We start from the raw sequence: 72,089 nt of genomic DNA, 5'->3' as shown, positions 1-72,089 counted from the left end.
TTGGCTTTATTTATTGTCTGATTTTATTTACATGCTTGGGCCTAATGTGCTTAATGTTGCTTTTTACCGCTTTGATATTATTGAACTGTATATAAATTGATACGCAACCCTCATCTCTCTGAGTCTTCTAAATTATCTGGGAAGTGTGCACTTCGTGTGACTTCTTTTCTGTTAGAGTCATATCCCAAATTTAGAACGAGGTTCGGACAAGTTGCAAAGCCGGCGAAGCTTCTGTATTCCCGGTACGCTGCCCTCCCCCCCCCCCCGGCTCGAGCTGTCCGCTCGGGTAAGCCAGGTCTAGAACAAATAAATCCAGGTTTTCAAACCTAGTATAACATAGCCTCATGTCGGATCCCTAGTAGGAACGCTTGTTTGCATCACGTGCATTTGACTTTGGGGACTCAACACAGGGGTTGGGTCCGTCTAGGATAGGTGCACCCAAATTCAAAAGACCATCCTGATGCATTTCTACTTGCTACTTGCGCATTTATTTGACTCGGATTGTATGTTGACCGGCTTCTAGAATAAGGGAGAGAAAATTGAGAAAACCCAAATTGAGGTGAGAGAGAGAAAATTACCCGCCTGTGAAAAACCTGGTGTCCAAAATACCCCGAAACTTCACCGAAATTTTCAGAAAAAGAAAAAAAAAAGTTATTTCAAAAGTTTGTATTTTCTGTTGCGTCAAAATTGCCCGAACTACGCAAGTTTGATTCTCACCGGATGTGGGATACGTAGGCAACCCTCATCGGGTCCAACTCCCTTTTGTAAAAATAACCCAAAAAAATATGAAGTGTCGCTATTTTGTCATAAATAAATTAGGTGGCGCCATTCTTGTCCAGAATAGCCAAAAATGCCCCAAAAACGCCGGAAGGCTGTTTTTGCAAGAATAGCCACCTAGAGTCATTTTTCAAAATTTTGGTTGATTAACAAAAACAACCCTAATTTTTTTTCTTTTTCTTGTCTTTCTTGAGGTGCTGAAGGGCTGTATGCGCAAAAATGTTTTTGTTTAAATTTTGTGAAAATTGGTGCCCTTCTCTTGAGTCAAAGTTAACCACAGTCTTTTAATCAATCACCTTAAATAAATGTGCAGGATGAGCACAATTGAAAACGAACCTTTCACAGTCCGCGAGGAAATCCCGTTAGAACTACATATGTGGTGGAATGACTAGGGAGAAGTCAGCAGAAAAACTGTGATAAAAGCTTTGGGTGGTCTTGTTGGGCTTCTGAAGATCAAGCCGAGGAAGGATATAATTGAGTCTTTGATACCCTTCTGGGACCCAGCACATAATGTGTTCCCTTTTGCTGATTTTGAGTTAACCCCTACGCTTGAAGAAATAGCGGGCTACACTGATTTTAGCGGGAATCTCAGAAACCAATACCCTGTGGCACCTAAAACAGTGACTCCTCATAAGTTTCTGGACCTTCTAAGCATTAGTCGGGAAGTTCAAGACGGAAATTTGGCCAAGGGGTTCTACACATTCTACTTCTTGTACCGATGTTATGGGAGTCCCCGCGGTTTTGAAATGCTAGATACCGGCTTTACTCATTCGGGGAACAAAGATAAGTGGGAAGCTCGGCCGGGACTAGCTTTTATAGTGGCATTCCTGGGTGTTTTGATTTGTCCAAGGAAAGATGGAAACATAGAATTGGGGCTTGTGGGAATAGCCGACTTCATGACTAAAAAGGCAAATGGCACTGTTGTACCGATGATCTTGTCAGAGATTTATCGAGCTCTAACTGTTTGCCGAGAAGGAGGGAATTTTTTTGAAGGATGAAATATGCTTCTACAACTCTGGATAGAGGAACACCTGTGTCACCGCCTAGGGTACATGAATCTTGGTATGACCGCTCTTCAATGCATTGAAAAACATGAACAACGGGTGGAGGGCTATGAGTTTCCAGATGATACGGAAGCATGGTTTGCACACTTGACCTCTCTTACCGCGGACAAAATTCAGTGGACATTTGGGTGGCTCTCGGCCAATGAAGTCATTTATATGTCAGCTGAGGTATGTTTTCTTCTATTGATGGGTCTCCGGAGCATTCAGCCTTATGCCCCGCATAGAGTTCGACGCCAGTTAGGCAAGTACCATACCATCCCACATGATGAGGATTTGAGTCGGCAGGTCATCGAATTGGAACCCAAAGCTGCTTGGCATCAATGCAGGTTCTTAGAGCCAAAGACTCAGGTACAAGATCTATCCAGAGGCGAGTTGGAGCCTAGTTACACAACTTGGTACCGTAAAAGGTCCCAAGTCCATCTAGAGCCCGAACGACCCGCAAAAAGGGCCCATGTCCAACAATTCACTAATGGAGCGCAGGAGCAATGGGATTGGTTGGCAAAAGAGGCAAGCTACAGAGCCACCATAAGCAAATTGGAGGGACAGATCCGGGATCTTAAATTTGACAAAAGTGTACAGGCCGCTGCCGATGAAGGGGAGAAGAAGAAATTGGCTCAAAAAAACAAGGCCCTTTGAGCACAGATCCAAAAAATGAAAATAGCTGCTGAGAATCAGGAAAGGATCCGAAAGGATGAAAGACTCATAAGTGGTCTCAAGAGGAAAATAACTGAATGTGAGGATGATCTGGAAAAATCCAAGGGTAACCTGGCGAGAGCCCAGGTACAGTTAGCAAAGAATGCAGAGAGGCGAGTAGAGTTTGTCCGGCAATTGAAAAAGAAATACGAGGGAACAATCACCAAGTTGAAAAAAAAGCTAACTACCCTCGAAAATGAGATGGCCAAGCAAGCTAAGAACTTTAAAGTAGAAAGGGAACATTGCTATGCATTAATGTCCCAGCTGGAGGAAGATATGCAACAGTTGCAAGGTCAAAACCATCGTGATGCCTAGGTGCTAAAAGCTAGGACTCAACAAATAGGGTGTTTGCTCCAAGAAAAGGGTATCATCAGGGAGAGAGTTAGAGCCATTGTTGACTACATCGTCATGAAGTGCCATGAATGTGAAGACATGACTAGAACCACCTTATTTGCTGTGATAATGACCTTTGTTCGCCAAATAATGAGTGACCTGGAGCGTCTTCAAGGGGATCTTGCGCATAGGCCCGTGGCGAGACCGGCTGATGTCCCACGGGCCCCTGGAGCAGTTGAGGCATTGATATATTCATGATTTTCATTCGAGTCTGTATTTTCATTTTTCTTTGTTGGAGTTTGTTGGTCTGTTTTTGAGTCTGTATTTTCATCTTTTTGTTGGAGTCTATTAGTCCCCTTTTTCGAATCTGTTAGTTTTTATGGTCAAATTTTGTAGGATGAGTCGTTGTAATCAAAACATTTTTATTTTATGAAAAATTTGAAAACCCTAAAATATTTTTTTATTTATTTTTACATTTATTCCCCAGAACTACGCTTGGTCTGATTAATGCGACGTCATGATACGTAGGCAATCCCCATAGGATTCGATCATAACCGTGAAATTTAAAAAAAGGAGATGAAAGAGAAAAAAAGAGAGAGAAACAAAAGAAAAGAGAGAAAACAAGAAAAATCGGGAAAGATATAATGGCAAAACAAGAGAGGAAGATGAGAGAATAATGAAAAGCAAGAATCAAGCAAAGAAAAGCAGGAATGAAGGAAAAAAAGAGAAGTCGCAAAATGAAAATTAGGGAAAGCCGGGATGACGCAAGAAACCGATCAAATGCATAATAGAAATGGTTAATTTCTTAGGTGTATTGCATCCCCAACGTGCGGTTGCCTATCTGTTAAGCCCTAATCACTAACTAGTTTGCTGTTGTCATCAAGTTCAGGAAGGTGGTTAGTTTGTTTGGCATTCTAGCAACTCACCCGTACAACACCAGGTCCAAAGACAAGTTGATCATGGCTAACCAAGAATGGATGCAAGTGTTATTGATCCGTCAAGAGAGGGGGAAGAGTCTGATGTTAATCTGAAAGAGGAGTTGTATAAACTGAAACACCAGATGGCAGAGATGTACTAGGCATGAGTAAAAGGGCATCCACCACCATCCTACCCCGCCAACCCTGCTTTCGTCCTGTCGCTGACTTAATCCCAAGAACCTCCCACTGTTGATTCATCTCCAGGCTTTCCCATTTACCACCACTACCAAGGCACCACTTCCCAAATACCACAAGCTCCACCACCCAAACCAATCCCATACACCCCTGCACCAGCCACCCCTGTTTTTGTGGCTCCACCACCCGCTACACTCCACCGATCCTCTAGTGAGCCCTTATTCCAGACCCAGGATAACCAATACTACCCCCTGGAGCCTACTTTCAAGGCTCCGGAACCTTACTCCTACACTCCTCATTTCGACCTCCCTGTTGAGACTGAGAAACCACCTAAAAACCTAGAACAGGATGAGATGTTCAGGAAGGTTAGAATCATGGAACAATCGTTTAGAAACATGCAGGGATTGGGAGGCCAGGTGAGCATGGCCTACAACGATTTGTGTCTATTTCCTGATGTTCAGTTGCCGGTAGGATTTAAGATGCCGAAATTTGATTTGTATGATGGGCACAGAGACCTGGTGGCCCACTTGAGAGGATTCTGTAGTAAAATGAGAGGGGCCAGTGGGAAATATGAGCTATTGATGGCATACTTTAGCCAGAGTCTAAGTGGCTCGGCATTGGAGTGGTACACTCGTCAGGATCACAACAGATAGTATACCTGGGATGATTTGGCCCAAGCATTCGCCCTTCATTTCCAGTACAACATTGAGATTGTTCTAGATCATTTGTCTTTGACTAAGATTGAGAAAAAGCCTAGTGAAAGTTTCAGAGAATATGGTTTTCGCTGGAGAGAACAAGCGGCAAGAGTTAACCCCTCGATGGAGGAGAGTGAAATGGTGGAGTACTTTCTGCAGGCCCTGGAGCCCACGTACTTTGGCCATCTGATATCGGCCATAGGCAAATCATTCAACGAGGTGGTAAAGATGGGTGACATGGTAGAAGAAGGGCTTAAATCAAGTAAAATCATGAGTTACTCGGCTATCAAAGAAACTACCCAAGCCATTCAGAATGGTACTGGGAGAGTAATCGGAAAGAAGAAGAAAGAAGATGTGGCAAAAATTGATTCAGGGTCATGGTTTGGACCCAGGGGCCCATCACACCAATATACCCAGCCTCGACCCCATCACCAAACCTACACCCACACTCCATATAACACACCCCAACACTATTTTCCATCACCAGACCCTCATATTTCTGTCCACCACGCCCAAATATATACTCAACCTCCTTCCTACGCACAATGGCGTGTCCTAGCCCCACAAAATACCTACCCAGTTCCACAAAATGCTTACCCACCCCCACGAGCCTACCAAAATCCTATCGGCCCAGGTTTCCAACCAAATCTAGCATTCAAAAATGAAAGGTTGTAGCAGAAGAAAACTTTCACCCCGTGGGAGTCTTATACCAATTTATTCCGTAGATTGAAGCAGTTGGATATGCTGAGGCCAATTGAGTCGAAATTGCCAAACCCTCCTCCAAAGAACCTTGATTACTCCATGAGCTGTGAATATTGTTCTGGTACTCTAGGGCATGATACGGAGAAGTGTTGGCACTTGAAAAATGCCCTCCAGGAGCTCATTGACATAAACCAGATTGAAGTCCAAACTCCAAAGGCGCCCAACATCAACCAGAACCCACTACCAACCCATCAGGAGACAAACATGATTGAGATAGTACATAAGGGAGGGGAGCCCAAGAAGCCTTCACAGACCGTCATGATGATTCGGTCCAGTGAGGCCAGGTCAGTCAAAAAATCAATGGTTGAAGGATCAGTGAACAAGTTGAGCATGACAAGTGGTGAACCATCTGTGGTAGCTAAGAAAGGATCCCCAAGTGATGTTATAGCAAAGCAAGAAAAGTCGAAAGTGGTTGTGCCAGGAGTGGCCAACAAGCCTATCATAATTGTGGAGGGTGCCCGTACAGATCTTGTCATTATCAAGCCTGTAACCCAGTTGTCGGTAATCAACAGCAAGGCTGTCCCATGGAACTATGAATGGGTGATAGTGACCTATAAGGGAAAGGAAGTGAAAGAAGAAGTCAATGAGGCCCAGGGATTAACTCGTTCAGGGAGATGCTTTGCCCCGAAAGAGTTAAAGAAAACTAAAACATCCAGAGATAACCCAGTTCTAGTGAAGAAAGCATTGACTAAAGAAGAGGCGGAGGAGTTTCTCAGAAAAATGAAGGTACAAGATTATTCCATTGTGGAGCAGTTGAGAAAGACGCCTGCTCAGATTTCATTGTTGTCATTGTTAATCCACTCAGACGAGCATTGTCGAGCCTTGATGAAAATTCTGAACGAGGCTTATGTTCCCGACAAAATTTCAGTAAACCATCTAGAAAAGATCGCCAACAAAATATTTGAGGTGAACAGGGTCACCTTCTCTGATGATGAGTTACCTGTGGAAGGTACTGAACACAACAGAGCTCTCTATCTTGCAGTAAAATGTGAAGATTCTATGGTTACCAGGGTATTAGTTGACAATAGTTCCAGTGCAAATATCTGCCCCCTCTCTACTCTGAACAAGTTGAAAGTGGATGATGAGAGGACTCACAAGAACAACATCTGCGTTTGGGGATTTGACGGTGGAGGGAAAGAATCAGTTGGTGATATAGTACTTGAGTTGACAATAGGACCAATGGAATTCACCATGGAGTTCCAGGTGCTGGACGTAGCTATCTCCTACAATTTGCTATTAGGTCGACCTTGGATTCATGTCGCCAAAGCAGTCCCGTCCACTCTGCACTAGATGGTCAAGTTCGAATGGGATAGACAGGAGATCGTCGTGCATGGCAAGGATAATTTATGTGCTCACAGTGATGTCGTTGTCCCGTTCATTGAGGTTGAAGACGACAAAGGGCCCTGGGTCTATCAGGTTTTTGAAACAGTGCTGGTTGAGAAAGTTCCAGAAGGGAAATGTGTTCCAACACCAAAGGTAACCTCCGCATCAGTCATGGTGGCCTCTGAAATGCTGAAAAACGGTTTTGTGCCAGGTAAAGGTCTAGGTGCATCTCTGCAGGGTATCATACAACCAGTGTCCCTCCCTGAAAACTTGGGTACATTCGGTCTTGGATTCAAACCCACAACAGCAGATGTGAAAAGGGCTAGAAAGCAGAAACAGAGGGTGTGGGCACTTCCAAAGCCTATCCCGCATCTCTCCGGGTTTTTTATCAAGCCCGGTGCCAAGAAATGCCTAGTGATGACAGTTCCAAGTTCGTTGGTCGACATTGATGAGGAGTTAGTTGAAAGGTTCCAGAGGTTGTTTGATGATGTGAACATGGTGGAATTTGGAGAAGGTTCTAGCAAAGCAGACGTGCAGTTCGTCGGGCCGAATATAAAGCTTAACAATTGGAAGACTACTCCTCTCCCTACCCGGAAGGAGTCTTGGTAGTATGTTTTGTTTTCCTTTCTATCTGGGTCATTACAGGGTTGTGACCCAGATTTTTATTTTCTGCTTGTTGATGTACAAACCCTATTATCATTTATTTTCAATGAAATGCAATTTCCCTTTCCATCACTCCTGATAGTTTTATTTTTGTTTTTCTTTTCCTCTTTGTACAGTTCTTTTTATGCTGGTTTCAATGACATGACATGCATGAGGAATCTTCGACCCAGCCTTAAAAGTCAATCTAATTTTGAAATAATAATCCAAGAAATAGAGTGTGATGATGAATCGGAATATGATGAGGATGAGGCATTTGAAGAGATTAGTAAGGAACTAAGTCATTTTGAGGAAAAACCCAAGCCTAACCTGAATGACACAGAAGCAATCAATTTAGAGGACCTAGATAATGTCAGAGAAACTAAGATAAGTGTCCATAGTGAACCACAAATCAAGGAAGAAATAATTAAAGCATTGTTTGAGTATAAGGATATTTTTGCATGGTCATATGATGACATGCCAGGCTTGAGTACCGATTTGGTGGTCCAAAAATTGCCAATCGATCCAGTATTCCCGCCCGTCAAGCAGAAGTTGAAGAAATTCAAAACTGACATGAGTGTGAAGATTAAAGAAGAGGTCACAAACTAGCTTGATGCAAAGGTCATTCGGGTCACGCAGTATCCCACGTGGTTAGCCAGTGTTGTGCATGTGCCAAAGAAAGATGGTAAGACCAGAGTGTGTGTTGATTGCCATGATCTCAACAAGGCAAGTCCAAAGGAAAACTTCCCATTGCCAAATATCCACATTTTGATTGATAATTATGCCAAGCATGAGATTGGGTCTTTTGTGGATTGCTATGCGGACTATCATTAGATTCTAATGGATGAGGAAGATGCAGAGAGGACGGCATTCATCACGCCGTGGGGAACATATTGCTACCGGGTCATGCCTTTTGATTTGAAAAATATTGGGGCAACTTACATGAGGGCAATGACAACCATATTCCATGACATGATACACAAGAAGATCGAGGTTTACGTAGATGATGTGATCATAAAGTCCAGGAAGCAGTCTGACCACGTCAAAGATTTGAGAAAGTTCTTCCAAAGGCTCCGCAGGTACAATCTTAAGCTCAATCCTGCAAAGTGTGCATTTGGTGTTTCATCGGGGAAATTGTTGGGATTCATAGTTAGTCGGCGGGGCATTGGATTGGATCCGTCGAAGATCAAAGTTATCCAGGAATTGCCACCGCCAAAGAATAAGACCGAGGTGATGAGTCTGTTAGAGAGGTTGAACTACATTAGCAGGTTTATCGCTCAGCTCACAACAACTTGTGAGCCCATCTTCAAGTTGCTCAAGAAGGATATTGCGATCAAATGGACCAATGAGTGCCAGGAAGCATTCGACAAGTTCAAGGAGTATTTCTCGAACCCACCCGTGTTGGTCCCACCAGAACCAGAAAGACCTTTGATTCTTTATTTGATAGTCTTAGATAACTCATTTGGATATGTATTGGGTCAACATGACATCACTGGCAGGAAAGAGCAGGCCATCTATTATCTCAGCAAGAAGTTCACATATTATGAGGTTAAGTATACTCCCCTTGAGAGGACGTGTTGTGCCCCGACTTGGGTGGCGCAGAAGTTGAAGCATTACTTGTCGTCCTACACTACTTACCTTATCTCTTGTCTAGATCCTTTGAAGTATATTTTTTAGAAACCCATGCCCACAGGAAGGCTTGTAAAGTGGTAGATCTTACTCGCAGAGTTTGACATCGTATATGTGACTTGGACCGCGATGAAAGCCCAAGCATTGGCCGATCATTTGGCCGAGAACCCGGCCGATAAAGAATATGAACCATTGAGAACTTATTTTCCCGATGAAGAGGTGATGCATATTAACGAGGTGGAGCAGTTTGAGAAACCAGGTTGGAAACTTTTATTTGATGGAGCTGCTAACACGAAAGGTGTCGGGATAGGGGCAGTGCTTATTTCTAAAACAGGACATCACTACCCTGTTACGGCCCAGCTACGTTTCTATTGTACCAACAACATGGCTGAGTACGAGGCATGCATTATGGGACTAAGGCTACCGTAGATATGAGAATCCAGGAAGTCTTGGTCTTGGGAGACTCAGACCTTCTGGTGCACCAGATTCAAGGAGAATGGGAGACTTGAGATTTAAAGCTTATACTGTATCGACAATGTCTGCATGATCTTTGTCAACGGTTTCGATCAATAGAATTCAGGCATATTCTAAGGATCCATAATGAGGTTGCCGATGCTTTGGCTACCTTGGCGTCAATGTTACACCATCCGGACAAAGCTTATATTGACCCTCTACATATTCAAGTTCGTGATCAGCATGCCTATTGTAATGTGGTTGAGGAAGAACTCAATGGTGAACCATGGTTTCATGACATTAGGGATTATATCAGGATGGGGGTGTATCTGGTACAAGCCACAGGTGATCAAAAGAGAACAATTCAACGTTTGGCTAGTGGATTTTTCTTGAGCGAGGGAGTCTTGTACAAAAGAACTCCGGATCTTGGGCTGTTAAGATGCATAAATGCTAGACAAGCCACAACTATCATGACCGAAGTACATTCCGAGGTTTGCGGGCCGCATATGAGTGGGTATGTTCTGGCAAAGAAGATTCTTCAAGCAGGTTATTATTGGCTCACCATGGAGCGAGATTGTATCAGTTTTGTGTGCAAATGCCATCAATTCCAGGTACACGGAGATTTGATTCATTCTACACCATCTGAATTGCACACGATGTCCGCACCATGTCCTTTTGTTACTTGGGGTATGGATGTCATCAAACCAATCGATCCAGCAGCATCCAATGGACACAGGTTCATTCTGGTGACCATTGACTATTTTACTAAGTAGGTTGAAGCTAAAACTTTCAAATCTGTGACCAAGAAGGCAGTGGTCAATTTTGTTCATTCAAATATTATTTGTCGGTTCGGAATCCCAAAGGTGATCATCACAGATAATGGTGCTAATCTTAACAGTCATCTGATGAAGGAAGTGTGTCAACAGTTTAAGATTACACATCGCAATTCCACCCCCATACCACCCCAAGGCGAATGGAGCAGTCGAGGCAGCCAACAAGAACATAAAGAAGATACTTCGGAAAATGGTGCAAGGTTCCAGGCAATGGCATGAGAAGTTGCCCTTTGCTTGTTGGGTTATCGCACTACTGTTCGTACTTCAGTAGGTGCAACTCCTTATTTGTTGGTATATGGTACTAAAGCAGTGATACCTGCGGAAGTTGAAACTCCATCCCTTCGGATTGTTGCTGAAGCCGAAATTGATGATGATGAGTGGGTCAAAACCCATCTAGAGCAATTAAGTTTGGTTGATGAGAAAAGATTGGCAGCAGTGTGTCATGGCCAGCTGTATCAAAAGAGAATGGCGAGAGCATACAACAAGAAGGTGTGTCCCCGGAAATTTGAAGTAGGTTAGCAAGTATTGAAACGCATCCTTCCACATCAGGCTGAAGCAAAAAGCAAGTTTGCCCCAAATTGGCAGGGGCCGTTCATTATAATATGAGTGTTGTCCAATGGTGCTTTGTATTTAATAGATATAGAAGGCAAATGTGTAGATAAAGCTATCAATTCTGATGTAGTCAAAAGATATTATGTATGATTCTTTGGTTTAAATTGTGTTTGTTTGTACTTGACATGTTTTGAAGATTGGAATGATGAAGGCATTTTGTTCTGCTATCTAAACATTTTATCCTTTGTTACCCCTTTGAGCCTTATTTATTTCCTTTCATACCCCTCTTTTGGAATCGGTAGCAAAATTCAGAAACATGAGCACAAAAGATAAGTAAAGAAGAAAAAGAGAAAAGAAAAGAGCAAAGAGAAAGAAAAGAATGGAAAAGAGTGAAAAAGAGAAGAAAAAATAAATAAAAGGAAAAAAAGAAGAAGAAGAAGAAGAAGAAAAGAAAAGAAAAGGAAAAAGAGAGAAAGAAAAGAAAAGAGAAAAATCACAACAACAAAGTAATTCATATGTCATGAACTACGTTCGACCTGATTCCTTTAAAGGATACGTAGGCAACCTCACGGTTCGGTCCCATCAAAATAAAAATTCAAAGTCCCCAAGCAAAGAAACTGGGGCAGAAAGTTGTGGTTGTTATAAGAAATTTGATTCCAAGAGTTATAATTTTGAACTCATTCAAGTTATTTGAGCCTTTTAATATCCTTTCTTTCTAACCTTATCCAAAAGCCCACATTATGGTCCAAACAAAGACCTTCCGGTCAGTCTTCGAGAGATGCCAAGTCAAGCAAGTAGGGGTGATTCATGTTAGGGGCAACACTCTGTTTTGAGCAGGAAAAATGAAAATGAGAGAGTTTTATTGGTGAAAACTCCCACGGGCACCATAAGGCGATGGGAAGCTGAGAGAAATTAAAATGAGAGAGTCTTATTGGTGAAAACCCTCGTGGGCACCGTAAGGCGACGAGAGTTGAGAGGTGAACAAATAAGAGAGGTTTGTTGGTGGAAACCCGTCAGGGCACCGCAGGCCGTATAAGGTCAGTGATTTGGCGAAGAAATTAGGTTTTGGAGATCTCGGGGCATAAAGTATGACGACTGAAAGGTGATTGGTTTAATAGGTTGGACTGATTAATCCGAAATGCATGTCATGATCATTGGTGCCAGTGGTTCTGCTCAGATAAGTCTCTTTTCTTTTTTTTTTCCCTAAAACAGTCATCCAGTTTTGGATTTTCTTCTTTATTCCTAACTCTCGAATTCATTGCATTTCACTTTTTTTGAGTTTATTTCTCTAAGATTTTTCTGATGTCAATTTGTTTGAGCAAGTGAGAAAGGATTTCAAAGCTTACTACCAACTTCCAAAATTGCACAAAGCAAAGTGCGGCCAAAGCATACCAGAGATAGCATGATGTAAAGTGAGAAATAAGGTGTTAGTGAAAGTTCCATTGGACGAATGGTTTAGTAATCTTGTGGGAAATATAGAGGTTTAGATAGAAAGGTCAGAAATGTAAAACAACGGTTTGGGTGTAGAACACTCAGGACATCCAAGGTCCTGCGGTTGAGAGTCAGTCAAAAAGTCAAACAGTTTTTGGCCAGTTCAAGGCAACTAGTCAAAGCAATGCACGACAGCGAAGGCCGCCTTCAGCAAGAATGTCACAAACTAACCACCATATTTTAAACTAACAAGATTTTTCTTTGATTGAAACAGGGGCAAAAAATTTCGTTTGTTTTGGAGAAACCCTCCGTAAGGGAAGCAAGTACCGGACAGGTTCGACCGTAAATCCTCAGAACCCTCCTGGACAATGGGACTTAGTTAAAAACTCAAAAACATTCCTGAGTAACAAGATCTAGCATAAGCTTTACCTTGAGGAAATACAAGTTAGCTTTGAAGTTTTCATTCTTAGGATAAGGATTCAATTCGAAATTTTCAGGACCCTCCTGAATAATGGGACTTAGTTTTAAGACCTCATTTAGATAACAAGATTTAGCGTAAGTTCTGCCATAAGGAATATAATTTAGCCTTAAAAGTTATCACTCTTAAGATGATATTTGATTTTAATTTTCAGGACCCTCTTGGGTAATGGGATTTAGTTTAAGATCTTCACAGATAACAAGATTTAGCGAAAGTCATACCTTTAGGAAATATCATTTAGCTTTAAAAACTGTCAGTTAACTAGGAATTCTCAAGACCCTCCTGGATAATGGGATCTAGCTTTCAAATTCTTAGAGATATTTGGTAACATGACTCAATTAACATATGTGCCCAGCTACCAAACTGGGGCAAAAATTTCCTTTGTTTATTCTGTTGTAATCAGTCGCCCACCTGGAGAACAAAGAGAAAGCAGTTCAAGTTTTGAAAATCAGGAGCCCACCTGGAGAACAAAAGGAAAAGAAGTTCAAGTTTTGAAAATCAGGCGCCCACCTGGAGAACAAAGGGAAAACAGTTCAAGTGTTGGAAATCAGGAGCCCACCTGGATAATAAAGGGAGAAGTAATTCAAGCATTAGTAATCAGGAGCCCACCTGGAGAACAAAGGGAAAAGCAACTCAAGTGTTGGTAATCAGGAGCCCACCTAGAGAACAAAGGGAAAACAATTCAAGTGTTGGTAATCAGGAGCCCGCCTGGAGAATAAAAGGAAAACCAACTCAAGTGTCGGTAATTAGGAGCCCACCTGGAGAACAAAGGGAAAGCAATTCGAGTGTTGGTAATCAAGATCCCACCTAGAGAACAAAGGGAAACAGGTCAAGTTTCGAGGAAAAACAGTGTAAGTGTCGGTAATCAGGAGCCCACCTGGACAACAAAGGGAAAACAATTCGAGTGTTGGTAATCAGGAGCCCACCTGGAGAACAAAGGGAGAGCAATTCAAGTATTGGTAATCAGGAGCCCACCTAGAGAGCAAAGGGAAAGCAATTCGAGTATTGGTAATCAGGAGCCTACCTGGAGAACAAAGGGAAGCAATTCGACCTTCGAGGAAAAACAGTACAAATGTTGGTAATCAGGAGCACACCTGGAAAACAAAGGAAAAACAGCAATGTTCAAAGGAAGACGGTGCAAGTTCGGCAATCAGGTGCCCACCTGAAAAACAAAGGGAAAACAAGTCAAGTGTCGGAGGAAAGAAAGATAATTCAAATGTTGGTAATCAGGCGCCCACCTGGAGAACAAAGGGAAAGCAGCAATGTTCAAAGGAAGATGGGTCAAGTTCAGTAATCAGGCACCCACCTGAAAAACAAAAGGAAAAGCACCTCAAAATACAATTCCAGACAGCAACAAAGGAACCTCAAGTCAATAGAGCAGCAGAAACCGTAAGATCAAGTTTGAAGATATAGATAGAATTATTGTAATTCATAGATCATAATTTAGTCTAGCTTCTTTTGTTTTGTCTTGGTGCGATAAGGAGTTTAGCAAGCAGTAGCAGCAACAACAACAATGAAATTACAGCTTCCTAGTAGTCCCAGCTACTGAAACTTCCTGAACTATACTAACCTGATTCCTTTACAGCCAAGGATATGTAGGCAACTTCGGAAGCAGGGTGCGGTCAAATCTTTCAAAAATGCTTCCCACGGAGTATTCAAACGGGCAAAAATCACTCGTATCCGCTCACTTTATCTTTGCACGAAAACTCTTCGTGTTTCCGAGCAACGAGGGGCAGTTGTGAGCATGTGACTTTTGCTCTATATGAATTACTCCTATAAAATCCCGAGAAAATAGGTTTTCTGTTAATTATTTGCCATTTTAGGAATTTTTGTAAAATTTTCTTAATTATTTGAATTTCTGCGCATGTTTAATTTTTATCTAAACCATGAAAAAAATATCATGCATTGCATTTAGGATTTTTTTTTACATTTCTAGAATTAATCAGTAATCATTTGTTTTATAGAAAAATGAAAAATCTTAAAAAATAACTCACTTTGCATTTTAATTTTTAATTTTTAATTTTATAGTTTTTCTTTTAATTTAGGAGTTATTTAATTTTTGTAAATACTATGACTAGTAATTAGCTTAATTTGGTAAATTAATTTAGTTTTAAGAGTCCATTTTGGTTTTAAATTAATTTGGAGAAGAAAAAAAACAATTGGAAATTTAAAGGAAAAAGAAAAGAAAATAAGAAAGGCTGCTGATTTTGGGCCTTTTTGTCACAGCCCAAATGATTTTGCCCCATACCCATTCAGATCCGACCCAAAACCCATGCCTTTACCCGGTCCAAATTCCCACTATGACCAAACGACGCCGTTTTTGAGGTCTGTTATCCCAGCCATTGATTTTCACTCATCGAACGGCTAGGAACTACTTTGTCTAGATGTATTTAAATGTCCTAAACGATCTCCCCCCCCCCTCCCCATTTCCATATGCTTCATTTTACCTTGCCCAGATTTTGAACCCAAACCCTAGAGCGCCGCCCTAAGATTCCTCACCGTCTCCGGCGGCGGAGTAACTCCAATCCACTTCAAAACCACACCCTAGAATCCTTTTCGTCCCCTCATCCCAAATTTCAACCCCAAACCCGCTGCCTTCGAATCATAATCGAGCCCTTCGAATCTTAGATCGAAAATCGGAGTGCCTTAAATCCTAATCTCTCCAAACATCTTCAGATTGTTACCACACAACCACCCTCACCCATCCTTACCAAATCCATCATTAACTCCTGAAAAAACACTCTCAAATCCCTCGAATTTCGAATCAGAAAAACCCTAGCTCTTTTAGGTGAAACTCTTTGGCTCCCGGAGTTCAATACCAATCGAGATTCGTGTTAGCTAAGCTTTCTCGTTGGAAGCCTTGGCTAATATGAATTTTGGTTCGATTTTGAGAGGTTCAGCTGTTTGGCCGGCTCCTATTTCCTCACCTTTTGGTCAATTGTTTGGATTCCATCGCTTTCTAAGCTTTGTTCGGTTAGTCGTCACCCCCTTTTCCTTCTTTGGTTTTTTTTGCTTTACTTTGTTTGTTTCTGATGTTTCGTCTTTCTTCTTTAGTTATTAGTTGGTCTGGTACTTTAGATTATTGGCCATTAAGGTCACTCGCTCGAGTGATTTCCTTGTTTATCTGATTAGGTTAGTTTGATGTTCTTGTTCTTCTTATTTTTGTTATAATTCATGTCTCTAAGTGCATGATTCTCGATTTTAGGGTTTTTCTTTTGTTTTGATTCAGTGATTTGAATGCTCCATTTTTCTTTTAGTTATAATCAAATTGGTCACTGGGCATTAGAAGCTAGGTTTTTTTTGAAGTTCATCTTATAGTTGATCCGGGTTTTCATCTTTTTCAGTATGTGTTTACTGTTTAATTGTTTTCACTCATGTCTATCTGCATTGTGATGTTTGCCTCAATTCGTAAATAGTTTTAGAAATTCCAGGACCTTAGTTGAATAATTAGGAACTTAACAGGGTTAATTTGGAAAGTAGAAATGAGGCTATGCATTAGAAGTTTCTAGAATGAGGGCAGCTGACCCAATATTTGCCAGCACAAGTGCTGGAGCCAATTAGAGGCTGCTAGATGTACCAGTTAGTTGCAAAAGATGCCTTTGCAGGCTGGAAATATTCTTTTTTTTTGTTTTTAGGCACATGGCTTTAGAGGCCTATACAGAAGGATGCTTCCCTCACTAGAAAAGGAGATTTTAAAAAAGCCTCATTTTCTCTGCATCAAAAAGACTGAAAATACACACTGATAGGAATTTCAGAACTAGAAAACACAAGAAAATTTTGATTACTGTCAACTGGTTTTCACTTTTGGGTTTAAAGTTTGGAAATCTTATTAAATTTCTAGGTTTTGAGTATGGATTGAAGGAGCTGATTTATTGTTGTTGCTAATCCCTCATTCTCATTGCTTTCTCTAGATTTCCAAGTATTTCGTGAGCTATGGATATCATATGAAGTATAAATATGCAATTCAAATGTGAAACATGATGAATACAAGATGTTATTGAGTTTTATTTTCCTGAATTCTTCCATTTCTTTCATATTTTGTAACATATTAATCTTATGCATATTATATTAGTCTTCTCATGTTGTTGAATTGCTTCTGGCTTGCATCTAATTGTGCTGAGAGTTTGGTGTGACTATTTAGATTTCAAGTTAGTTGCATGTTAAGCTTGTGAGATTTTTTCTATTGTCTTGTATTAGAGAAGGGTTTAGTCGAGGTTTAAATTCCATACTCCTAAGTTAGATGAAGAATTCTCCTTGCTAGGTTCTGTTCATATTTGTTCAAGCTGGTATTGATTGTAAGGTTATAGTTAATTATTTTATGGTTTTTTTTACTTTTTTTTAGATGTTGGTTTGGTATTTGAACAAGTTCAGTAACATGATGATGTATTTTGATCTCCAGTTTGAGTGTTTAGAGTATCTACAGTAAAACATCACTATGTAGGAAATCATGGCAGTAATTTCAGTGTTTCAACGAATAGTATTTCAATTTTTTCTGCATAATTGCATCTTAATTAGATAATGCATTTCATGTCTACTTTGCGGAAATTGTTTAAGTTAATTTAGAGCCAAAGGCTCTTGTGATCCAAATGTCCATTTGTTCTACAGGGACTCGATCCTGAGTCTTGTACCCGTCCGCGTTCATCTCTTCACCAAGTTTGGGCTCACTTTGGGCCTGGACTTGAGGCCATTTGTAAATAGGAATCGTCAGCCCAGGCCTCTTCAGCCAAATACTTGATTATTTTTAACGTTAGCCCATTAATTATTAAGTTGGCTTGAACATTAGCTTGAAATAATTTCAAATTCCTTTAAGTCCTTTAATTAATTAATCAGCCCCTTTTGAAATATGACTTGAGGCGTGCCATATTAAGCAAGCTATAATTTATGGCCATCAAAAGATTAGTTCAAACATCCTTTGAAAAATAGACGTGAGGTGTGCCATTTCAATAAACAACTCATGGCCCTCGTATAATTGTTTTAACTCTTAAAATCGGGGTGTGCCATCAATTAAACTTTCCATGGCCCTCGCAAACTTAGTTATTAATTCGAACTTCGTAGTTTGCTTTAGGCGCGTTGAATATATAATTATCATGGCTATTAAAGTCCGGGGGTGCATTTCATGTGACCCGGTTTTAATTTCCAACAAGGTTAAATAGAACGCGTCATGACTCACGGGTGCATTTCATGTAGCGTGGCTCGCGTTGTTTTAAATAACCTTGAATTTCCCTTAAATAAATAAAAGCGGTTTAAAGTCAAAAATGCACATAGGTTTAAAAGTATTTTTAAATCAGATAATTAGGCCAATAATAATAGTTAAGCGACCGTGCTAGAACCACCGGGAATGCCTAACACCTTCTCCCGGGTTAATAGAATTCCTTACCCGGATTTCTGTGTTCGCGGACTATAAAATAGAGTCAATCTTTCCTCGATTCGGGATTTAAACCGGTGTCTTGGGACACCATAAATTATCCCAAGTGGCGACTCTGATTTTTAAATAAATAATCCCGTCTCGATTGTCACTTAAATTGGAAAAACTCCATTATACCCTTCCGGGGTAGTAAAAAGGAGGCGTGACAGCTATGGCGACTCCGTTGGGGAACGAACCCAGAATCTCTGGTTCAGGGTTCAAGAATTCGAGCTTAGAATAATTGTTATATTTGGCTTTATTTATTTTCTGATTTTATTTACATGCTTGGGCCTAATGTGCTTAATGTTGTTTTTTACCGCTTTGATATTATTGAACTGTATATAAATTGATACGCAACCCTCCTCTCTCTGAGTCTTCTAAATTATCTGGGAAGTGTGCACTTCGTGTGACTTCTTTTCTGTTAGAGTCATATCCCAAATTTAGAACGAGGTTCAGACAAGTTGCAAAGCCGGTGAAGCTTTTGTATTCCCGGTACGCTGCCCCCTCCCCCCCCCCCGGCTCGAGCTGTCCGCTCGGGTAAGCCAGGTCTAGAACAAATAAATCTAGGTTTTCAAACCTACTATAACATAGCCTCATGTCGGATTCCTAGTAGGAACGCTTGTTTGCATCACGTGCATTTGACTTTGGGGACTCAACACAGGGGTTGGGTCCGTCTAGGATAGGTGCACCCAAATTTAAAAGACCATCCTGATGCATTTCTACTTGCTACTTGCGCATTTATTTGACTCGGATTGTATGTTGACCGGCTTCTAGAATAAGGGAGAGAAAATTGAGAAAAACCAAATTGAGGTGAGAGAGAGAAAATTACCTGCCTGTGAAAAACTTGGTGTCCAAAATACCCCGAAACTCTACCGAAATTTTCAAAAAAAGAAAAAAAAGTTATTTCAAAATTTTGTGTTTTCTGTTGCGTCAAAATTGCCCGAACTACGCAAGTTTGATTCACACCGGATGTGGGATACGTAGGCAACCCTCATCGGGTCCAACTCCCTTTTGCAAAAATAACCCAAAAAAATATGAAGTGTCGCTATTTTGTCATAAATAAATTAGGTGGCGCCATTCTTGTCCAGAATAGCCAAAAATGCCCCAAAAACGCCGGAAGACTGTTTTTGCAAGAATAGCCACCTGGAGTCATTTTTCAAAATTTTGGTTGATTAACAAAAACAACCCTAATTTTTTTTTCTTTTTCTTGTCTTTATTGAGGTGCTGAAGGGCTGTATGCGCAAAAATGTTTTTGTTTAAATTTTGTGAAAATTGGTGCTTTTCTCTTGAGTCAAAGTTAACCACAGTCTTTTAATCAATCACCTTAAATAAATGTGCAGGATGAGCATAATTGAAAACGGACCTTTCACAATCCGCGAGGAAATCCCGTTAGAACTACATATGTGGTGGAATGACTTGGGAGAAATCAGCAGAAAAACTGCGATAAAAGCTTTGGGTGGTCTTGTTGGGCTTCTGAAGATCAAGCCGAGGAAGGATATAATTGAGTCTTTGATACCCTTCTGGGACCCAGCACATAATGTGTTCCATTTTGCTGATTTTGAGTTAACCCCTACGCTTGAAGAAATAGCGGGCTACACTGATTTTAGTGGGAATCTTAGAAACCAATACCCGGTGGCACCTAGAACAAAAGTGTTTTAAAATCAGATAATTAGGCCAATAATAATAGTTGAGCGACCGTGCTAGAACCACGGAATCCGGGAATGCCTAACACCTTCTCCCGGGTTAACAGAATTCCTTACCCGGATTTCTGTGTTCGCGGGCTATAAAACAGAGTCAACTTTCCTCGATTCGGGATTTAAACTGGTGACTTGGGACACCATAAATTATCCCAAGTGACGACTCTGATTTTTAAATAAATAATCTCATTTCGATTGTCACTTAAATTGGAAAAACTTCCTTATACCCTTCCGAGGGTAGTAAAAAGGAGGTGTGACAAAGTGTTTGGATTTGATAAAGTTCGTGCATAAGACTTTTCCTCAAAGTGCGGCTTCAAAGCCCATTCCTAAGAAGTTCCGTATGCTAGACATACCTAAATACAACTGGACTACTGATCCTAATGAACACATCACTTCGTACATGTGCGGAATAAAAGGAAATAACTTAGAAGATGAAGAGATTGAGTCCGTTTTGTTGAAAACATTTGGATAAACTTTATCAAAGAGAGCAATGATTTGGTATCACAACCTGCCACCAAATTCCATCGACTCATTTTCCATGTTAGTAGATTCTTTCGTGAAGGCACACGCTGGGGCCATAATGATCGCAACAAGAAAATCGGACCTTTTCAAGATAAGACAAAGGGATAACGAAATGCTGAGGGAGTTCATATCCCAATTTCAAAAATGGAACGCCACCGGTCACAGATGATTGGGCCGCCCAAGATTTCACCCAAGGGTTGAACGATCGGAGTTCGATTGCTTCACGACAGCTAAAACAAAATTTGGTCAAGTATCCAACTATAACAGGGGCAGATGTGCACAATCGATATCAATCGAAGATCAGGGTCGAGGACGACCAATTAGGAGCCCCTTCCTGTTCAGTACATCCAAACAGGTCAGCGGTTAAAACCTAAAGGGACGTCGATAGGGAGCCAAGGTCAAATAGAGAACGATGTCAACCATATACCGCAGACCGAAAGAACAGTGGTTCAAGATGCAATTTCACCCGAAATGATCGAAGGAGTGATCGAGGATAGAGTTCTCGGGAACTTATGAGCAAAAGTGGTTTTGATAAGCATGCCGATCCCATAGAGGCACCTCGGTTATCGGAATATAACTTTAGCATCGAGGCATCGGGCATTGTATCGGCAATTGGAAGGATCAAAGATACTAGGTAGCCCAGACCCATACAGATCGATCCTTCCCAAAGAAACCAAATTTGATATGCACGTATCATGGCACGCATGGACACAAGACCGAGGATTGCAAGCAATTAATAGAGGATGTAGCCTGTCTATTCAATGAAGGCCACCTTCGAGAGTTCCTCAGCGATCGAGCCAAGAATCATTTCAGAGAAAGGGACGCCAACAGGAAAAATGAATAGGAGGAACCCCAACATGTCATTCATATGATCGTCGGTGGGGTCGACATTCCACAGGGACCCATATCCAAATGCACCAAGTTATCAATCACCATGGAGAAACGAACTCGAGATTATGTGCCCGAAGGCTCCTTATCATTCAACGACGAAGAAGCAGAAGGCATTTCTCAGCCACACAACGACGCTCTGGTAATTTCTGTATTATTAAACAAAGTTCAAGTTAAGCGAGTTTTAGTAGATCCAGGTAGCTCGGCGAATATTATCCAATCAAGGGTCGTGGAGCAGCTCAGCCTACAAGATCAAATTGTGCTTGCAGGTCGGGTCTTAAACGGCTTTAATATGGCCAGTGAAACATCTAAATGAGAGATTATTTTGCCGGTGAACGTGGCTAGAATCAATCAAGATACCAAATTCCACGTGGGCGACGTAAGGTACAATGCCCTACTCGGAAGGCCTTAGATCCACAACATGAGGGCAGTCCCCTCGACTCTCCACCAAATGATGAAATTCCCAATGACGGATGGTGTAAAAACAGTATGCAGGGAGTAGCATGCTACAAAGGAAATGTTTGCGATTGATGAGGTAACGCCGATATCGACGTTATCAACCTCAGAAAGGTCGAGCATCAAAGGTAAACAGGAACCAAATAGCAATCAAGCCACCAGCCTCGACCGAATCAAGGATGCAAGGGATAGAAGAAGAAGAAGAAGAGTATTTTCTAACTCCTCGAACTTTTATCATTCCCGAAGATTCGGACGCTACCAAATCAACGATCGAAGAGATGGAAAAGGTTATATTGATCGGGTATCTGCCCGAATGAAAGGTATAACTGGAACGAGATTAACCCCCGAACTCAGAAAAAAACTTAGTCAATTTCTTATTGATAACATAGATTTTTTTTACTTGGTCCCATGTAGACATGGAAGGGATCCCACTGGAGTAACAACGCATCGGCTAAGCCTTGACCCCGGGTTCAAACCGGTGAAATAGAAGAGAAGGCCCAGTCCGAGGTAAAGCACGCATTCATAAAGGACGAGGTAACTAAACTTCTCAAAATAGGATCCATTATGGAGGTAAAATATCCCGAATGGTTAGCTAATGTAGTCGTAGTCCCTAAAAAAGGGAACAAACTTAGAATTTGTGTAGATTATAAAGATTTTAAAAAAGGCATACCCAAAGGCTACGACCAAATTGATGCGGCTCAGAGACGTTCGAATCCCGTAATAAAAATAGGTTTTCAAATTCTTTGAAAAATCGGTTAAAAAAGGCTACCCTCGACAAATAATCAAAAGGGCTTCGATAAAATTAGCCCTAGAAAACCTTAAGAGATATAACACAAACGTGCTAAGGCACAAAAAACAGAAGGGCTTCAATCGACACCGAACCCTCAAAAAACCCAATGGGTAAAAAAATACATGCTAAGGCATAAAGAAATTTTTACTAAGTATTTTAAGCCGAAAGAGGGGGATAATAACATCTTTTAGAGGCCATATCGGCCCGATCTAAAGAGCCTAAGGGTTAATACACTAAGAGTTTTGAGATCTTGTTCTCACTCCATCCGAACCCAAGGATTCGACTATCCCGAGCCCAAATAAAGAATGACTTGACTATGGCTCGAGGACTCACCATTATCTGACACAAACCCTAAAGGGCCTATGCCTCAAGTTCGAACCTTATTCGAACTCGACTATTGTGACTTCGAGGAAGCCACCGAAAACCAAAGTCTCGAATGCATTGTTCAAAGCATAAGATCGTGCTAAAATTTTACAAGGCAAGAAACATGGTCGAAGATAAAATTTGAGAAGACATTCAAAAGGGAAAGTTTCTTTATATATTTATGGGCAAAAATATGTACAAAGGACCGATGGGGGTCTTACAAAAAGAAAAGGAAAAATAAAATCCTAACTATGCCCGGGGCTGGTTTCTCCCTCGGGGGCAGTTTCTCCTTAGGGTCCCTCATCGTTGTCCGACCCGCCTTGACTACCTTTATCGTCATCGTCATCGTCATCATCGGAGGAGATAAGCAACCTGGCGTCAGCTTCAAGCCCTTAGTTTGAGCTATCTCTTTAGAGAGGTCATAACCTCGAGCGTGGATTTCCTCGGGGGTCTCCCTCCGAGATTGGCACTTCGCCAAGTTATTGCTCCACCTCTCTCGATTAGAAGCCTCCCTTAGATGCATTTGAGTAGTCTCGGCGTCTGCTAGGTACACGGCTATGGACTTATCAGCCATGATCTTTGTCTTCTCGACCTCTGCCTTAGCCTCACCAAGCTCAATTTCAAGCTCCTCGATCCGTTTGGCCTGGGCTGAGCTTTTCTCTTTGACGCCCCAAAGTTGGACCTCAGCCAATGACAATTTCGCCAAGGCAGCCTCTTTCTCTACAGCAAGGCGGTCCATGTTCTCCTTCTACCTATTGTAGTCGGCTTTGATCTGATCGACTTCCCCTCGGAGCAGCTCGATCCTTCCCAACTTTTGCTACAACTGAGATATTGAAGTATTAGCCTCCACAGTTAAGTCGAGACCGTACTCTTTCAAAAGGATAGTTACCTGCTAATCTAGCTCGACCTCTTTCTTACGAGCCTGGGCCAAGTCTGCTCGGAGGTCCCTGATCTCCTCTTCTTTCTTCACATAGAGGCATTTAAGGGCGTATCTCTCCTCAGTAAGCTTCTTGAGATCAGCCTCACACCAGTTCAGCTCGGCTTGGGACTTGGTAAACGCTTCCCGATGAAGCATCGTAGCCTATGGAGAAAGGAAAGAAATCAGTAAGAAGGAAATAAAAACAAACCTAATAATGGGGAATGAAGTTTACCTGGTTTAGGAGACGATGTGCTTCATCAAAAACTATCGTCGAATCTAGGTTGGAAACATCATCGACCCTCACAAGGCAGCCACGGAATATGTCTTCCCCATCGTGGGCCATTCCCATATCGAGGGTCTCCATAGTCGAGCCTCCCGAAATTTCCCTTCAGAGAAATCAAGGTCGGGCAGTGAATATTCAATATTGATTGCCCCAAGCAAGTCACTTGGGGCGCTCTCTCCCTTCCGAAGAGCCTTTGAACCTGACCCTTCAAGCACACTCGCCGGTTATTCATCACGGTGGGAAATAACTTTGACCCCCGATAACTCGGGGACTTTGCTCGGAGTACCTTCCGAGATCTCTTCGGTCCAAGGGTGAGTCTCCTCGGTCATCACCGTCCCAGCTGCTTTTGAAGCTTCAACGCTCCCCCTCTTTTGAGGCACTGACTCATAGCCATCATCGTCCCCTTACTCTTCTTCATCTCGTAGCCTTTGGGCTATGTCACCAAATAAAGCGGCAGAGTCGTCCCTTGGCTTACGAGCCTTACTATTCTTAGGCTTCGGGGTATCAGAAGGTGAGGCCCTTCTCCTTTTCTTGTCCTTAGCCGGTTTGGGAGACACCTCTTCCCCAGGCGGGGCCGGCCTCATTTTAACGATATCCCCGAAGCCTGTATAAAATGGAATCAAGTATAAGTAAAAAGAAACGTTACAGAAAAGGGGCACCAACAGCTTACAGGATGAACTTACCATGATTCTTGGCTTTCTCATCTGCCCTTTGCCAAGTCACGCCAGCAGTGCTCAGCATGAGAGGAATTCGAGGCCAACTTCTGAACCCAGTCTTCGAGGTCAAGGATCGCATATGGCATCCAAGCAACCGCTGCCAAATAGATGAAGGCATTACATAAAGCAAAAAACGGAGTACGAAAGCTAATGGGTAAAAACGTCACTTACGATCGGGGTTCCACTTCTCTAGGAACGATAGTTTCTCCTCCGGGATAAGGTCGCAGGTTCTTACCCGCATGAACTGGCTCATCCAACCCCGGTCCTTGTCCTCATCGATGCTCGCAAAAAGGGACTTCGTTGATCAGCGTTGGAGCTTGATTAATCCTCACAAATCGAGGTCGATACAACCGTATGAGGTGGCTAAGAGTGAATTCCAACCCCTTGTCCTTGCCTGAGAAGAAGTGGAGCATGATCACTATGCGCTAGAAAGAGGGGTGTACCTGGCCAAGGGTAACCTGATACGTCTTGCAAAAGTCGACGATAACCGGGTCAAGAGGACCTAATGTGAAGGGGTAAGTGTAGACACTTAGAAACCCCTCCAGTTGCAGTCTTTCTTCACACCCTCGAGCTGTTTCACCGTCATCGAGCAAATATACCTCATACGTGTTCACATCGACCATTCACCGAGAAAGGTTCTCGACTTTGAAGTCATTTTTAAAAACATAAGGGCCGGGAACATACTCGTGAGGGAGCGGTTCCACCGACGTTTTATCACCGGTCGACCGGGAAAATGAGGAAGAAACATTCTCCTTTTGTGGGACGGTTTTAGAGGTTTTCGCCATTGGTTCAGGTAGAAGGAAGCGGAAAGAGGTGGAGTTTGGTATTTTTGTTACTGAAAGATTGAATCAACGGGTGGTAAAAGAGAAGAGATGGAGAGAGGACGAAACTTAGAAAACTTGGTGAAGGTGAAAGTAAAGCTTTGATTCAAATGAAGAACATGTATTTATATATTCACGGCGACAGTTTGGTGGCGCTAGTGGCCATCCATCGCTGGCAAGTATTAATGGTTTAGGAACTGAACCAACAGGACGTTTCGGTCACCTCAACCGCCTATGTCACGGGGATGACGTCATTATCAAGGTCTCCGAAAAATCGAGGCTCAAGTCGTTTCTTATCATTTTACTCTAAGAAATGAGGGGACTATCTGTATATGGTAGAAATAGGGGTTGTCCGATTTCGTCCTTCGATGGAGAAAAAAATACCACATCGAAAGGCCAGGACGTCGAGTCTGGGATTGAGGTTTCTTTCCAAGATCAAGGTCAACATCGTTAATCGAGGTCAAAAAGGGGGCATGCTTCGAACCCATGCCGATATAAAGCAGTAACGGAAAGGGCGAGATATCCGCAACGGACCGAAGATCGTGGCGTGAATCTCGAAAAGGATTAGTCTATAGCGGTTAAATAGCTGTTAATATGATTTTCTACTATAATTAGAAGTGTACCTTATTTAGGACTCCCCTACTGTATAAAGGGGGACCCCAATCATTTGTATCCATCATTATTTCACTGAGAATAATATATCCTTTCATCGCTTTCTTGCTATTTTTGCTTACTATTCATTAGAGTTATTTATTCATTTGCTATTCTTATTATCACACCTCGAGGCTATCACAAATCGAGGTCGAGATTGGCTTGCATACCGATTTGATCTATTTTATTCTCTAATTTATCTATTTAATTCCTTATTTATCAATTGGTATTGGATTAAATCAAATATCCTTAAATCAAAATATAAGTTTAATTGTTACTCAAATTTTAGGGTAAACAGTTACATTCATAGATTATTTTGTTTGGCTTAAGTTAATTATCTATTTGATAAGTTAAGTGTTTATTTGGAACGAACTTTCAAAGTCAACTTATGATAATTTACAATTTTCATTCACAAAAATGTATACCACATTTTAAAATATAATTATTTATTTGAAACTTTATTTTAATAATATTAATATTATGTTACAAAAATCGTAACATGACTCGGTATACACATGTGCCAGAAAACTATTAACTATAAAATAACCATGACATATTTAAAAAACCAAGTTGTAATAGTGCATTTGATACGTGCTAAGAGTTATTTCATCTTAAATTCAAATACAGTCACAAAAACAAACGATAGCAGTATTAATTAATACTCCACCCATTTCAATTTAGATGAGTTAGTTTGACTCGGCACGAAATTTAAAAGGGTATTTGGATTGACTTTTAAGCTGGTCAAATTAGCTTTTAAGCTCTTTTAAACTTTTTTCAGTGTTTGACAAAGTCAAAAAGTGCTTAAAATAAGTTAAAAATTGCTTAAAACAAGCCAAAAACAATAAGCCGAGCAATCCCAATTTATTATTTTTTGGCTTAAAAGCTATTTCTGCTGAAAAGCCACTTTTTTAAGCCAATCCAAACGGGCTCTAAGAAAAAAAAAAGATTTTTGAACTTGTGGTATGAAAAGTTTAAGGGGTAAAAACTTTGTGGGTCCATAATATTTGTACGAATATAAAAGCTTCTCATTAAGGGTAAAATAGGTAAAATAAAGAGTTTAAAGTTGAATTATTTTTAATTATAGAAATGTGTCATTTTTTTTGGAATGGACTAATAAGTAAAGTGTGTCATCAAAATTGAAACAAACTGAGTATTGTGAAGTGAATTCATAATTGAAAGTTATTTTAATTTAATAAATGGATATAAGTATTTTAGAGAGTTCATTAGAAAGTTGAAAGAGAAAAGAAGGAAAAGTCATATGGGGTCTACGTGTACCCGGATATAGTTTACGTGTCAGCCTCCGTTCGGTTCGGCTGCAACAAATCTTTTCCTTGGATCGATCGTTCGTACGAATGATATGGACATTTATTGATCCGACCCGTATGCTGTCCCCATTAGCCAATCGAATTCCACCCAAAATTAGACTAATTTTTTTGGGGATTAGGTTACTCCAATATTATATTATATATTGACACTTTGTGCAGACAAAAAAAGCAGCCATTGATGTGCTTTCATTGTAGAATAGAACTACTGGTCATAGGCTGACTCATATCTGAATTTGGGTTTTGACTGATCAGTTACAAAGCTTCATTATTTTCAAGAATTAGCTCATAATTTTTCATGGTTTTGATTAGTTTTCGGATGGGGTTTTGGTTGTTTAGTAAAGATTCTAAATTTGAATGATTAGTTTGGTGGGTTTTGAAAAAGCTTCATTATTTTCAACAATTAGCTCACGGATTTTATTGGTTTTTAGATGGGTTTGTGGTTCTTGAAGTAAAGATTCCAACTTTGGTAGGTTTGGATGTTTGTTATGTCATGTGAAAGCAGCATATCTGGGTTTTGATTAATCATTCACAAAGCTTTATTATTTTCAAAAACTTCATGGGTTTTTAGATGGGGTATTGGTTCTTGGAGTAAAGATTCTAACTTTGAATGATTTAGTTTGGTGGGGTTTTGAGTTTTGTTGCGTTATGGAAAGCAGCAGAGCAGGACAACTCGCTGGGTCGGATATTCATGGCTTCCACACTCTGCAAGGTATTATATCTGTTACTTTGATTTTGCTAGTTTATGCAAAAATGCTTGGTTGTGTATGACAAAAGAGCAGTTTTATTGCAACTTAGGGGTTGACTCTGAATCAGGTACCAAAAAGACTAAAGGTAGGATCATGTAAGACTTATAATGCTAAGAGTAATTCATCGGAATGTGGCATATAAAGTTTGTTGGAATATTATCACTATAACAACTAAGTTAAGAATTGTACCTATTTCACACGATTCTCAACCTACTGCAAAGTCAGAATCGGGATTTGCTATGCTCTAGGAACATAATAAGCTGTATTATGTCATTTGCATTTCTTCAATCTATCCTGAAAAAAATGATGCCTGAAGAACTATACTTATAGTTAAGTGATGTTTCTGCTGCTCCATATTTAAATTTCATGAAAATCTCTCTGCCATGCGTTAAGCCTCTTAATTTATATTATAATTATAATACAAGATCAGTTCTTATCGAAGTAACAAGGAGTTCCTTGATTTTGACTAAACAATCGTATGAGATTGAGGTTTGAGGTTTGAGGATCAAAGTTAGAAGAAGACTTGGCAACTTGATGGGCTGGTTAAAAGATATCAGCATGATAAATTTTCCTGAATAGTAATTTCATCGACCATTTTTTGGAGAACTGTGGTTTTCGGCGAACGTGTGCATACTTTAGAGTATTTAACCGGGTAAATATTACCTTCCACCAACACAGTTACCGGGTTACTCTTTATACTAAGGCTTTGAGAAGAAACCACTTTTTTTTGCCTCTATGGGGATTTGAACCCTGGTCTCCCATGGTTTTCATCTCATTTATTGACCGCTAGGCCAAATTCTTGGGTGCTTCATCGACCATTATATGACAAGTGCATGAGAATGACATATTAAATTATTATACAACAACTATGTTTCAGTCCGAAACAAGTTGGGATCCGCTATATGAATCCTCACTCTTCATTTAAGCTCAACTCATATTATCATCATCAAATAAAATAAAAGTGAAAATAAGTTTTATATATATATATATAGAAGGATTGTCTAACAAGTCTAAAACCTATTCCCAACTAGTAGACATATTAACTTATTATGATTTTCATAAATTAAATTAATGTCCTTTTTAAAGTTAGACATGAAGATAGATGTTGCTTTGCACGGTTCAGTAATTGATTTGTGTCAATCCGGAAATTGCATATCAAGAAAAAAAGGAAATTAGTTTACCATAAAATGAACAACAATAACAACAGCAACATACCCAGTGTAGTCCCACAAGTGGGGTCTGGGGAGGGTAGTGTGTACGCAGTCCTTATCCCTACCTTGTGCAAGTAGATGGGTTGTTTTCGATAGATGCTCGGCTCAAGGAAAACAAAGTCACGATAGTATTGAAAGGAAACTATAATAATGAAGAAGTCACAAAAAAAAAGAGCAGTAACAACAACAACATAATACAAAAATCAACAACAACAAATCCAGTGAGATCCCACAAGTGGGGTCTGAGGAGGGTTGTGTGTATACAAACCTTACCCCTACCTTGGAAAGGTAAAGGGGCTGTTTCCGATAGACCTTCGGCTCAGAAATGAGAACAAAGTAAATGTTGCTTCCTTGACCACTTTGGTGAATGAAGTATCATCTAGTGTGAAAGTGTTTCTAACAAGTTATTAATTAAATGTGAGTGAAGCCAGAACTCTTTGTCCTTTTGTGATAGTTAGGACGCCATATCATTATGGAAATAAACCACGAGCTCCTGAATTTGTGGAAAATGAGAGCAAAGTGATGGCGAGAAAAGGTCCCTTGATTTTATAATGACTAGATGGATGCACAAAGTAATCGTGTAGAGGTACAACACTGTTACGTTCAGATCAGAATTGGCGCTGACCTTTCTGCTATTGCTTGTAGTTTTTGAATTTTGGTTGATTTACTTTCTTGAATCATCCTTGCTGATTAAAAGTGATATTTTCTGTTGCTTGCGCAGATTTGGATATTCCCAGTATAATGGAAGAAGCGAAGATGAGGTGGCTCCGACCAAATGAGATCCATGCTATATTGTGCAACTACAAGTACTTCAACATCTTTGTCAAGCCTGTGAACCTGCCGATGAGTAATACCACTCTAAGCGACTACCTTTTATGGTCTTTGTCTTGCGATGATTTCTTTCTTGTTTTGTGTAGTGTAATATTAAATGAAATGGAACATGACTTCAGTAAACAAAGTAATACCCAGCAATGAACTCAGTGCTTGGGATTACTTGTGAATAATATTTTACTTATTTAAAAAAAGACATCAGTAAAGTGAACTTCTAGGACATGTTAGGTTCTGTTGATTTATGTAATCTTCTCACTACAACAGGTGGCACAATCGTGTTGTTTGATCGTAAGATGCTCAGGAATTTCCGGAAAGACGGTCATAACTGGAAGAAGAAAAAGGACGGGAAAACAGTAAAAGAAGCTCACGAACACTTAAAAGTGAGTGTCAAATGATCCTGAGTGTGTCATACTTCCCATAATTTTTTGCTAGCTTGCTTGTTATACATGTAATGGGAGGTGCTCGTTATTGCTGTTCTGCTATATTTCTGGTTTCTGCTTTTTCTGGTTATAGTTGCTTTTGAAATCTCTTCGCCTTCTTTTCTGTTATAAGTATCATTGATGTAAATCTAACAACTGAATTTAAGATGATATAAGAAATTTCTGCTCCACTTTATCTCTGTGGCTTAATCGTAAAATCCTGTATGCAACCTTTGCTAAATGTTTTTACGAATTTACTTGTTCTGTACAGCACTACTTTTTTGGCTTTTTTTGTTCCCCCCGTGTACAAGGTTGGCAATCGTTGTCGATACAGCTCCCTTAGACTTATCGAGAAAAAATTGTAGCCTATCTCATGCTATGCACGAGTTTTAAGTGGCAGAAGATAAGGGAGGCAGATTTAAAGTTTATACGGCCAAATATTCAGTCACACCCCTTTTGTTATTGTTTTGGATTTGGACTCAAGATGTTGAGGCTGATTACTGCATGTAGTAGAAGTCATTGAGTGGTGCAAAATACAGACTTAGACATAATCGATGTGAGACATCGGAAATAGATGAACATTTGAATCACATTCTCTCCTATATTGCATCACGTTGGCGGGCGAGAGCTTACTGTCACACTAACCCACAGAATCCAATGAAACTTCTTATCGCACAGTGCTGAACCTCGCAACAAGTTTGTACATGGCCTGTCAATTTTTCATCTACTGCGGCTACATGACTGGAAGAGGCTAGAATAAACGCATCTTTGTGCTGAAATGGTGGAGCTCATTCAGGAACTAGCTAGAATGCCCATGATCAGCTTTATCATTGTTGGAGATAATTATGCATTAGGTATTAACCAGAGACCAAAACCGCATAACCAAACAATTGTGTATCCAAAGACTCATGGAACTAAGACCATCTCCAGTATTAACAGTAGATACTGCTGTGCTTTTGTTTCTCGGGCGCTCGAAAAATGATTGAACAGACCTAGCTAGATGCAAAATGACCCAATGCAATGCACAAATTTTAATCTGCATACATCTAGCTAAGGAGAGTTTCTTGTAATCCTAGTTGCTTTAGGATGTAGTCATTTTGAAAACCATCCATGCCTAGTTTTAATTGGTAAAGTCTAACTAGCTTTCTGTGAAACCTTTGGTTAATATATTAAATGTAGCGTTAGTATAAATATTTTTTCATTCTTTTTTATATCTTCTTTCATAGCATGTTTCTTTTGTCATTCCTACACCAGAACTATGGGTGCTTTATTTTTGCAATTCGCAAGCGTGAATTATCTTTTATAGCCTGATGCATAAGAGTTGTTAATCTTTTTGCTCAATGCATACAATAGAATGTCTCCCCTGAAAAGTAGAGATGCACTTTTTTGGTTTCAATTTTGTACTCTTCCCATCCATGTCCTTTTGTCCTCTTCTCTATTTCTGAATTTAATTTGCTCTCTTCCAGAAGATATGTATTTCAAGATCATGAGGTGGGATTTGCAATCTTTTCTGTGCTGGTCAAATCCATTTTGTTTCTTAGTGCAGGTTGGTAATGAAGAACGAATTCATGTATACTATGCACATGGAGAAGATCACCCGACCTTTGTTCGGAGATGTTACTGGCTACTTGACAAGTATGAAATACACTTTTTTGATGCTTGCATCAAGCCAATAAAGGGTTTCCCCTTTGTTTTTTTCCCCAGTTAACTGCAATGATAAATCATTTGCATACAGTTTCCACTTACACGAAACAACCTGTATCCTTTGAGTTTGATTTTTTCCATTTCTGTGCTTTTATCAGGTCCCTTGAACACATAGTCCTTGTTCATTATCGCGAAACTCAGGAGGTTTGTTTCCTTTATCTTGGTAACTTTCTCAATACATATCACTTATGAAAAAAGATCCTTCTTCAAAACATATCCATGTCTGCACGTTCCAGTTTCTTGTTGTCCTTGTTTAGACTTCCTGTTCAAATAACTTATTATTCATTTATGCACTTCTTTATTTTGGGATATATACCAGCAATTTCTTTGGCTCTACTATTTCATACTTAGAAGTACGTCAAGCCTGACTTTTACCTTTCTCAAAAAAAAAAAAAAAGAAAGAAAAAGTACGTCAAGCCTGTCTGGCCATCTGAATAATGTATAGCAAGTAGTAGCACATATTCAACACTGTTATTAAACAGTTTGGTCAACAGTTCACATTTTTTAACTCGTTACCACCCAAATGCGGTGTAGAAATGTATCTATATATCGTAGCATTCTGAGATTCCTAGTGTGAAGGGACGAGATTTGCTAACTACAGCAGGAGCAGTATTATATGTGGTGTTATCCCTCATTGCAGGGATATGTTAGGTGGTTTTTATCTATGTAGACGACGATTGGCATTATGTATGTAGATTATCCTTTCTCCTGTTTTTCAGTCCATCTACACTGTCAGTGCCCTGAGTAGGATACACCTTGTCTGTCACACAAGGTTGAAGCGTTGAAGTTTGTAGGATACATTTTCAGGTGGTTATCACCTTGCTTGTGGTATGAGATGTTAGTGGTTAGAGCTGCAATGAGCAATGTCGGGCACAGTAAAGGAGGCACTTCTAGCTAAACTTTTGTATAAGGAGAGAAATATTAGAGCTTTTGAGTGGATAGAGAACGACTATCTATACTTGAGGAATACCACCGCATTCCATGTTTCTTTTTGGTGAACTCATGAATTTCCAATTTGTATATAAGATCAGGTGCCATTTGTAGAGAATCATATTATGTTGTATACTCTCTGCTTTTTGGTATACTGCTTGTATATGGGAGATCTTCCCATTACTAATAAAATTATTTATTTTGTCCATCCCCCCCCAAAAAAAAAAATGGAACCTTTTCCCGTACTGGAATAAGTCCCTCTTTAAGTAGTTGTAAATATATCGAATGTTTTAATTCAGTTGTTGTCTATGTCTACCGTGCAGGCACAGGGCTCCCCAGCGACCTCTGTTGCCAAGGGTTCTCCAGCTACCCCGGTTAATTCCAATTCCAGTTCAGATCCATCTGATCCATCTGGTTGGGTTTTATCAGAAGAATGTAATTCCGTAGATGAACGGACGTATGGTTCCAGCCAACATGCACATTTAGGTACTGCAGAGTGGGCTTTCTAGAAATGATATCTTATTACGATTTTATTTAGTAGAATCTCAACTGCCTGAACTGAGCCTTCTATGAGTGGAGACATAAGCATCATGTTTAATCCTTCTGTCTAAGTTGTAGCTTCATAAATAAAACAACAGAATATCACTCTTGAAGATAATGGGATATTTTTATTATTAGGAACTTCTGAGCAATTTATCGTGCAACAAGATTGTGTCCTACTTATGCTATTAGATGTCGAACCTGCTGTAATCTTGGAATGTCCCAATAAGAAAAAACCTTTTTTTTCTCCTTTGGAATTGGCTCAATTAATTCCTGTCTTTTACTGATTGCAGAGCCTAACAGGGATGTGACCGCCAAAAATCATGAACAGAGACTTCTTGAGATTAATACACTTGAGTGGGATGAGCTTTTGGCACCTGACAATCCCAACAAGCTAATTGCAACTCAAGAAGGTATTGTGTATTCTTGTAAAATTGGTGCTTGTAGCCTGTGAGAAAGTTATCTGATCATTTGCCTAATTCATTGATCATGTATCCTTCCTTTTGTATCCATGTATAGCGGGAGGAAGGGCTTCAGTCGGGCAACAAAATCAAATTGAAGTTAATGGTTACAGCCTCAACGTAAGCGGTTCTAATATGCTGCTTGCTTCACTAGTACAATTCTCCACAGATCCTTCTTTTCTCTAACTCATCTTTTCTCGTTATTTCAAAATTTTGATACTACAGGATTAAGTTTAATGAAAGTAATGTTGTTTAGTAAGTTAGATTATATTTTTCTCATAGGCAATAAGGAAAACTCTTGAAGGGTAAATTAGCACCAAAATCAATATTATCTAATTACACGATGGGTTAATGAAAATAACTTTGGTACGCTAATTATTTTTCAGTAATTGTCTATTTAGTTGATTTATGTTTAACTTGTTTTTCTCAAACTCTTTTTTTTCCTTTTTAAATAACATGAACTGTCAGGTTCAATGAGTTATCTGTTCCGTCCGTGTTCTGCAAATTTTAACTGTCAAGCCACTGAGTCATCTGTTCTGGTGTTCTGCAGAATTTGATATTCCCAAACAACTTTTTCATTACTCCCATGGGCACCATGATTTAACCTTTTAATTTAGATAATTTTAATTTTGGACGCAATTTTATGTCTCCAACGTTTCAAGAGTGATATAACAAATGTGTTCACTTTTTCGTTGTTCATACTGTGCAATACTCATTATTAGATTTTATATGTATATATATGGGTCAATGTTGATATGCACGCATTATTCTATATACTACCTGTAAGGATTGTGCTGGCAAAAGCCTTCAGATATAAAAAAATTGGCTTTTACATTGTGTCCATCTAATTAACCTAATCTCTAACTTCTGCTTTAAGTCTATCCTTAGCGATTGTCAAGTTCCGCCGTGAAATAATTTAACTTCTTCCTATTTACTTGGATTCCATGTGAAAAATAGTACTATTAATTTTTATTATTTATTTCTTTTGTATGGCTACTAATAATGGTGATTTGCAGGATGGCTCTTTATCTGTGTCGAGAGTACCTGTAGCATCTTTAGAAAGTTTTGTTTGCCAAGTGGCTGGAAGTGATACTGTAAATTTTAATCCTTCAAATGACATGCCCTTCCGTTCCGGGGATGGTCAGATGACTTCAAATTTTCGAAAGAATGAGCCTGGAGTAACAACAGTGGGTGCAGGTGATTCCTTTGATAGTCTGAACAAGGATGGCCTCCAAACTCAGGACAGCTTTGGACGGTGGATTAACTACTTCATAAGTGATTCTCCAGGATCTGCAGATGAGATGATGACTCCTGAATCTTCAGTAACTATCGATCAATCATATGTAATGCAGCAGATATTCAACATAACCGAAATCTCTCCAACTTGGGCTCTTTCAAGTGAAGAAACAAAGGTTCTTTTTCTTCAAAGCCTTGCTACCTTGCTATAATAGCATCAGTTCACAAAAACATAACCTTCTCTCGCGATAAGAGAGAAGGAATGTCCCATTCCCATGTTTGGTTTAAGAAGTTCTATTTGCATTCATATATGAAAAAAGAAAATTTATCAATCTCATTGTACTAATGGAATATTAATACTCATTAGACATGTCCTGGTTTGACATAACATAACATTGAGTGACAGTCAACGCCTAGCTTACGTGTTGAATGTAATTAAATAAACAAATAACTTAATTCAGCTTTCCACGCTGTGGCTAAATTCAGTTTCACTTAAGTTATCAGAGAGAGAATTCACTTCTTAAACTTTTAGATATAAATCAAACAGTAGCCAATTACTGAGTGGAGGCAAGAGTTTCTAGATGCACACATTTTTTTTGAGCTATGATCTCAAAACTTATATTTTGTCTAAATCATTGCAGATCTTAGTGATTGGGCATTTTCCAGGAGCACAATCGCAACTGGCAAAGTCAAATTTGTTCTGCGTATGTGCAGATGTTTGTTTTCCTGCAGAATTTGTGCAGTCCGGGGTATATCGTTGTGTAATTTCACCTCAACCCCCTGGACTGGTAAGTTTGTATTTGAGTTTCGACGGTAATACACCAATCAGTCAAGTCATGACCTATGAGTTTCGAGCTCCTTCAGCATGCAAATGGACAGCTCCTCTGGAGGAACAGTCTAGTTGGGATGAATTTAGAGTTCAAATGAGGCTAGCTCATTTGCTCTTCTCTACATCTAAGAGCCTAAGCATTTTTTCCAGTAAAGTACACCAAGATTCCCTGAAAGAAGCAAAGCGATTTGTTCGAAAATGTTCGCACATTACTGATAATTGGGCATATTTGATCAAATCAATTGAAGACAGGAAACTCCCTGTCCCACATGCAAAAGACTGCTTGTTCGAGCTGTCTTTGCAAACAAAGTTTCATGAATGGCTGTTAGAAAGAGTTATTGGAGGGTGTAAAACCTCAGAGTGGGACGAGCAAGGTCAAGGAGTTATCCATTTGTGTGCTATCCTAGGTTATACTTGGGCTGTATATCCATTTTCCTGGTCAGGCTTATCATTGGATTACCGGGACAAGTATGGTTGGACAGCTCTTCACTGGGCTGCTCATTATGGAAGGTAATCCTTAGTGCAGCTAAGGGATTTTGAAATCATTATTATTTGATTGCTTAAAAATAATAATCATGAAGCTTCTTCTTATTTGAGTATATGTCTACTGCTGTCCACCAAAATGTCTACCCACGCCACCCCCTTTCCTCCACCTTCCTCCCACCTCCCCCAACCAAACAAAGGAAAAAATGTTTAATGAAATGAAAACATAACCAGGGTAATTTTATTTTGAATATTACAATTTTCAGCATATTGGTTACTTACTTTTGGGATTTTCGACTATCAGGGAGAAAATGGTTGCAACCCTTCTATCCGCCGGTGCAAAACCAAATTTGGTGACAGACCCTACTTCAGAGAACCCTGGTGGATCCACTGCTGCTGATCTTGCATCTAAAAATGGTTTTGAGGGTTTGGGGGCTTATCTTGCGGAGAAGGCTTTAGTTGCACACTTTAAGGATATGACCTTGGCTGGAAATGTTAGTGGTTCACTGCAGACCACTACTGAACATATAAACCCTGGAAACTTCACGGAGGAGGAGCTATATCTTAAGGATACTTTGGCAGCTTATCGTACTGCTGCTGATGCTGCTGCACGTATACAGGCTGCATTCAGAGAACATTCATTCAAAGTACAGACTAAAGCTGTCGAGTCTTCAAATCCGGAGATGGAAGCACGTAATATAGTTGCAGCTATGAAGATTCAGCATGCTTTCCGCAATTATGAGTCGCGGAAAAAACTGGCTGCTGCTGCGCGAATCCAATATAGGTTCCGTAGTTGGAAAATGCGGAAAGATTTTCTTAACATGCGGCGACATGCAATTAAAATTCAAGTAAGTTGCCCATTTTCTGTTTCTTTCTCAGAAGTCTGGATGATGAATTCGAGCCACCTCTTCCATCAAAAGGGCTGAAGTTCAAAATACTTCTTGTCTGTTTGATCCAAGTTAGAATTGTGTTCCATCTTGCTGTAAATTTCAAGTGATCTGCTCACTGAGATGAGGTGGGCACTGTGTTCATTAACTGGAAGAAGAGATCAAACCATGTTATCTTCACATTGATTTCCTCAAATCTCCAATATAGCAATAAACCTGCAAAGGATGCTTTTATTGTTTTGAATATGCTACCTTATGCTATCAAATATTTCTTGAAATCAACTTATCCTAGGAAAAAGAAAAAGTAACTCTTCTGTTGATACTGCTACATCTCTTCCTGTAGACATTTTTTTTTGAAAAGATAAATAATTTTATTAAGTAGACAGGACAAATTTAAATAGTGGAACATACCTCTGGTTTATGCAGGCTGTGTTCCGTGGTTTCCAAGTCCGGAAGCAGTATCGCAAGATAGTTTGGTCTGTTGGGGTGCTTGAAAAGGCAGTGTTGAGATGGCGTTTGAAGAGAAAAGGCTTTCGTGGTCTTCAGGTTCAATCTAGTCAAGCAGTGGATATCAAGCCTGATGGTGATGTGGAGGAGGACTTCTTCCGAGCCAGTAGGAAACAAGCTGAGGAGCGTGTTGAAAGGTCTGTTGTACGAGTTCAGGCCATGTTCCGTTCAAAGCGAGCACAAGAAGAATATAGGAGGATGAAATTGGAACATGATAATGCTACGGTAAGGGAGCACTTCCTTTGATTTTCTTTTTTTTTGAAGGGAGACAAACTTCAATGTGCAACTCATTTCTTGATATTTACCATATTTTCTGTTTTGGCAGCTGGAATACGAAAGGGCTTCTCTTCTCAATCCTGATATCCAGATAGGTTAAGAAGATGAGATAAAAGTATTTCCCTGAAATATTTGGAGCTACAATGGCATTATTGATCGGTAACCCAGGCAAACAATCCCCCTCCAAAAAACATCATGCTATCGATTACATCGCTATGTGTGCTTCTTTTGCAAATCGATTTGTACATTAGTAGAGATCTTGTAAATTGGTAGATTGAGTTATCATCTAGCTTCGACCCTCCAAATGTTTTAGAAAAGCGTGGGTTGTTTGTCACTTGCAGTAACCTGTTTAGAGGAGTAAAACTGACATGTCGCTTCTATGGCTGGGGAAGAGGTTAAGCTTGCTCGGTCTTGCCTGACTAAGATGATGTTCAATATGCAGTATTGATTCTCATGATATGATGATTTGACATTTCTATTATCAAATGGGGCATGGGCCTCATAGTCAAGTTCACGTGAGCATGATAAACACCTCAATGCTAGTCTTGAATATTGATTTTGGATGAAATGGCACAAATAAATAATTTTGATTCTTTGATTTGCTTTCATTTTTGAAATTTAATGCTTGAAACTTATGGAGAAATACTTGGAAGTCCAACAAACTCAAGAACAACAGTATAATTATAATGGTCTTGGATTTGTTTTCTCATGCCACGTCACTCGATGTGTGGCATGAACATCAAAGGATTCCCAACAAGTATCAGAAAAGCAAAGTAATGTTCACCTAGTGGTTACAAGCGCAGCCAACGATGGGCACATAGCATCCATCCTGCCGAAGATAAGGGATTGGCAGGAGGAATACTCAAATCTCTTACTTTAGAATATAGTCCGAGTGAAGAAATATTTTCCCTGATGTGAAGGAAGCTAATGGATGATTAGTTAACATTCCTCCACTATAAGTAGTTATTCATATTGGCAATTTATAGAAGGCATTAGGAGCCCGTTTGGACATAAGAAATTTTTATTTTTTTTTTCAAATTTTTTTTATTTTTTTTATCATAAATTTTCAAATTTCACTTGAAGACACATTTTAGAATTTTTCAAAAATTTGAAAAACTCCAAAAAAATATTTTTCGAACTTTTCACTCAGATTACTTACAAAACTTCAAAAATAGATCAAAATTATATTAATGTCCAAACAAAACTCTCATTCTCAATTTTTTTTTACTTGAAAATTCTTTTCACTTTCTTTTGGAATTTTACAATTCTTATGTCCAAACGCCCACTAGATATTAGCAAGCCTGCATGCGTTGAAGTTCTATAAATAACCTAATTTTTATAGAAGGCATTAGGAGCACTAGATTAGGCTAGCCATCTCTTGCATTTGAAGGAAATTAAGAACCTAAACTGTATAAATAATAAAACTAAAATATTTACCCCTCAAGAGGTGTTGACAACGCCCGACTTTACCCAAGAAACGAGCCAAAAATGGCAGGGCAGGATGAGAGGATTACCTGCTTTAGTTATTGTGCTTTCCTCATACATAGTTTCTACCAGTCACTCTTGGAACACACAGTTCTGTATATCTTTTTTTCCCTTCTGCTAAGGGCATTATATACAGAGAGATAAGATCTACAAAGACACGGAAAGAGTGAAGATAACCTATAACTAGAAAGAAGATACTAAAAAACTAGTCTTTCTATCCAGTACAACCCGACATACGTCCTCTGTCACAAGTCCAACATATACCTTCTTGATTGGGAAAAATTCTCTTTGTTCTTGCCCCCCCTTCCCCACCAATGGGTTGGAATCACAAAGATGAAATTTGCCAAGAAGTACTTTGTGGTAAACTCTCCTACTTGATGTATTGCGACATCCACTTGAAGCCCTCACCATATCCCATCTTGCGCACAATGCTGCACATAAACACCTCAATTGGACGGACATTTGTACCAGCGAGGTTGACGTTACCCTTGCCAGTGGTCACACCAGTTAGGCCCAAGTGATAACGCAGCTCGTCTTCTGAAGCAGCATATGGTATATCAATCTTGTTTCCCAGAATGAGAAATGGGACATTTGCCAATGTCTCATCTGAGAGAAGCCCATCTAATTCCTTCTTTGACTCGGGAAACCTCTCTCGGTCATAAGCATCAACAAGGTAAACAACAGCATCCACCTACAAATGGAAAAACGTGCTTGTCAAGCAGTAGTAGAGTATGGAAAGCCTAGATTCGGAAACTATTACAACAGACTTGCAAATATCCATGTCAATACTGACCTACTAAAAACCTTGAAGCTAATGGTGCACAGACTTGACCTTTATTAAAGCCAAAATGTCACATATAACTTGACTGATCCACCATAATCCCAAAATGATTGATGTCATAAGCAACTAGAGAACAACACAAAATTTTCCATAGCTTGCCATATATTTAAAACACGAGAGTAACTATATACACATTCAACACGATGGTCAACATAAACTTGAATATGAGAGCATTAGTTGTTGAGGAATCTTTAAATCCTCAACAACATAATGTTCCATAGAACTGCATTGTAAAAATCTCAATTTTACATATGACTTGACAGTGCAAGTTCTTAAAAATTCTCCACTACACAAAAGAATCTAGCCTAAACCCAAATCTTTCATGTTCCTGATGACTTCTATCTTCAAAGGTCACCTGCAAAGTCCTTTTGTGACATTATCATAATTAAAATTGGCAATTATTTCATCATAAGACTATTTTTCCAATGTTTAAGATATACTTCTTGCCATTTCATGCGTGAATTATACAGCTTATCCATGTTTACCAAACAAAGAACTGCATTCTTAGTATATATTACTGAGTGTCCTACTCCTAAATTGAGACCCCAGACAAGGTCAAACCAATACCAGACAACTGGTACCAAACAAGGTTCAAAAGAATTGTTATATTTGTTCTACCTTAAAGTGATACTTCAGCAATAGGAACGTGTTTGACAAGGAAACACAATAAATAGTGATAACCGTTAAGTTATAACCAACTACGAGCATCTCTATTCCTTGTTCTTCACTACTCAAGCTGTGAAAGAGTGCTCTCATCCCTAAATGAAGCACATAGCAATGCCAAAAGAAGTGCACTAGTGCAGTAATATGACCAAACAGGAAATATGATCAGCCCTCTATCTACAAATATATATGCGGTTGATAAGACAAATTATGTTATTAGAAATCAAACTCAAATATCATTTCAACTTATAAAGCACTGCTGAAATTTTTGAAATATACAGGCTCGAGCAAATTTTAAATCGAATAGCTGATAAATATAAAAGCTTTAGCCCATGCTCAACATTTAAAGGTAAGTAAACAAAATAAGTTGCAAATAACCCAATTATAAATGAGTAAACTGGTGCTCTAACAATGCAAATTATTCACCTTGGCATAGTAGTCTCTCCAGACTCTTCTAGCAATTTGGTGTCCTCCTAAATCAAAAGCCTTGAACTTAATTTTACCTATACTCAACTCCTCTGATGTCGGGTATTGCGTAGGTTGATGCTGCACCAATCTCTGCATCAATGTTAACATGCACAATATAATACCAATAAAACATTTGAACTGGTTTCAATAACCTCCTAAATATAAAATACTTTTATTATCTCTATCACTAAAAATTAGCTCCACATGTGAACAAACATATCAATAATACTTCGCCCAGGTAGTCCTTTCTTTTTTTGGAATTATGGGGCCAACCTTGGGATAATAAATAGTTTAACATTTAAGACAAATAAAAGTTGGGATTTTTCCATCTATTAAGACCCATTTGATTCTAGAGGTTCTCTAAAAATAGAAAATTAATTCCTTAAATTTTGATAGTTAAGTCTCTAAGCAGATATACTTAATATAACAAATAAGCTTACGCAACTAGTTAGTGTTGCCTATATAGTCATGTGATTATAGTTTATTGTGATAAAAAGAAGAGGGGAAAAACCAACAAAAAAAAAAAAAAGAGAGAGAGAAAGAGAAAAAGAACCTCATCTTTCAACATATGAAGCAAAGTGGTTTTGCCAGCATTATCAAGTCCTAAAAACAATATCTTCGCATCCTTCTGCCACAATCCTAGTGATGCTAACACTCCGTAGAACCAATCCAACACAAACATCGCCTCTTCCTATTTGATGATCAAAAACCACTCAGCTTCAGGCGTTCCAATTTGTTCGATCTCTTTTTTCTGAGGTTCAGTGGTGGAATGAGGTACAGGTATTTATATTAGGGGGTGAAGTTTGACTGGTTAATGGTGGAACCTGTTGCACATAAGGAAAGGTGATAGGAACCGGAGATAAAGATGGTGACTCGAATTGGCCGGTTGCGTGTTTTGCTGACGTGGAGAGAGACTATTGGGTGCTGCGCGTCATCAGAAGAGTGCTACACATCATTGGGACCTCCACGTCATAACAAGTGTGCTACCCAATTTTTTTCCTTTCTTATTTTTTGACCGATGCGATGATCCTTATACTACAAGAAATTTAAAATACTGAAAAAATAAAGACCCGTTCGATAGACTGCCAAAGCTACAAATCGTACGAGTTAAATTGGAGCTGAATTCCTTAAAAAGGTTGATAAAAACTTGCCAGCCAAAGAGAATCTTAAAATCTGAATGAGAATCTTTTGTGGGAAAAATCCTACACTAGGAGCCCGTTTGGACATACAAAATTTTTGCTTTTTTCCAAAAAATTATGAAAACAATATTTGGTTATACATTTCTTACCAATTTTTCCAATTTCACTTGAAAATGCATTTTCAAATTTGAAAAAGTGGCTCTTACCAGTTTTTTAATTGAAAATGTATTTTCACTAGTTTTAATTTTACAAATTTACCCTGTACTTTTAAAATTCATAAAATGATCCCATCAATTATTAACCTACAACTACCCACGTATTTTTCCTCGACTATCAGATGAAGCTATTGCATCGGATAATGAACCATTTTCTTGTGACGACTACCATGTTGCTAAACAATAGCATGTTTGATTGTTTATTTCAAGTAATATAACTAAATTGAGACGGTTTAGATATTTTTTACAAGTTATGGGGTATAAATCATATTTTATGATTTTGCAAAAAAAACATCCAAATATGTTACAAAAATTATAACCAAACACAACTTCATCTTCAATTCAAATTTTAGTGAAATTCCAAATTTGAAAATTTATTTTGGAATTCATGGCCAAACGCCTACGAAGATGATGCATGAAAAGATTTATAGCCAGTTTGGCCAAGTTTTTTTGGGCCAACAGTGTTTTCTTTTTCCGCCAAAAGCACTTTTCGCTAAAAATTGAGGTGTTTGGCCAAGATTTTGAAAGGAAAAAAAAATGCTTTTGAGCAGAAGTAGAAGCAGTTTTTGAGAAGCAGAAAAAGTAGTTTCTATGCAAAAGAACTTTTCTGAGAAGTACTTTTGAGAAAAGTACACTTAGAAGCAGTTTTCAAAAGCTTGGCCAAACACTAATTACTGCTCAAAAGCACTTTTCAAATTAATTAGCCAAACACAAATTGTTTCTCACCAAAAGCACTTTTTAAAAAAGTACTTTTGAGAAAACACTTCTCAAAATAGTAAAAATAGCACGGGCTAGCCAACTTTCGGACTGGTCATTCAAAAATAGCCAGCGTTTGCAAAGATATTGTGTCACGATCCAAACTGATGGGCCGAGATGGGCACCCAGAACCTTACTCAACCGAGCACCAACATAACGTATCTTTTCATGTCATACTATCATAGATAACTGAACCGGAAGGCGGCCATGAGATAAGTAGAATACAACATGTGATACTAACTTATGTATAAGACATACGGCCTGTAAGATCAAAATAACCACTCGTATACTGAACATAGGCCGACAAGGTCATACAATCTTTTACGTACATGACATCTGTCTACAAGCCTCTAAGAATACATAATCTTCATAAAGGTCGGGACAGAGTCCCGCCATACCAAATAATACACGTCTAAATCATACTAACCAAACAAGCTACTCTGAAGCAAATGGAGCACACCAACATCTTCCGCTGAGCTGATAGTCTATTTGGAGGGCTCTTGACCTGTCTATCGGGACCTGCGGGCATGAAACGCAGCGTCCCCAGGCAAAAGGGACGTCAGTATGAATAATGTACTGAGTATGTAAGGCACATAAATAAGTACATAACAGACATGGAAGAAATATAGAGTAAATGACCCAACCTGTAAGTCTGGAAAACTTTGTAAATCATAAAATACCTATAGTGTCATGCATATTAGTATGAATGTCATGTCGTGCATAGGTACATGTTTCATAACATCATCATCCTCTGAGGACATCCCATCATATCATCTCGGCCACTGTGGGCAAATCATCAACATATACCAGCTGATCAGGTGGTGGTGCGTATATATGCCGTAACCTTTTTTCATATCCCATATACATATAATATACATATATATGCGTATATAACGTCATCTGGTCATGTGTCAATGTACATGAATGCAATGCATGAGAAGTACATCAATAAAATCTCTTAGAGTGTCATAAGACCATTATGCCTTTGAATAATATCATGAAGTAAACTTTTTCAACTTACATATTTTTCTGAGACCCATGAGCAGATGATAGAATAATTTGACACATGGGGAATCAAGAACATAAGCATCTCTAGTATTTCTATGAATAGAGTCATTTATGAAAATTGTGCATTTGCACGTTTCGTTTGTGTCGTATAGATCATGCCAAAAGAAAGAAAGGATAGCCTTAACATACCTGAGCCGATTTTCTTGACAGTCTCTCTAACATACATCAATTGCAACAACAACGTAATGGTGGATCGAAGTAGGGGAGAATCCGTATGATATTCTTGAGAAAGATTGCACCGTACTCCCTTAAAATCGCAAAATCCCGTTGCTATTATGATAAATAGTTTCGTATGAATTTTTGTTGAAGAACACACGTTACATTTGTAACATTATCTTGCTGAAGCTAGCTTTGAATTGTAGAGATTGAAAATGAAGTAAAAAGCTCTCTTTAGTCTTTTGGGTATGGGACCCACTTGTTTGCTTAGTTGGCCAAAGACTCCTCCATGTTTTGCCACCTTATAATGTGATTTAAGAGTCACTTATTTGGGCTATAAAATCAGGATACCTTGGCTGCCACATTAGGAGATTAATCATCCTTATTCAATAAATTAATTAATTCCTTAATTAATTTGCTAATCTCCCATTAACCAATAATTAACCAATTATCCACATAATCAAGAATTATCTCACATTACATAAAATACTACTCACTTTTAATATACTTTATACACCTTACCATCATGGCCATATGGTACCTTGTATGGTACTTGTCCATAAATATCGAGTATTAACGCTCGACCCGAATTTTATCCCAACATGCCAAACTTGGACGAAAATTCATTTTCTTTTACTTGCTTCCCCTCTCACTTTCATGAATTTACCCATCACTTGTTTGAAATAGCATAATCCTTATAATCTTCAAATAATCATTTCCTTGGACTGATGTCCATTACCATACAACAAATTCAATGTACAATACTACAGGGTACAACATCGTCGTAATTTAATACTGCGAAGCGTAATATCATCGTAATGTAATACTGCAAGGTGTAACACCATCGTAATATAATACTGCAGGATGTAACATCATCGTAATATAATACTGCAGGAGGTAACATCATCGTAATATAATACTGCGGGACGAAATATCGACGTAATATTACGGGGCGTAACATATTGAAAAATAGTCACTATTTTGCTACAACACGGAAAGTTCCAGCATAATATACTGGAGATCGGTGCACCTGTGTATGAACTTCCAGCATATTATGCTGGAACTCCAACACGCGGAAAGTTCCAGTATAATATACTGGAGATTGGAGTATCGGTGCTCCAATCTCCAGTATATTATGCCGGACCAGTATATTATACTGGAACTCTAGTATATTATACTGGAGTTCCGGTATAGTTATGCTGGAACTCCAATATATATATTATACTGGATTCCAGTGTATTGTACTGGAGTATTTTTTCGGATTTTGAACAATGTTTTAGTTCAGATTTATCTTTACATGAAAAGTGGCTAAAGTTCGATTACTTTTGAAATTGTGGCTATTTTTGAATGACTACTTGTAAATCTGGCTATTTTTGAATTTCTCCTCTCAAAATAAGCTGATTTTAGAAGCTTGGCCAAACATGCTATTATACTCTCTAGCAATCAACCTGGAAATTGGATTTTTAATGCATTTGTTCTGGAGAGAGTATTTTTCGTATAAACTTTCTTAATAAAAAGTATTTGCCTAATAAAAACATTTAATGTATTTATTAGTGGTTAGCTGTGTATAAAAACAAGTGACATATTATTATGACACATTATAGATAACAAGGTATGAGAAAAGTGTAATACTTTTATCACTGTGTGTTGATTATAAATTTTAAACTTTTATTACGGCTAATTAAGGGTCTAATGAATGATTAAAATATCTCGAGGTGTATATTGATACACACGAGCGTGACCAGGTAATTAATTGAAATATATATATGGTATAACTGGATGAGAGTCAGAGGCGGATCTAGAATTTTCGGAGGATAGATGCATCATTACTTTTTTAAAAAAAATTAAACAAAAAAGTTGGTGGGGGAATTGATCTACTGGCTTTAGGCTATTGGAAATAAGAGACCAAAACTAGTGCACCATTTCATCTCTTTTGATCATGGGTTCCATCATATAATATATATATGCCAAATTATGTACATTATATCTATAATTTACCCGAGGATTATGGATTCACGTGAACAATATTATACACTGTGGATCCACCTGATGAGAGTGAGAATGGTAGAAGTGGTTAAAGATGATGAAAGAAGGGTAGAAATGGTCAAAGATGATTGTTTATCCTAAAAAACGGATAACAATTGAATTTATACGTGGTTTTAAGGATACATGATATAACTTGGTACAAATTAAGAGAATATATTAATATTGAAATTGGCGATAAAAGAATAAATGCAAACCACACGAATCGAATAGCATTGACCCTCGAGTTCAGTCACCCTTGAACCAAAGATGTTTCAACTGATATATGAATAGAGTAACAAGATAATAAAAGCTAGAAAATGGCAGTATATTGCTTTGTGTTGCATAAAAATGATGTGCTTTACAAATAATCAGACCCCTTTTATATAGTAGGGGAGTCCTACTTTTGATACAGTTCTATATGAGGTAAGAAATCTCATGATTAGCTAATTAATCGGCCTCTTTTTGATACGTGCCAGGCTCTCTACCGTGATCCTCGACAGTTTGCAGATATTTCGGCTTTCTGTTATTTAGCTCGGTAAGTTTCCCTCGATCTTGCTCAGTTTTGATCTTGCTCGATCTCGATTTTGATTGGTCTCTAGGTCACGAACTTGACGAGGTCGAACATTAACCTATCATATTCCAGTCTCGATCAGTCACACAAGGCGCGAGCCCCATTTTGACTGTATACAAATAGTCCCCTCGTTTCTCAATGAGAAGATGACGAGAAACGATATGAACTTCCAAATCCTTTCTCGATAGGCCATGATTTAAACGACGAACGGTCACTGAGACACCCGACTATGACATAAGCAACAAATGGATACCGAAATGTCCCGTCGGTCCAGTTACCAAGGCATTAAATGCCTGTCAGTTGCTGATCAGCCACTATGGGTTCTGAACCATCACGAGCAAGCTATAAGTACCCTAACTTTTCTTTATTCAAACTTTACGTTCAAAGCTCCTCATATTCTTGTTTTTTCAAAAATCCCTTTGCTTCGCAACTCTTGCATCCAAATTTCTTGAACTTTTAGCAAACCGCATACCATCCTAATTCCCTTTTCTTCTATTCTACAATGGTGAAAACTTCTAAGACTGTACCGCAAAAGGAGATCGCCTCTTTATCACGACCCGCCAGCGACGCGGCTGCAACGGAACCTCACCCTGAGGAATTCGTTCCGGCAGGGTGCCCTACTAATGCCAATTTTAAGGTTGAAAAGACCTCCTTGATATCGGGTCGATATGAGCCGGTCTCGAGGTTCATATGCACAATTAACAATGATCTTCTCACTAAGGTTAAAGATAAGCATATGGTGGTACCTTCGCCCGAGGAATCGATCACTTCCCACGTAGAGGGTTTTCTAAGTGTTTACACTTACCCCTTCACATCGGGTCCTTTAAACCCTATCATCATTGCCTTCTGCAAGTCATGACTCTTGGTCAAATCCACCCTTCCTTTTGGAGAATAGTGAATCTCCTCCGATTCTTCGTAAGCAAAATTGAGGGATATCCCTTTACCCTCGATCACCTTATGCCCCAATAAAGTCCCCAGCTCTATGAAACGGGGCTGATAAATCTTGCTCGCCGGGCCAGTAGGGCCCCGTTCTCGAGTATAGACGAGGCTCGGGATCGAGGTTGGATGGGTTGGTTTATTCGAATAAAGACTTCGAACTTGATTCCTGCCGAAGACATGTCATTTCTCGAGAAATGGAACATGAAACGTAAGTAGTACTTCGTCTTGAAGGTTCAATCTTGTTGTTTCACCTCTTATCTCCTTCCTTATCGATGTTTTTGGTGTTGCGGTTGTGGCCCAGGTGTCGGACGTAGTTCCTGAACTCAAGTAATGGGTCGAGGGCCTTGTGTCACAAAGACCATATTCCGAGCGTGCTTGGATGGAATTATCGAAGGGTTGATGGGAGTCCCGTAATCATGATAAGTTTTCGCTTTTGATGTAATAATGTTTAACTCCCTCCTCATACAGTCATATTCTTATCGTTCTGTTTTCTTTTGTAGGTCTCCCCAAAGATGTTGCCATGAGGCCTCCATCTGGTGAGAAGGATGTGCCTTTTGAGTCTCCAGCTCCGAGGTAGGGTGATGAAAAGAAGAGAAAAAGGGCCCCGAGTTCCCCGAACTTGGAAAAGAATAAACCGAAGAAGAGGTCACGGAAGCCTAATGGAAGCATATACGCTCTATCGTCGGACTCAATCCACCGATTAAGGGATGAGTTCGAAAAAGAAGAAGAAGAAGAAGAGAAATCCAAGTTGGTGTCCCGTGTGCGGGCAGGTTTTGTGATACAAGGGTTCTCTGAACCAGATGATGTCGAAATTGGACTGTCCCGACATGAGGAAGCCGATGAGAGAGTCTTAGCCGAAGCTCCCGAACCAGAAGGTGTTGAGGCCACTCTGCCCCAAGCTAGGGGGGTCGAGAGAGAGAACATGGGCGACGTTTCTCGAGCAGAGGAAGGTGCCCTGAGAGACGAGCTTGGGGCGATCGACATTACCGGGTCCCCTCAGATTTCAGGCGCCATGATTCGCGAGGCCAGTATGTTAGAAAGTTGTTCCTACGAGGGGCCTCAGTGGGTGACTGATATCCACCACTTCTTGGACGGATTAGAGTCCACTTCTTCAGAAGATATCACCGGACTTGGTGTCTTGTCGATGCTGAGGAAGGTACTGTCATTGGGTGCCACTAGGTCTTCATCGAGCCCAAAACTGGTGGATCCATTACCGACCCCAAGTGTTAACTCGGACCGCATATGATCGATAATTTTTCAGTCCCGGAGGATGCCCAGATTTTCTCTGCCCTCATGGGGGTTGCTAGCTATCTCAGTTGCTTGGTGACCGAGGAGGACCAGGCTGTGATGGATGCGGTGGAAGTGCATTGCCTATTCAATGAGGCCCAACATGCTTTGAATCGGGTAACTTCGAGTGTCACTTTATTACTTATTTTAAATTTGAAGTTGTAAATAATCCTAATACCTCTCTTTGTGCTTGCAGGCCTTGGTATTGCATCATGAGGCTTTCCTCTGAATCCGGAAGGATTTAAACCAGTATGAGGTTGAGGTTCAGGAGCTTACCGAGAACAGGATACTTACAAGCTTCTGAGTGAGAAGCTTCAAGCTGAGTTAGAAGCGGCTTGGAGTGAGCATGCCGAGATGGTCGAGCGGTATTTCGAGTGCTTCACGATAGTAAAGACGAATTGAAGATAGTGACTAATGATCCAATCCTGCACGTCCGGCAGAGGCTTGAACAGATCGGTCAGCTTCAGGCACAGGTGGATATGATTCAAATTGAGGCTTAGGAGTTCAAGAAAAATATGGACATCTTAGCCTCAAAAAAGAAAGTTGTCCAAGCACAACTGGAGTCGGTTGAGACCCAGCTCTGAGTTGCAAAAGAGAAGACCTCTGTACAGGTCAAGAAAATCGAGGAGCTTCAATCCTAATTGGACTTGGCTATTTCTGACAAGGCAAACTTGGCCAATGAACTCGAGGCAGCCAAATATGAGGTGGTCGTGGCTAATACCAAATTTGATGATAAAGTGGCCTAATTCAAGGTCTATGTCGAGGCCATCCAGGCATAGGCCAAGAGCATGGTGGATCATGCAAGGTGGCAAGCTCGAAGGGAAGCCCTTGAGGGAGTCCATGCTCAGGATTTTGATATACTGGCTGAAATTGAGAATGCCAAAGCAAATGAAGCCAGGGCCCGGAAGATGGCCTTTCCACAAGAAAGACTCCGAGAGTTTAAGCGAGTCTAAAGGCTGGAAAGATCTCGAGGACGGAGATGCTGCCTCCGATGAAGACCAGGCACTTAGGCCTTTATATGTTTTTATCTTTTATTTTTTTGCATCTTTTTTTGGGGCCGTTTTGGCCATTGTAGATTTTTGTACTAGTCCATTCTGGCCTTTGTAAAAAGATTATTGGGTATATAAGGCTTTCTTTCCCTTTTGGTTTTCAAATTTTTCCTTTGTTTCATTACTTATATTCACAAAGGTCGGAATGCCTTAGCATAAAATAACTTAGGCTGTGAAAGTTCGAACAAACCCTGTTTTCACATTATTCTTATTTTTGAGGCATCTTGGAGGTTCGGTATTACCGAAAATCTTCTCCCAAAGTAAGTAACTCGGATTATAGTTTGCCAAGGGTAGCCTTTAAAACCAGTTATGAAAATTTTAAAGGCCTATTTTTTGTTACGGTTCTTGGACGTCTTCGAGCGGTGTTAATATGAACGTAGCCTTTTAATTCGGGTGTAGCCTAGTGACTTTGCTTTCCTGAGTTATCCAGGCTTGCCTAAGATAACAATCCCTGAATGGGTATGGCCATGGCCTTTAAAATTTGGGGGTTGCCTAATAGGTCTTGTGTCCCCGATGTTTAATAGCTCGACCTATTCAAGTTTGTTTTTGGACGGCCGTCCCCGAGTGAGAGAGTGATTATCCAAATTCTATTTATAATTGGCCCTTGAGCTCATTTCTTTTAGGAGATCGAAAGTATGAAATTCTTTAATGGATGTAAAAGGGAAATTTTTAAACGTAAGATGACTGCAAGGAAAGTACTTGTCTTTATTCTTGTGCTAAACAGTTATACATACATACATATTTTATGCCAAGGTTCGACCAATTTACGCGGGCATGGTTCATTTGACCGTTTGGCCCTTACAACAAATCCTTCCTATCGAGACCCTTCTATTACGAAGTAATTTCCTTGCAAAAGTCGATATCCAAGGGTAACGCCCCCTAGTATCTGAGGTTGAATGTAGAGGAACCTCAGATATTGTTAATGCTGTCTTCGACACTGATTCATGATCGGCCTTTTATTCTAAGTTAGCACGATCCACCATTGCCTCGTTAAAAACCTTGCCGAAAAACCCAATTGGGACAAAAACGGTTCAAGGGAAAAAGAGTGCAATGCATGCTTTCATACCTAAAGACTTCATGCTGCTCATTGTCGACCACTTTCAATTGTTAGTTCGAAAATAAAAAGAAATGAAATGGGGTCGTATCTTAGCAGTAATATTGTTTTAGGTGAGTTACGTTCCAATTGTTCTGTAGTTGTTCTCCGTTTGTCATTCCGAGCTTATAGGATCCTTTCCCTGTGGCCTCGAGAATCTGGTATGGTCATTTCCAGTTCAGACCCAATTTCCTTTCGTTCGGATTTAGTTACTTAGTGTGACCTTCCTTAGTACTAAGTCCCCGACAATGAAGTATCGAAGGTTGGCCCTTCGATTTTAATACCTCTCGATCCATTGCTTTTGTGCGGCCAATCGAATAAGGGTGGCTTCACGCCTTTCATCCAATAGCTCCAGGCTTGCATTCATGGCCTCGTCATTTGAATCCTTTGTTGCATATCAGAATCTGATACTCGATTCCACGACTTCGACTAGTATCACAACTTCGGCGCTATAAACCAATGAGAATGGGGTAGCCCCAGTACTGGACTTCGAAGTTGTGCGGTATGCCCAAAGAACTTCGGGCTGGATCTATTTCAATTTTCCCTTAGCGTCAGTCAACCTTTTCTTAAGGTTTTGGATTATGGTTTTATTGGTTGATTCGGCTTGTCCATTCTCTCTAGGGTGATAAGGTGTTGATAAGATTCTTTTGATCTTATGATCTTCGAGAAATTTGGTCACTTTACTGCGGATAAACTATTTTTCGTTGTCACATACAATTTCAGACGGTATCCCGAACCAACATATGATATGGTCCCAAATGAAGTCGATGATTTCCTTCTCCCTTATCTTCTCGTATGCATTTGCTTCAACCCACTTAGAAAAATAGTCATTCATAAATAAGATAAATTGAGCCTTACCTAGTGCCCATGGAAGAGGGCCGACGATGTCTATCCCCCACTTCATGAATGGCCATTGCGATAAGACTGAATGCAACAACTCCCCGGGTTGGTGAATCATTGGAGAATACCTTTGGCACTTGTCACATTTTTGTACGAACTCTTTCGTATCCTTTTCCATGTCGATCCAATAATAACCGGCTCTGATCACCTTTTGAATCAATGATTCGATGCCTGAATGATTTCTGCAAGTGCCTTCATGAACTTCCCGAATATATTCGGTATATCCTGGTCCCATACATATTGCTAGTGGTCCATTGAACATTATCCTGAACAAGGTTCCATCCTCATTCAAGCTGAATCTGGTTGCCTTTGTGTGCAGGGCCCTTGATTCCTTTGGATCTGAGAGAAGTTTCCCGATCTTCAAATACTCTACGTATTTATTCTCCAATCCCAGGTTAAGCTTGTAGAGTTTATTTCAACGTGACCTTCTTATACTACCGACTTTATGATATGTACGACTGCCCCCGAGTTGAGCTCATCGTCTTCGACCGATGACCCTAAGTTTGCAAGGGCATCGACCTCACTATTTTGATCTCGAGGCACGTGTTGCAAAGTCCACTCTTTGAACCGATGTAATGTTACCTATAACTTGTCTAGGTACCTTTGCATTCGTTCTTCTCTAACTTTGAATGTTCCGTTAACTTGGTTTACTACAAGGAGGGAGTCACACTTAGCTTCGATCATGTCCGCCCCAAGCCTTTGGCTAGTTCAAGACCTGCAATCATGGCCTCATATTCGGCCTCGTTGTGAGTTAATTTTACAGTTCTAATAGATTGTCTAATTGTATTGCCTGTGGATGGCTTCAGTACGATGCCAAGTCCGGACCCCTTTATGTTCGAGGCACCATCCGTAAAGAGGGTCTAGATTCCCGAAGACATTTTTGAGTTTACCAACAACTATCTTTCGACTTTGGGTATTAGGGCCGGCGCAAAGTCAGCCACGAAATCTGCCAAAATGTGAGATTTAATGGTTGTTCGGGGTTGATATGTGATATCGTACCCCCTGATTTCTACGACCCATTTGGCCAATCATCCCGAGAGTTCGGGTTTATGTATTATATTTCATAAAGGGTAGGTTGTCACAACACATATAGGATGACACTGAAAATATGGTTTCAGTTTTCTAGAGGCACTTAGCAAAGCGAGTGCCAATTTTTCTAGGTGAGGATATCTAGTTTCGACCTCACCTAAGGTCCTGCTGACATAATAAATTGGAAATTACGTACCTTGTTCTTCCCGGACTAAGACTCGACTTACCGCTATTTTCGATACTGGTAGATACAAGTATAGTCGTTCGTCTTCCCTCACCGTGTGAAGCAATGGCGGGCTCGATAAATATTTCTTAAGTTCTTCTAAAGTCCGTTGGCATTTCGGGCTCCATGTGAAGTTGTTCTTCTTTAGCAACGAGAAAAAGCGATGGCTTTTATCGGAAGACCTTGAGATGAATCGCCCCAGTGCTGCAATGCGCTCGGTTAGCCTTTATACAGCCTTGACATTATCCACTACCGTGATATCCTCGATAGCTTTGATCTTTTCAGGGTTGATCTCGATTCCTTGGTTGGACACCATGAACCCAAGGAATTTACCTGATCTGACCCCGAATGCGCATTGTTTTTGGATTCAGCTTCATGTTGTACTTTTTCAATATACTGAAGGTTTCCTGCAAATGCTTTAAATGGTCGTATGCTCGCAGGGACTTAACTAACATATCGTCAATGTAAACTTCCATGGATTTTTTGATTTGTTCTTCGAACATTCAATTTACTAGTCGTTGGTAAGTGGCACCAACATTTTTTAATCCAAACAACATTACGTTATAGTAGTATGTGCCATACTTAGTGATGAAAGAGGTCTTTTTTTGATCATCCGGGTTTATCCGTATTTGGTTGTACCCGGAGTAGGCATTGATAAAACTGAGGATCTCGTGGCCGTCCGTGGCATCGATCATGCGATCGATGTTAGGCAAATGGAAAGAATCTTTGGGGCATGCTTTATTTAAATCTTTATAATCCACACACATTCTTAGTTTGTCCCCCTTTTTAGGGACTACTACATTTGCTAACCATTCCGGGTATTTGACCTCCTGGATGGACCTTATTTTAAGGAGTTTAGTTAGCCCGTCTTTGATGAAGGCGTGCTTGACCTCGGTCTAGGGTCTCCTTTTCTGCTTTACCGGATGGAATTTCGGGTCCAGGCTCAGTTTGTGAGTAGTGATCTCCGGTGGGATCCCTGTTATATCGAGATGGGACCAAGCAAAATAATCCATGTTAGCGATAAGAAATTGAAAGAGTTTTTTCCTGAGCTCGAGAGTTAACCCCGTGCCCAGGTATACCTTTTGATCGGGCAGATGCTCGATAAGTATGACCATCTCCAGCTCTTTGGCCGTTGATTTGGTAGCATCAGAATCATCGGGGACCATAAAGGATCGAGACACCCCGTAATCGTCATCTTCGTCAGTCCCCTTTTATGTCCGGTTGGGTCGAGGCTGGCACCAGTGATTGCTATTTGGCTTCCTGCTTTGTTTTCGAATCTGACTCTTTTGCGGACAAGAGCGTTGATATCGAAAATACTTCATCGATGACAAACATCTCCTTTACGGTGGGTTTATGATAATTAGGGATTATGATGCATTTTACACTCCTTCTTACTTGAGTTTTGATTAAAAATGTGTACAAAATAGTCCCAAAGGCTTACATGTTGTACTTGTTTGCAGGGTTTGGTCAACAAGGTGACAGTTAGTCAAAATCACCTCAAAAAAGAGTGAAACATGCACAAGTACCAAGAACAAGTCCAGGCACAGTGCAACAGATCTAATGCGGCCGCACTCCATTCTGTGCGGTCTACAGTGAGGAAGTTCAGAGAGGTGCTAATTTCAGACACTCAAGCAATGCAGCCGCAAAGCAGTTTGTGCAGACCGCATTGGCTTCATCGCGGCCGCACTCGATATTTTGCGGTGCGCAAAGCTGGAGTTCAGAGAGTTGGGGATTTTGAGGTTGACACCAATGTGGTCCGTGGTCCTTTTTGTGCGGACTGCAACAGAATCCACCGCAGCCGCGGTGCATTTTGTGCGGCCCGCAGTGGCCAAGTTCAGAGAGCAGAGATTAAAATCAAGAAGCCTCGTAGCGTCCGCACTCGATTTTGTGCGGATTGCACTACCCCCACAGGGGTATTTTTGTCCAAAAAATTCGGGCTAGTATAAATAGTTTCTTTTCCCATTTTTAGGTCATCGGTTGTAAGTTAACGCTTAGCTACGCTCGTGAACAGTGTTCCTTACCCATTTTGAGTAATTTTAGAGTAGTTTTATCATTGAATCTTCTAGTATTAGCTTGTAATTAAATATTATGGGTTTATCTTAATCTATTCTTTGTTTTCTTCTATTATCGTGAGTAGCTAGACCTATTAGCTAGGGTTATGGCTCAACCCTAGTGTGGGTATTTGATAGGTCTTGTGTTTTAAGGCTTAAATATCTATGGGTGTTTGATATTTGGACTAATTTATGGTTTCAATGTTGAATTAGTGGTTGCAAACACTAATTTGTGCCTATTTGACTTGGGTTCTTCTTGAGAAAGAGAACTTGAGTCTAGGAAAATTAGTCTAACAAGGAATTGGGGCCTATTCAAGAGATTGATAGCCCCAATTAAAGGATTAAACCTAGATATAGTAATACCCGACGTGAACCTAAATTGCTTGCACAAATTATCATATCCAATTGGTCTTGAGAAAGTCAATTAAGGCAAAATCATTCAAACTACCAAGAGGTATAGAATGAGAAGTTCAGTGCATTGGTTATATCGTAATCCCCAACATGACAACCTAGCCTTAGCCTCGAGAACCCGTCAAGTATCCACCTTGGAGAAAGTCAGTTCCCTAGTGCCTTCTTAACTATTTAGACAACCTTTCAAGTATCTTACTGTTAGCTTAATTTAACATTTTATTAGTATAATATTAGAAGTAATCAAAAGACCAACTATGATTAGAAGTGAAATTAAGAGCAATTACGCATCTCCAATTTAGATAGGAACCCAATTCCCATTTCTAGCTCCCTGTGGAAATCGATCCCAGCCTTCTCGAGTAAAAGCTTCTTCGACCACTCTCTTTACTTTGTAGTAGTGCAGGGTTGGCACCGATCACTTTTTGGCACCGTTGCCGGGGAGCTAACGGTTTTGGCTATCTATTTAAATAGTTTTGTGTATTGTTCTTCTTTCCTTCTATGTTACTAATCTGTGTGTGTCACAACTTCAGGTACAAAATGGCAGCAAACAACGCACCTTTTGGAGATCTTCCGCCGGGGGATGAGGTAGATGACAATGTTGATGATGATGTTACTATTGTACCTCAAGGCCAAGGAGAGGCCGCCAGGCCAATGATAATATTCCAGACCCTCCCCCGCCACCTCCAAGAATGGCTCCTCGAGTGCTTCCCAACCAAGGATATGCAAGTGCAATTGTCCCACCCCGAATCCGGGCGGGCAATTTTCAAATTACCAATATGATGTTGACATTGCTGGAGCAACGTGGGTATTTCACGGGCACTGCCAATCAAAATGCTTACAAACATCTCAAGGGTTTCGTGGATACCTGTTGTGGTAGCAAGCAAACTAATGTGTCCGAGGATGCACTTCGGTTGAGACTATTCCCTTTCTCACTTAGAGGGAAGGCATTGGATTGGCTTTAGCGACTTCCCAACCATTCCATCGCTACTTGGTATGAGTTGGAAGATAAGTTCATTACAAAGTTTTTCTCACCGGGGCACATGGCAGCATTGAGAGATGAGATCTTAGCTTTCAAGCCCACCGAACTATTACATGAGATTTGGGAGCGATATAGAACCATGGTAAAGGAATATCCCAACAATGATATGACTGAGGCGATGATCCAATAGACTTTCTACCGGGGCATTAGCACAACAAACCAGTGCATAGTGAACCAACTTGTCGAGGGCAATTTTATGAAGCTGTCGTATGATGAGGCTTGTGACATTCTTGATGAGATGGCTGACATGTCCTCCGCTTGGCAAAGTAGAGCCAATGTGCCACAGGGTGACCCCACGGTCACTCACTTGCACAAGGAGCTAGATGATCATGGGTAGGCTATAGTAGAGCTGACAACAACAATGAACCAATTAGCAAAGGCACAAATGCAACAAGTTCAAAATCCACGCCAAGTAAATGCTATGGAGGGTGTCAACATACTAGTGAACAAAAGAAGACAAAGAGTTCAATAGAACCAAGGGAGTTCAGATCAATTTGACAATGATTGTGGTGGATTATAAGATGATGGTTATGATGGGCAGAATGAAGAGGTACAATATGTGAACAACTATTAAGGCCAAAGGGGCAATTCTTCCAACCAACAACAATGGAGACCCCAAGGCAATTGGGGTAATAAACAACAACAAGGCAATAATAATTGGGGGAACAACAACCAAAATTCCACGCCCGAAAGAACCGCTCACTAGCTAACCAGACTAGTGGGGCCCTATCTGGAGACATACTAAAAACCATGCCTTTCGAACCGAATGTAATGCCCGTCTTCCAAATAAAAAAAAGGGCTTGTTGGGAAGAAAGATTACGTACGGCCTGTAGAGCACATGTAAGGCACAGTCGGGTTGCTCACACAGCGGATCTCTCTCTATCTATAGATAGAGAGGTGTGGGGTAATCAGAATAATTAGGGTAATTGGAATGACAACAACAACTGGGGTGCTAACAACAATTAGGGAGGTTGGAACAATGGCAATCAAGGAAATCGGGGACAAGGATTTCAAAGGCCCCCAATGTACCAACAACCGAAAAATCCACCCCCATTTCCATCCCAAGGTCCTAATTCTTCCAACAACGAAATAGGGAGAATTGAAATGATGTTTGAATAGATGATGAAAAAGAATGCGGACTCTGATGCTCAGATGGCTTCCCACAATACTTCAATCAGAAACTTGGAGGTCCAATTTGGCCAAATCTCACAATCCTTGAATACTCGCCCTAAGGGGGCACTAACAAGTGATATGGTAGTTAACCCAAATGGTAGGAACAATCATGTGATGGCGATGACTACAAGAAGTGGAAGAGGCGGTGATGTGAATGCCTCCAAGCAAAAAGCAATTTTGAGTGATGAAGTTGAGTTGCAAGAAGATGAAATTACTTTGGTTGTTGAAAATGTGGTTGATGAGAATGTGAATAAAGAAGTGAGGATTGATATTTAAGATGCCGAGGTGGAGACTCAGAATGACGTGAACCCGTTTAGGGAACACGTAATAGACATACCGGAAACTGTTGTGCCTAAAGCCAAGGCTCTTTTGCCAAGCCACCTCCACCTTATCCTCAAAGGCTCACGAAGCAGAAAAATTAGAATCAGTTTAAAAAGTTTATTGACATGATGAAGAGCTTATCCATTAATGTGCCATTGGTGGAGGCTCTAGAACAAATGCCGGGCTATACTAAATTCATGAAGGACTTGGTGACAAAGAAAAGATCCATGGATTGTGAAACTATCAAGATGGTCCACCAAGTGAGTGCAATAGTGCACTCAATGGCCCCGAAGCTAGAAGATCCCGGTGCTTTCACCATTCCTTGCACCATTGGGAGTGCGGACTTTGCTAAAGCTCTATGTGATTTGGAAGCAAGTATCAACTTGATGCCCTACTCAGTTTTCAAGACTTTGGGTATTGGGCAACCGAGGGCGACTTCCGTGAGATTGCAAATGGCGGATAGAACTATGAAGAGACAACTGGGTATTATTGATGATGTTCTTGTTCGGGTGGACAAATTTATCTTGCCAGTTGACTTTGTGATCTTGTATTGTAAGGTAGATTATGAAGTTCCAATCATATTGGGAAAACCTTTCCTTGCTACTGGGAAGACCTTAGTTGATGTGGAAGCAGGGGAACTCACCTTCCGGGTGGGTGATGAGAAAGTGGTCTTTCATATGTGCAAGTCAATGAAGCAGCCCAATAGTTCTGAGGTGTGCTCTTTTGTGGACCTTGTCACAGTAGTGATAGTTGATGATACCAGTGCAATGATTAATGTGGAGGACCCTCTAGAGACCGTGTTGTTGAATCTTGATGTAAATGAGGATGAATGCCGAGTGGAGTGCGTGAATACTTTACATGGAATGGGCTCTTACTCTTACGAGCCTAGAAGACTCTCTTTAGATCTTGAGAATAGGAAGACTCCATCAACAAAACCTTCAATTGAGGAACCTATGGTGTTGGAGTTGAAGTTGTTGCCTCCACACTTTAGGTATGAGTTCTTAGGCCCTAGTTCAACTTTGCCAATTATTCTTTTTTCTTGTCTTACTAACATGTAGGTTGATGCCACATTGGTGGTGCTTCAAAAGTGGAAAAAGGCAATTGGATGGACTTTAGCTGATATTCAGGGGATAAGCCCCGCATTCTGTATGTACCAGATCATTCTGGAAGATGATGCAAAGCCCTCCTTGGAACATTAAAGGAGGTTTAATGAGGCAATGCAAGAAGTTGTGAAAAAGGAGGTGATTAAGTGATTGGATACCGGGGTTGTGTACCCCATCTCTGATAGCTCTTGACCTTCGCTGGTGCAATGTGTACAGAAGAAGGGTGGCATGACCGTGGTTACAAATTCACAAAATGAGTTGATTTCTACCAGGACTGTCAATGGTTGGAGGGTATGCATGGACTACCGCAAGTTGAATAAAGTGACCCGCAAGGATCACTTTCCATTGCCTTTTCTTGATCAGATGTTAGTTCGACTTGCTGGGTGTGCCTTCTACTATTTCTTAGATGGGTATTCTGGATACAACCAAATCTTGATTGCTCCGAAAGATCAAGAGAAGACAACATTCACTTGTCCATATGGCACCTTTGCCTTTTCTCGGATGCCTTTTGGGTTGTGTAATGCACCGGCTACATTTCAGTGGTGTATGATGGCCATTTTCACTGATATGGTGGAAGATATTTTGGAGATGTTCATGGACGACTTTAGTGTTGTGGGTGATTCGTTTGAGGAATGTTTGAAAAAACTTGATAGAGTGTTAGCCCATTGTGAAGAAACCAATCTTGTTCGTAATTGGGAGAAATGCCACTTCATGGTGGAAGAGGGCATAGTTCTCGGGCATAAAATTTCAAAGCATGGTATAGAGGTGGACAAAGCAAAAATTGATGTGATTTCAAGGCTCCCTCCCCCTACCTCTGTCAAGGGAGTTAGAAGTTTTCTAGGGCATGCGAGGTTTTATCGGAGATTTATCAAAGACTTTTCGAAGGTAGTGAATCTCTTATGCAAGTTATCGGAAAGAGATGCCAAGTTCGTGTTCGATGAAAGATGTATGCAAACATTTGAAATTCTCAAGCACAAGTTGACCAGCACTCCTATTATTACCGCACCCAATTGGATCTTGCCTTTTGAGCTCATGTGTGATGTGAGCGGTGTTGCGGTTGGGGCGGTTTTGGGTCAAAGAGTGAACAAAATGTTTCATCCGGTGTACTATGCGAGCAAAACAATGAATGATGCTCAAGTGAACTACACGCTGACCGAGAAAGAGCTTTTGTTTATTGTGTTTGCCATGGAGAAATTTCGGCCGTATCTCATGGGTGCCAAAGTCAGAGTCCATACCGATCATGCCGCACTACGGTACTTGATAACAAAAAAGGATTCCAAAGCTAGACTGATGTGATGGGTCTTGTTACTTCAAGAGTTTGATTTGGAGATTGTGGACCGGGAGGGTAGTGAAAACCAAGTGGCGGACCACTTGTCCTGCTTGGGAGGAGGGGAGGCCTCGTGATGGCCTAGAGATCAATGATTCATTTCCCGACGAACAACTCCTTTCAGTGTTGGTGAATGGTATGCCATGGTTTGCGGACGTTGCAAATTTCCATGTGACTGGTATAATCCCGTGTGAGCTCTATTCTAACCAAAGGAAGAAGCTCAAACGGGATAGCTTGAATTTCTATTGGGATGAGCCATACTTGTTCAAGATTTGCATGGATGGTGTGATCCGAAGGTGTGTCCCGGAGGAGGAGAAATTGAGTATCTTAGAGGCTTGTCATTCCTCTCCCTATAGTGGCCATCATGGCGGGGTGAGGACGGCTTCAAAAGTTCTTAGTTGTGGGTTTTATTGGCCAACTTTATACAAAGATGCGAGTGAACTTGTGAAGAGGTGTGATGAATGTCAAGGAGCGGGTGGAATTTCGAACAAAGATGAGATGCCTCTCAATACCATTCTTGAAGTTGATATTTTTGATGTATGGGGCATTGATTTTATGGCTCCGTTTGTTAGCTCGTGTTGGAACACTTACATTCTTGTGGCGGTTGACTATGTTTCAAAGTGGGTTGAAGCCATGGCTTTACCCAACAATGAGGCCCGGAGTGTTGTTGCGTTTCTCAAGAAGAGCATTTTTACAAGGTTTGGCACTCCTCGTGCAATCATAAGTGATGGGGGTCTCATTTTTGTAATAGAGCTTTTGACATTTTGCTTGTAAAGTATGGTGTCAATCACAAAGTTTCTACTCCTTATCATCCTCAGGCGAGTGACCAAGTTGAAGTCTCAAACAGGGAAATCAAGAGTATATTGTCGAAGACGATCAATGCAAATAGGACCGATTGGTCAAAGAAGTTGGATGATGCTCTATGGGCTTATAGGACTGCTTACAAAACTCCGATTGGTATGTCTCCATATCGGTTGGTGTTTGGGAAAGCTTGCCATATACCGGTTGAGTTAGAGCACAAAGCCATGTGGGCTTTGAGGAAGCTAAATCTTGAATGGGATGTGGCAGCAAATCTTCGTGTGGAGCAGCTTAATGAACTTGATGAATTCTGATTCCATGCTTACTTCAGTTCATCCTTGTACAAGGACAAGATGAAGTACCTTCATGATAAATATGCTCATGGCAAGGAGTTCAAAGTGGGTGATTTGGTTCTCTTGTACAGTTCTTGGTTACGTCTGTTTCCGGGAAAGCCTAAGTCGAAATGGAGTGGACCTTTTGAAGTGGTGTTTGTGACTCCGTTTGGTGCACTTGACTTGAAGAACAAAAATGGGGAGGTTTTCAGAGTTAATGGGCACAGGGTCAAGCACTACCTATGCAAGATTGATGACAGCCACGTGGTGGCACTGCTCTATCTGAAGTGATTTGATGCTAACTTGCGTCGTGCCGCGACGTTAAATCAGGCGCTTCTTGGGAGGCAACCCATGTGTCTTTCTTTTTGTTTTTCTTTGATTCTCTCCTTAGTATAAGATTTATTTTTGAACTGACTGGTTGTGAGATGTTGTAGGATTGTTTTGATGCAGTGCAGGACCAAATGAAAAAAATGCACACTCTCTGAAGTTTGCTGTGCGGACCGCAATGCATTTTGTGCGGCCGCAAAGGCCTCTTTGCGAGGGCAACATTTCAATGTGGATCGCATAGTATTTGGTCAAAAATGAGGAGTCTCTGAAGTTTGCCACCGCGACCGCAATGCATTTTGTGTGGTCCGCGGTGAACCACTGCGGCCGCATTGCATTTCTTGCGGTCCGCAGTGGACTTCTCCCCAGTGCCATTTGTTTCTGAGCACCGCGGGACGCGGTGCCATTTTGTGCGGCCCGCGGTGGGTAGGTGAGATGGGCCCCAGGTCCTTTTTCTATAAATAGGACCTGCGGCCCTCAGTTTAAATTTTTCGAGCTTTTACTCTCAACAGCTTAAAAATTACTGTTCATCACTCATTTTTGCGTGAATTTAACTGCTAAGCCTCATTAATCAAGCTTGCATCTCACTTCTGGTAACTTTAATTCCTTCTTAGTCGTTTAATTTTGTCATTTTCTTTTAATTTTTATTTTTCTTAGTTGTTCTTCTTTTTCTTCCCATTTTTCTTTCAATTATGTAGCATAGGCTTGTTTAATCATGTTTAAATTAGGCCTAGTTAGTTAAAACAGTGATTAAATACTTAGGGGATCAAGAATAGATGAAAAATTGGACTAAAAACATGAAAAACTTGAACCCTAGGTTGGTATTGCTGTTGGGTACTCACCGCAGACCGCGATGGATTTTGTGCGGTCCGCGGTGCTTCTGTGCGGTCCACAATGCTATTTTGTATAGACGCGGTGGTAAAAGTTCTAAAAGTTGACAATTGAGGACCGCGGCCGCAATGCATTTTGTGCGGTCCGCGGTGCCTCAATGCAGACCGCAATTGATTTTGTGCAGTCCGCAGTGCCTGTAATCAGAGAGTGGGTAGTCTGAACCCCACCTCAGTACGGACCGTAGTGCATTTTGTGCGGTCCACAGTAGCTTCTTTGCGACCGCGCTTCATTTTGTGCAGTCCGTGATCTGCAACTTCTGAACGTCTGCAATTTTTCTGCAATGCTCCACTAACTCTGCTAACACTAACAAAGTTTAACTGTATTTTCTTTGCAGATCATGATAAAATCACGAGGCGGAGGTGATAAACAGAAAGGGAAAGGAGAGTCCTCCCGGGGTAGGGGACAAAGAATGATTAGATTAACCCCACAAGCTCGGCAAAACATCAAAAACACTAGAAGGCTCATAAAGGTTGCTGCTAGAGCTATTGACCAATCCGGAAGTGAATATGAGCCTTCCCGAGAGGCATCTGACTCAGACTCCGTGCCAGAGTATGTTCCTGACTGGCCGAAGAGGAACAGATTGAGGGATACACCTCCAGGCTCTCCCACTGCCCAAGCATCAATGTGCATATCTTCTGAGTCGTCTGAGGGATCAGCTACAAGCAGTGGCAATAAATATTCCACCTCACTTACAGCTTCACTATCCGGGGAGGGTCCCGTAGAAGAAGAAAGAGAAGAAGTAGGAGGGGGTGAGCCCCAAGTAGGAGAGGTGGAGAGAACCAAAAATTCGGAGGCATGGCAAGATAGATTTGTGAGTGAGGTGGCCTACCACAAGTTCAGAGAGTGGTAGCCCGAGAGAAAGCTAATACCGGAGCGGAAATTCATTACAAAGGACCTCATGCCTCACAACCCCAATATGTTGAGGCAATTCAGGGAAAGAGCAGGCTGAGACTACTTCATAGGACATGTGGAGGATGCCAATGAGCACCTAGTCAAGGAGTTCTACACCAATGTTACCCACATCAAAAAGGGCACTACAATGAGTAAGGTGCGGAACTTGAAGGTGAAATTTGATGGCAAGACGATAAATGATTACCTGGGCTTCCCGAAGGAGGATGAGACCTTTTACTTAGAAAGGTGGCATTGGGTGAGGCTGCTCGTCCTTGGTTAGCAGAGTACTTGGCAATCCCAGGTACCACCCTAGATTGGTTGACTGCGGGAGTGAAGATTCTGAGGAGGACCCTGAACTTCGAAGCAAAAGGGTGGGAAACATTTGTGTGTAGCAGGCTAGACCCCACCACTCACGACAACTCACTTCCTATCCCCCGGGATATATTAGTGGCATCGATCATGGCGGTGTACCCAATCAATATCGGGAATGTGATGTCGAGGGTAATTACATAGGTTATGAATGAAGGTGATAGATCTTACCCTTTCCCCAATTTCCTGACCATGTACTTTGAGGACCTACACGTGGAAAAGAGGAGGTTTGATGTGAAAGTGAAAGCAAAGGCTCCGTTCTCCTGGTACAGCACCAAGGGTCCCGACAACCCCAAGGACCCTAAGAGCAAAGCCACTACTTCAACTGGCCAGTCTGAAGAGCCAATAGTAGTAGTGGCTCCTACTCAGCCTCTTTCCGCCACAGCAAATATGGCCGTAGGACCTTCCACTTCTACAGCTCCAGAGATCCCCTCATCCACTGCATATCCTTTGACTGCCCACTGCTTGAAGCAGACCCTTGCCAGTATTAACAACTGGATGCAGACAACCACTTCTAAGCTGTCTGTACTATCTACTTCGGTGGTAGTCCAGTCAACACCTCCTCCGCCATAGGTCCCACAGTCAGTGGAGGACACTCTAAAGGAGCTTCTGGACAACCAGAAGAAGCTCATGGATGTTGTTGATTCTCATGGAAAGGTATTGAATGAGCTTGCTAGGGAGGCAAATAAAATGAGAAAGACTCATGCTTCAAAGGAGTCGAAGAAGGATTTAAGGGTGGAGTTAGAGAGGTTGAAGGCTGATCACTTGCCTCTGGATCTGTTATTGTATGACCCAGCTCCAGCAGCCCATCCCCAGCCAGAGCAGGAGATAGAGAGGCCACCCAAGAGGAAGATGGTGATTCCCCGTATTGATGATGCTATCATAGAGTTGTAGGACATGCAGGGAGGCTCCTCTAGCCAGCCCCATAGTCCAGTACAGGCCCATGACTCAGTCCAGGCCCAGGTCCTAGTGGAGACACAGATCACAATAAGCCAGTCACAGGTTCCCGAGCAAATGGAGGACCCAGGGACCTAGACTCAGGATCCTATGCAGACGGAGGGCCAGTAGGAAGTTTCTTTTCTTTCCTCTCTTTCTTATTTTGTGCTTATTTTGGTTAGTTAGCATTGAGGACAATGCTAACTTTCATTTGAGGGGGTAGCCCTATTTGGATGACTGTATATATTACATTATTTTTTCTTTTATGCTTTCTTTATACCTTTGGATTGTACATAATTTTATCATTTTATTTCACTTTTCATACTTTTACTTTTGGTGTGTCTATAAAGTTATTTTCCTATGTATATATTCATTCTCCCTATTGTATATTCGACTAAATCCCCTCTTGTATATATTCATTTTACTTTCTGCATTTTTTCTTTCATAGCTTCTTATTTTATGTTCGTAGCTGCTTGTTTTGAGTTTTTTTGCAATAAGCCTTTGGTTTTCTTAATGCCATGGTTCTTTCCAAAGGTGGAATTTGTGTGAATCAGGTGGCTCTTCCTAATGATGGATGGCATGACAACCTTCTTAATGGTTTGAGTCTTTTTTCTTTTTGCTTTTTAGTAGTTAGTTGGTAAGGGTGCCTCATGCAAAGCTTCACTTGGGCCTAACACATTTGCCTTTGATCATATGATCAAAATCAAATTGTTGTGTATAGGATGGTGAAAGTGGTGACCTTGAGACTCTTGTATTGGCCGATAATCATCAAGTGATTTTTCGGGACCATTATGTTGCTCAAATCTTAGTTGAGGTTGTTGTGGGCCCCCGACTATGTTTCTTTAGCAATCCCATGGCTTGCATGGTGAGAATTTGAATTGCAAGTCCAAGTCCCTAGCCATTAGTCTAGAACATGCCCTAAATATTTGTCTAGGCAAAATTCTAAGTGTAATTTGACTTGAGATGTGATTATAGGCTCTCCTTGATCCGAATGTTATCTTGAACACTTCCGTAGCCTACCAATGATAATATCCTTAGTCAACCCTTTTGAGCCATAGACCTTTTTCTTTTAAGAACCATGATACAAGCCTTTACCCATTCTAAAAATATCCTCTCCTGGCACCTGATCTTTCCTTAGCACAAGGCAAAAACATAAGTTTGGGGAGAGAGATGAGGAATGCAACAAAGTGGTAAAAGGTACAAAATGAAGAAAAGGAAAGGCAATAAAAGAGAAAGAAAAAAAAACAAAAAGAATGTTCAATGTAGAAAACAATGAAGAGATTCAATAAAAGCAAAGAGATGAAAGGTGTGGAAAGTTGAGAAAGGAGAAAAAGTTTGAAATGAACAAGAAAGAGTGACAGTGTGTCTCTCTAACCCCTAAGAAAGAAGCAAATGACTTCAAAAGTCAAGTGAATGTGTGCCAAAATGAAGCAAATGAAGTGCTAAAGGAGAGATGGAACTTACTTAGACCAAACATTTCCTACCCTAACCAAAAACTTTCACTATATCTCCACAAAAACCCTCTATGATCTTGAGTTGAATGAAGCTTACATTAGTGGTGACTCACATAAGGGACAAGCTTATGGTACTTAGATCCGGATTTGTGACCTTTCTTTGAGAGAGATGAGCGTGTTTCCACTATCCTCGTTCTGAGTGCCTCAATCTTAAAGGTGAGGTTTGCTTAGGGAGAGTTGAGGATGTATGAGTTTGGGTTCCACAATGACCAAAATAGTAGAAAGAGTTTCTTTTGTGGGTTGAGTCAACTCTGGATGCTCTTGTGTCGCACTAAAACCATGATGCTTGAAAGAGTGAATGTTGTTAATGATTCATTTGAATTGAGGGCAATTGTTAGTCCCAATTAATGCTAGATAAGGTCACTTTAGGTCAGCTGAATTTTCTTGGATTTACTCTTAAGGGGTGAGTCTTATTTTGTTTGCTTGAGGACAAACAAAAACTTAAGTTTGGGGGAGTTGATAACTAGGGATTATGGTGCATTTTACACTCCTTCTTACTTGAGTTTTAATTAAAATGTGTACAAAATAGTCTCAAACGCTTACATGTTGTACTTGTTTGCAAGGTTTGGTCAACAAGGTGACAATTAGTCAAAATTAGCTCAAAAAGGAGTGAAACATGCACAAGTACCAAGAACAAGTCCAAGCACAGTGCAACAGATCCAATGCGGTCGCATTCCATTCTGTGCGGTCCGTAGTGAGGAAGTTCAGAGAGGTGCTCATTTCAGACACTCAAGCAATGCGGCTACAATGCATTTTATGCAGATCGCATTGGCTTCATCGCGGCCACACTCGATATTGAGCGGTCCGCAAAGCTGGAGTTCAAAGAGTTGGGGATTTTGAGGTTGACACCAATGCGGTCCGCGGTCCTTTTTGTGCGGACTGCAAAAGAAGCCACCACGGCCGCGGTGCATTTTGTGCGGCCCGCGGTGGCCAAGTTCAGAGAACAGATATTAAAACCAAGAAGCCTCATGGCGTCCGCACTCAATTTTGTGCAGACCGCACTACCCCGCAGGGGTATTTTTGTCTAGAAAATTTGGGCTAGTATAAATAGTTTCTTTTCCCATTTTTAGGTCATCGGTTGTAATTTATCGCTCAGCTGCGCTCGTGAATAGTGTTCCTTACCCATTTTGAGTAATTTTAGAGTAGTTTTATCATTGAATCTTCTAGTATTAGATTGTAATTAAATATTATGGGTTTATCTTCATCTATTTCTTTGTTTTCTTCTATTATCATGAGTAGCTAGACCCATTAGCTAGGGTTGTGGCTCAACCCTCGTGTGGGTATTTGATGGGTCTTGTGTTTTAAGGCTTGAATGTCTATGTGTGTTTGATATTTGGACTAATTTATGGTTTCAATGTTGAATTAGTGGTTGCAAACACTAATTTGTGCCTATTTGACTTGGGTTCTTCTTGAGAATGAGAACTTGAGTCTAGGAAAATTAGTCCAACAAGGAATTGGGGCGTATTCAAGAGACTGATAGCCCCAATTAAAGGATTAAACCTAGAGATAGTAATACCCGACGTGAACCTAAATTGCTTGCACAAATTATCATACCCAATGGGTCTTGAGAAAGTCAATTAGGGCAAAATCACTCAAACTACCAAGAGGTATAGAGTGAGAAGTTCAGTGCATTGGTTATATCGTAATCCCCAACATGACAACCTAGCCTTAGCCTCGAGAACCCGTCAAGTATCCACCTAGGAGAAAGTCACTTCCCTAGTGCCTTCTTAACTATTTAGACAACCTTTCAAGTATCTTACTGTTAGCTTAATTTAGCATCTTATTAGCATAATATTAGAAGTAATCAAAAGACCAACTACGATTAGAAGTGCAATTAAGAGCAATTACGCATCTCCAATTTAGATAGGAACCCAATTTCCATTTCTAGCTCCCTGTGAAAATCGATCCCGACCTTCTCGGGTAAAAGCTACTTCGACCACTCTCGCTACTTTGTAGTAGTGCAGGGTTGACACCGATCAGTTGTTCCCCGTAGACCGTCTTAATCCCTTCTGGTGTTGGAAATTTTAATACCTAGTGAAGGGTCGAGGGCACGACCCACATGTTGTAGGTCCATGGCCTCCTGAACAGGACGTTGTATCTCATGTCCCCTTAGATTGCATAAAATTTGGTCTCCTAGGTGGTACCGGCTATGTTTATCGGCAACGTTATTTCTCACTTAGTAGTTTCGCAAGCCATGTTGAATCCGTTTAGCACTCGGGCCATAGGTACGATTTGGTTAGGTAGGCTAAGTTGATCTACGACCCTCGATTGAATGATGTTGGGCGAGCTACCTGGATCAATTAGCACATGTTTAACTCGAGTTTTATTTATGAGTACAGAAATTACCAATGCATCATTATGGGGATGCATGATTCCTTCTGCATCCTACTCGTTGAAAGATAATGTTCCTTCTGGTATAAAATCTCGAGTCCATTTTTCCCTTATGATTGATACTTTGATGCACTTTATCATCAGACCTTGAGGAATATCGACCCCTCCGATGATCATATGAATGATGTGTTGGGGCTCATCTTGTTCATTTTTTTATTGGAATCCCTATTTCTAAAATGATTCTTAGCTCGGTCACTCAAAAATCCTCGAAGGTGCCCGTTGTTGAATAACCAGGCTATTTCTTCTCTCAATTGTCGGCAATCCTCCGTTTTGTGGCCTTGTGTGCCATGATATTTGCATATTTGGTTGGGATACCTTTGTGTTGGATTGGTTTGTAAAGTTCAAGGCCATTGGTACCTTTTATGCATCCGATAGACGATACGATGGCAGCCACATCGTTATACTCTGATAATCGTGGTGCCTCTTTGGGTCTGATAGGTCTATCGAAGCCATTCTTGCTCATGAGCCCTCGAGATCTTTAACCTCGATCACTTCTCCTTTCATTTCGTGCAGAATTTTGCCTAGATCTGCTGCTCCTACGATCTCAGTTATACTGTTCGATCTCGGTTCTCGGTCAATATCCCTCTTGATTCTATCGATGGGTCTGATAGGATAAACGGATATAGAAGGAGCCCCAAGTTGATCGTCCTCGACACTGATCTTTGATTGATATCGATTATGCACATCGGCCCAAGTAATAGCTGGGTATTCTATCAAATTTTGCTTCAACTTTTGTGAAGCCACTAAGCTTCGAACATTGAGTCCTTTAGTGAAACCTTGAACAACCCAATCATCAGCGACCGTTGGCAAGTCCATCCGTTCCATTTGGAATCGAGACACGAATTCTCTGAGTATTTCGTTATCCTTCTGCCTTACCTTGAAAAGGTCTGACTTCCTGGTTTCGATCTTGATGGACCCAGCGTGTGCCTTTGCGAAATAATCTTCAAGAATAGCAACTGAGTCAATAGAATTAGGTAGTAAATTATGGTACCATATCATAGCTCCCTTTGATAGGGTTTCCCCAAATTTCTTTAGCATGATAGATTCAATCTCGTCATCTCTAGATCGTTCCCTTTGATAGCACACGTGTAAGAGGTGATGTGCTCGTTCGGATCAGTCATTCTATTATATTTAGGAATCTCGGGCATGCGAAACTTCTTGGGGATTGGCTTCGGAGCCGCGCTCGGGGGAAAAAGTTTTTGTACGAACTTTTTGGAATTCAGTCCCTTCAATATTGGTGGTGCCCCCGGGATTTGATCGACCCTGGAGTTGTAAGTTTCCACCTTTTTGTCTTTTGCATCGATCTTTTTTTTCCCCGACTCAATTCGCTTTATCAGTTCTTCGAGCATCTTCATGATTGCAGGATTAGCCTTCGATTCTCTCTCGTTCGATTTTCTTAAAACCGATTCGACCCTGTGTACAACTTCCTGGGACGGCTCGAGCTCGACCCTACTCGGTGGGTGATTCTGGTTTTGGAGCTTGACTATTGCTGCCTTCTGAGCCTGCAACATTTCGAAGATCGGCCGCAGGCTGATCCCGCAAACTTCACCGCCACGTGCGCTTTGAGCGGTTGATCGAACATTTCCACGGACGCTGCCTTTAGGATCGACGACAAATTTTCGTTGATAGCTACATATAAGCTGAC

General features: G+C 40.5%; 3 protein-coding genes across 4 annotated transcripts; 1 reads left to right on the top strand and 2 right to left on the bottom strand.

The window, feature by feature from the left end:
• The first annotated feature begins 27,712 nt into the window (after positions 1-27,712).
• Positions 27,713-39,267, top strand: LOC104236564 (calmodulin-binding transcription activator 5). 2 transcript variants are annotated; one of them, XM_009790507.2, is made up of 13 exons: positions 27,713-28,318; positions 30,288-30,413; positions 30,662-30,777; positions 32,363-32,451; positions 32,619-32,664; positions 33,774-33,936; positions 34,284-34,403; positions 34,510-34,571; positions 35,468-35,863; positions 36,329-37,026; positions 37,304-37,847; positions 38,313-38,618; positions 38,719-39,267. In XM_009790507.2, the coding sequence occupies exons 1-13, from the start codon at positions 28,255-28,257 to the stop codon at positions 38,767-38,769; spliced, it is 2,781 nt and encodes a 926-aa protein (XP_009788809.1). In that variant the 5' UTR covers positions 27,713-28,254; the 3' UTR covers positions 38,770-39,267. The 2 variants fall into 2 exon arrangements, with proteins under 2 accessions (XP_009788809.1, XP_009788810.1); XM_009790508.2 differs by lacking the exons at positions 27,713-28,318; positions 30,288-30,413 and having other exon boundaries at positions 30,687-30,777; positions 32,358-32,451.
• An 867-nt stretch (positions 39,268-40,134) lies between these two features.
• Positions 40,135-42,993, bottom strand: LOC104236565 (GTP-binding protein SAR2). Its single transcript, XM_009790509.2, has 3 exons — positions 42,680-42,993; positions 42,085-42,216; positions 40,135-40,845 (listed from the first exon to the last, which is right to left on the bottom strand). Exons 1-3 carry the CDS (start codon positions 42,806-42,808, stop codon positions 40,525-40,527), a joined length of 582 nt encoding a protein of 193 aa, XP_009788811.1. The 5' UTR covers positions 42,809-42,993; the 3' UTR covers positions 40,135-40,524.
• A 27,910-nt stretch (positions 42,994-70,903) lies between these two features.
• LOC138878161 (uncharacterized) lies at positions 70,904-71,482 on the bottom strand. The gene has a single exon (XM_070157827.1). The coding sequence runs from the start codon at positions 71,480-71,482 to the stop codon at positions 70,904-70,906; it is 579 nt and encodes a 192-aa protein (XP_070013928.1).
• Between the last annotated feature and the right edge of the window lie 607 nt (positions 71,483-72,089).

This window comes from Nicotiana sylvestris, chromosome 9 (assembly GCF_000393655.2).
Source record: "Nicotiana sylvestris chromosome 9, ASM39365v2, whole genome shotgun sequence".
In the NCBI taxonomy this organism is placed as follows: domain Eukaryota; kingdom Viridiplantae; phylum Streptophyta; class Magnoliopsida; order Solanales; family Solanaceae; genus Nicotiana; species Nicotiana sylvestris.
The sequence above is the reverse complement of the archived record's forward strand: the minus strand, read 5'-3'. Positions and strand labels throughout refer to the sequence as shown.

Coding starts and splice junctions, on each gene's coding strand:
- LOC104236564 (XM_009790507.2), top strand. CDS start 28,255: ATGGAAAGCAGCAGAGCAGGACAACTCGCTGGGTCGGATATTCATGGC. Junction 30,778..32,362: donor AAGCTCACGAACACTTAAAA/GTGAGTGTCAAA, acceptor TTCTTAGTGCAG/GTTGGTAATGAAGAACGAAT. Junction 33,937..34,283: donor CAGCCAACATGCACATTTAG/GTACTGCAGAGT, acceptor TACTGATTGCAG/AGCCTAACAGGGATGTGACC.
- LOC104236565 (XM_009790509.2), bottom strand. CDS start 42,808: ATGTTTGTGTTGGATTGGTTCTACGGAGTGTTAGCATCACTAGGATTG. Junction 42,217..42,679: donor TTCATATGTTGAAAGATGAG/GTTCTTTTTCTC, acceptor ACATTGATGCAG/AGATTGGTGCAGCATCAACC. Junction 40,846..42,084: donor GGAGAGACTACTATGCCAAG/GTGAATAATTTG, acceptor TTCCATTTGTAG/GTGGATGCTGTTGTTTACCT.
- LOC138878161 (XM_070157827.1), bottom strand. CDS start 71,482: ATGCTAAAGAAATTTGGGGAAACCCTATCAAAGGGAGCTATGATATGG.